Raw genomic sequence first — 71056 nt, forward strand, 5'->3', positions numbered from 1 at the left:
ATTTTGATTTTAAGGAAATGTGGCAATCCTTGGACTAAATAATTACACTTTTATGAATTTATTCTAAGAAAATAAGGAGGTACAAAAAATCTAACTATCAGGGTGAATCAACAGAGCACTGTGTATAATAGCAACAAACTAGAAATTATTATACTTGTCCGAAGCAATTGGGAATTTTGTAAATAAACTAGCATATAACCATAAAGTAGAATGCTCCACAGCCATTAAAAATGTTATAGAGGAACATTTATTGACATGAAAAGGTGTTTTGGATATACTGATATGTCAAACAAATAGTGAAACAACATACAGTAATGATTCATTTTGGTAAAAAATATATATGTATATATAGCAAAAAAAAAAAAAATCTGCAAGGACATATGCTAAATTGGTAACCCTGGGAAGGGGGTATACAGGTGTTGATTTATTCTTTGTGTACCTGTATTTCCCAGTTTTTCTATAAATCACATCATTTGCTTCTGTCATAAGAAAAAGTAATAATCTATTATCACCCTTCATTTTGATGAAAACAAATCCATTTTTTAAAAAAATCTTAGGTTTTTTAAGCAGCAGAAATAATTTCCAAATTGCCTCCAGAGACAATGATTTTTATCCTCGGCGGCAGCTGGTCAGAACCTTCTTGATCACTCAGGTAGATACAGGGAAGAATGGCGCTTCCTAAAGCTTCAGCTTCCTACAGCTTCAGCGGCCTCAGCTCAGCTCTGTGCCCCAAGGCCAAAGAAACCAGCTCATCTCCAGCCCCATTCACCCTATTCTTGCTGAGTCACCAGTCTCATCATCTTCAGAGCCATGTCCCCTTGGTCAGAAGGAACCTAGAAAAAAACAACATCTGAGTTAGTGCTCCTGGTGCTATTCCTAGGACTGGGGTCAGAGGCAACATCCTGAAACCTTGCTCCCAAAAGGGAGCCAGGTCTATGACAGCAACCTGTGCAGACACCTGGGCACATCCCTGAGAGAGGGTCCTTCCTGAAAATGACTCCTGCACTGGATGAAAGCTCTTCTGGGCCCTGACTGGGTTGGGTGGCAGGGACCTGGAGAAGTCAGCGTTTAAGGCAAGAACCTTCTACTCCATATGGGGCTGATCTGTTGATTTCTTGGTAAGGGTCATGCTCATGATACTGAGACCTAGCCTGTTCAAGGAAGAAGGAAGATTCCAAACATTTTAAAGGAGTCTGTCTAGAAGGGATCCCGGATTGAGAACAGACAAATGGCTGAGAAGGAAGCTCACAGGAGAGAGCCACAAATAATAAAAACAAACAGGGCCCTTTGGATGGGATCCGATTTTCACATTGTTATTCAACTTTCTTTTGTTTTCCCCCAGATTTTTAGAATAAGTCCTTTAAAATTTCCTTCCCACACAGCATCAAAAGGGGGAAGGGCAGAGGCCTCAGTTTCTCCCCTACACAGAGGGGGTTGGAGTATATGGTCTCCCTGTTCTGCAATTCCCTGGCCCCATGATTCTCTATGGCACACCCATCCTTGACTCTTCTGACAAGAGTCCCCAGGAAGCACAGGCACGGTAGGGCATCCTAAAATGTCATTTAATTAATGAAAGGGGAAGTGGTTTGGGGACGACTTAGCAACAGTCTTCAAGGGCTATTTTAAGCCTGTCCCCAACTGGTCCGTTGTTCTATATGTGACACACCAAGAGGAAATGGACCTGAACTCTAGTACATGAGAGTGTGGTTGGCTTGTTCCATGCCCTCCTACCAGCCTCGCCAGGGACTTCTCTCTAGTGCAGGCTGAGCATCCCTCACTGGAAAATCCAAAATGCTCCACAATTCCAGCCTTTTTGAGTGCCACCATGAGGCCACAAGTGGAATATTTCACACCTGCCCCATGGGGGGTTGCATTCAAAATGCAGGCGCACAACACACACTTTATTTCTGCATCCCCAAGGGGGTTACAGTACAGTAACCTTTTAATCAAAACACAGCATTGTAGGTAGAGACTGAAAGCTGCTATTGCTTGCTGTTGCTGTTGTCTAGCAGCTGACACAGGTATTCTGGTGATGCTACTGTACTGCTCAGTTACTCTGAACACACAATTTTTCCACTGTATTAATGGTATGTTGTATGTCTTACTGTGAAGTACTTATGTGTGACTATGTGCAAGAAAAAGATTGCTTATTGGCAGCATATACATTTGGAGTCAGAAATGATATGATGCTCAACAGCCACAGATTGGTTGAAGAGCCATGGGTGGCTGAAATAGCCACCCTTTGCTCTCTAATAACTCAATGCACACAAACGTTGCTTCATGCACAAAAATATTTAAAACATTGTACAAAAGTACCTCCAGTCTATGTGTACAAGGTGTATATGAAACATAAATGAATTCCATTGCCTAGACTTGGGTCTGATCCCCAAGATATCTCATTATGGATATGCAAATATTCCAAAATCCAAAAAAATTAAAAATCTGAAACATTTCTGTTTCCAAACATCTCAGATAAGGGGTACTCAATCCGTAACACTGCTTTGCTCTAAGACTTCCTAATTTTTTTTAAGTCAATATTGAAGGTACTCAAATCCTGAGAGCCATAAATAATGCCCTCTCCCTCTGTGCCCTGCTACCTTGTTTGTTCTCCCTTTAGATTAAGTCTATTTGTTTGTTCATTTATTTATTTACTTTTGGAGACAGAGTCTCGCTCTGTCACCCCAGCTGGAGTGCAATGGCACGATCTTGGCTCACTGCAACCTTCGCCTCCCAGGTTCAAGCGATTCTCCTGTCTCAGCCTCCTGAGTAGCTGGGATTACAGGTGCCCACCATCATGCCCAGCTAATTCTTGTATTTTTAGTAAAGATAAGGTTTCTCCATGTTAGCCAGGATGGTCTCGAACTCCTGACCTCAGGTGATCCATCTGTCTTCACCTCCCAAAATGCTGGGATTACAGGTGTGAGCCACCACACCCAGCCTAGATTAAGTGTCTTTTAAGAGTGGGCTGCTTTCTCTGGCTTCTTAAAGGAAGCTGCTGTCTCTTCTCCTCACTACTCATTCATTTTCTCCAGTCTTTACATTCTGGCTTCTGAGTTTGCCACCTCACCAAAACATCTCACCAACGCAGGTGCCAAGGATATCGGTGTAAGCACATCATCACTCACGTTCCAACCCTTCCCCTGAGTTCTCACTTGACACTACGGACCCCTCCCTGCTTTGGGGATGCCATGCATCCCTGGTCTCTCTTCTCACTTATCTGGCTGCTCCTTTCTCAGTCTCATTTGTAGGCTCTTCTTCTGCCTTCTGTTCCATAGGCAATTCAAACTTAGCTTGTGCAAATTGCCTCCATCCCAAACCACGATGCTGGAGCAGAAACCTGCAAGCCACCCTTCAGTATTTTTCCACCCCAAATGATTACCAAGTCCTGCCAATTTTCCCTTCTTTACACTTTACCAAATCCATCCACTTTCCTCCTTTCTGGATTTACCTGACAGCCTCATTGACTGGTCCTTGGCCCCAGGCTTGCCCCATGCCCTCTACTGCTAGGATGGTATTTCTTGGACAAATCTCTTAATTTCACTCCCTTACTTAAAACCCCTGCTTGGTGTTTTAACTCCTTAGTGTGGTATGAAAACTTCCCCTCTGCAGTCACCTCCCTCCAGTGTCCATTCCAAGGCCTCGCCGTCTGAGGCTCCTCTGGACCTTGTATTCACTGTTCTCCATGCTCCCCACCTCCTCCTCTTTCCTTAAATCACTCCTATGCATCACGTGGGGCACAATCTTCCAGATCTGCAAGCCTGGGCAGGGCACCCTTCCCTGGGCCAAGCCCCCTCTTAGCATTGCTCACCCCATGCTGTTGACAGTCTCCTTGCCTGTCTGTCTCTAGACCACAAGCTCCTTGAGGACAGGGACTGGGCACCACTCACCCTTGTGCTCGCAGTGCCTAGTGCTAATAGCGGAATTTTGTTAGGAAACTCAAAACACTCCCAAGCCCTAAGTATTTCTTTCTTTTTCTTTTGCTTTCTTTCTTTCTTTCTTTTTTTTTTTTTTGAGACAGGGTCTCGCTCTGTCAGGCTGGAGTGGAGTGGCACGATCTTGGCTCACTATAGCTTCTAATTTTCAGGCTCAATCAATCCTCCCACCTCACTCAGCCTCCTGAGCAGCTGAGACCATGGGCATGTGCCACCGCACCCGGCTAATTTTTGTTCTTTTTTGAGACAGAGTCTCACTCTGTTGCCCAGGCTGGAGTGCAGTGGTGCTATCTTGGCTCACCGCAACCTCCGCCTCCTGGGTTCAAGCAATTCTCGTGCTTCAGCCTCCCAAGTAGCTGGGATTACAGGTGTGTGCTACCACACCTGGTAAATTTTTGTAGAGACAGGGTTTCGCCATGTTGCCAAGGCTGGTCTTGAACTCTGGAGCTCAAGCGATCCACCCGTCTCAGCCTCCCAAAGTGCTGGGATTACAGGCATGAGCCTCTGTGCCTGGTCTAATTTTCATATTTTTTGTAGAGACAAGGTTTCTCCATGTGGCCCAGGCTGGTCTCAAACTCCTGGGCTCCAGCAATCCACCCGCCTTGGTCTCCCAAAGTGCTGAGATTACAGGCATGAGCCACCACACCTGGCCCTCGGGCCCTCGTACTTCTTACAAGACCCGCCTGGGCAGCGGACAGAGACATAGAACTGCCTGTGGCTTCCCTCTCAGGATGATTTTTAAGTCTGGAACAAAAGCTGTCTCTTACCATGTGACCAGCTTTCAGAATCCAGTAGAAAGCCAGGTTCTTGTGGGACTTAACAAAAGCAGACGTTTCCAAAGATTTAGGGTCACTGTGCAGGGCCTTCCACTTCAGCTGACTGAATTTAGGCAGTTCTGGCCACTTCAGTTTCCGCAGCCAGGCCTCCTGACCTGGTGAGAAGGACAAAGAGAAAGGCCTGGCATGAACAGCTGGGTACAGTAGGAAAAAAGTCGAGGTCCTAAAAGTTGGTGCTTCCCAAACTGCAGTATGCATGAAACTCACTCGGGATCTTGTTAAAATGCAAACTCGGATTCAGAAGATCAGGGTAGGGCCTGAGCATCTGCATTTCTGACTCCCAGTGAAACCTAGGCTGCTGGGAGAAACCTAACAGCTGCAAAGCCTGACTGCTTTTGCCTCTGTATCTCTCCCTGCCATCTGCTCTTTAGGAAGGGAACTGGGGACCTCTGGAGGCAGACAGGCCCGTGAGGAGGACTGAGAAATGTCAGGAATGAGATAGTGATAAGGATCACCTGGGCTGTTCATGGAGCAATGCAGCAGCTTTCCAAATTGTCCTTGGTGTCCCTTGCTTACCAGTCACAAAAATATTCAATCCTTCTGGTTTGACAAGGCGCATCACACCCGTCAGACCTTGTGCCTCAATTAGCCTGCCAGGTCAGGGAACCTGTCTCTGAGCCTCCACCAGGCCCTATTTAATTTGGAAGTGAGCAAATTAAATAGGTGGTAGGTGATAGGGCAGCAGTCGGGATTCCACAAAGACCATTTCCCCTGGGTCTTCAGGGTTACAGTCATTAGGGTTTAGTTTTAATTCACTCTGCAGTGGTCAACATCGACTGTGATGTCGCACAAAAATGAGGCTTTCCCTTAATTAAATAGTGCACTTGCCCGACAACCAGGAAAATGTCTAAGTTTTGTGGTAGAGACAGGTGCTGTTCTTTTCTTTAATCATACCTAAGGAACCCCAAACCCGGATAGGCCCAGGCTTCTGAGGGGTCACAGCCACATGCAGCTCCCCACTCTGAATAATCAAGGTCAGGGGTAGGTGAATGTAATGGGAAATGGCCTTCCTCCTGGCATGTCAACATCATCCACCCCAAGACTGACATGTCCAAGGCCAGTTCCCTTCCAGTTGAACCCATAAAACTGCCTCTATGTGCCCCTCAGAGTCAATTCCTACCCATGGTATCTACGATGAGATCAAGCTGTCCATTATACACGGTCACGTTGATCCCTGCCTTCAGCAACTTGTCCACAATGCTAATGACTGGCTTCATGAAGTCCTCCTCCATGTTCACAAAGACGTTGGTAGCCTGGCCTGCACATGGGGAAGGAGAAAGTGGGAGTAGCTTGGAATCTGCCAAAACAGGAGATACCTTTCAGCCCAGAGCATCTTGGGCTCCAGCACCGAACAACGACTGAATGCACAGATGCTTCACAAACAGGGATGAACCAACCCAGAAATTTGTGCCGACTGGTCAGGTGTAAGGCACACATAAATAGCTCATGTGGTCCATTCTCTTGAGAGCTTGAGATGATAGCAGGCGCCATCTTTAATGAGGAATTGACACCTGGAATAGGCTACTGTCCAAGGAAACAGGGAGGGAGAGACCCAGGAAATACTCATTAGGCTGGTACACTCAGGGAATAAACTGTGCTTTGGGCCAATGTCAGTTTTCCTGTTTTTTTGAATAACACCAGGGCCAAGTTTCAAGTCCTGAACAAGTGGGCCTACCTTATAATAAACCAGATCAAACCTAAACCAATTCAGAGCTGGCCCTCAGGAAAGCCAAATGAATAACAAGCCCCAGGCAAGACAGGAGCTAGTGAGCACACTCTCGCTGGCTCCTGCCCATCAGCATTATCAAAACACTGAATGACAGCAATAACAGTGGCAGCCACCATTATTCGCTACTCACTGCCAAGGAGGCATTTGACAAGCAACATACCATTTTCTTCTTCATTGTCCTAAGAGATAAGAAATCTTTTTTTTTTAATTTAATTTTTATTTATTTATTTATTTATTTATTTATTTATTTATTTGAGACAGAGTCTCACCTTGTCACCCAGGCTGGAGTGCAGGGGCACAATCTCAGCTCACTGTAGCCTCTACCTCCCAGGTTTAAGCGATCCTCCCACCTCAGCCTCCCAAGTAGCTGAGACTACAGGTGCACACCACCACACCCAACTCTTTTCTTGTTTTTCAGACAGAGTTTTCAGAGGTTACAGGCGTCTGCCACCCCACCCAGCTACTTTTGTATTTTTAGTAGAGCCGGGGTTTCTCCATGTTGGTCAGGCTGGTTTCGAACTCCCAACCTCAGGTGATCCACCCACCCGACCTCCCAAAATGCTGGGATTACAGGCGTGAGCCACCACACCCAGTCACACCCAGCTCTTTTTATTTGAGCTAATTTTTCTTCATTTCTAACATTCTCTCAGCAGTCAGGAGTAATGAAAAAACCAGGGATAGAATGAGCCCTCTGGTGACTGCAGGTTGGGAGAGGAGGACCCATGTCCCCTGAGAAAGCTCCCAGCAGCCGCAAATCGTAGGCTCCCAGCAGCAGCCACAGGACCACTGACCCCATATCCTTGGGGTATCTTGAACACACATGAAACAAAACCCTCTTTAGCTCGGAGTGTTTTCCCTTCAGAAACCTGAGATCTCTGCTTGCTCAAGGCCTCCCTACAGGAATAAAGTAGGAACTTATCCAAGATTTCTACCTGGCCCTGGTCTCTTAAGGATTTCATCATTTCCTCACCACAGCCTTGAGACCAGAATGCAGTAATGCCCGGCCACATCTAGCGTCAGGATGCCTGGGGAGGTCAGCAAGAGAGAGCTGGTCACTTGGGCTGTCTGACATCCTGCAAGGACCTTTGGCACGAAATCTCATCTGCAACCAACTGTGGCCTTGGATGTAGCTTTTTTATTATGAAAAATTTCAAATGGATACAAAAGAGTAGTGTACAACGCTCCGATGTACCCATACCAGGCTTCAATAATTATTAACTCACAACCAATTACGCATTATTTCCCTCCCCACTCAGCTCCCTGCCAACCCCTTATTTTGAACCAATTTTGACAAATCTTTTTTTTCCCTTTTTTAAGAAACAGGATTTCTCTGTTGCCCAGGCTGGAGTGCACTGACACAATCATAGCTCACTGTAGCCTCAAACTCCTGGGTTCAAGCAAGTAGTTAGGACTATATGCCACATACCACCATGCCTAGCTAATTTTTCTTTTTTCTTTTTTTTTTTTTTTTTTTTGAGACAGAGCCTTGCTCTGTCGCCCAGGCTGGAGGGCAGTGGTGTGATCTCGGCTCACTGCAAGCTCTGTCTCCCGGGTTCACGCCATTCTCCTGCCTTAGCCTCCCAAGTAGCTGGGACTACAGGCGCCTGCCACCACGCCTGGCTAATTTTTTGTATTTTTAGTAGAGACGGGGTTTCCCTGTGTTAGCCAGGATGGTCTCGATCTCCTGACCTCGTGATCCGCCCGCCTCAGCCTCCCAAAGTGCTGGGATTACAGGCGTGAGCCACCACGCCCAGCTAATTTTTCTATTTTCTTGTAGAGATGGGGGTTTTACTGTGTTGCTCAACTGTGGCCTCAAGCAATCCTCTCAACTCAGTCTTCCATAGTGGTGGGATTATAGGCGTGAGCCACTGCATCCAGCCCTCACAGCCCTGACAAGTCATTTACTGTCTCTATGTCTATTTGCTCACCTACAAAATGTGGATAGTAATATGGTTTACCTGTAACCTATCATCACCAACAACAAAACCCATCCTACAAATTCAGGTCTCTGAATTTGCACCTCTTTTCTCCCCATAACTCTACAAACGGCACTTAATTAGGTCGCATAAGTACCTCCCCAGGATTGATCCTCAGGAATAATTTTGAGCTTCTTTCTGATGGGGCCATTCATGAGCTGGCTTAGGGCGTCTTGTTGTAGGTGTCTCACGTGGCGCTGACAAAGACGAACTAAAACCAAATTGGTAGACGGTGAGTCAAAGGACTGGAAGTAAGGACAAGAGGACATCGTTTTTTTTTTTTTTGAGACAGAGTCTCGCTCTGTCTCTCTCTCGCTCTGGAGTGCAGTGGCGCGATCTCGGCTCACTGCAACCTCCGCCTCCCGGGTTCAAGCGATTCTCCCGCCTCAGCCTCCCGAGTAGCTGGGACTATAGGCACACGCCACCATGCCCAGCTAATTTTTGTATTTTTAGTAGAGACGGGGTTTTGCCATGTTGGCCAGGATGGTCTCGATCTCCTGACCTCGTGAACTGCCCGCCCGCCTCAGCCTCCCAAAGTGCTGGGATTACAGGTGTGAGCCACTGCACCTGGCCATGAGGACATCTTTACCAAGCCGCTGGGGATGCTGCACAGCGAGAGGGAGAGTTTCAGATTCAGCTGGAAGAGGGAAAGCGTCACCTTGATTCACCCCCAGCGGGAGGAAGAAGGTCAGAAACACACTGAAAGTGGAGAGGCTTTAGTATTAGGTTGGTGCAAAAGTAACTGCAGTTTTTGCCATTAAAAGTAATGGCAAAATTTCTAAATTTCAATGGCACTCCAGCCTGGGCAACAGAGTGAAACCCCAACTCTTAAAAAAAAGAAAAAAAAAAGGGAAAAAATAGATTTGTCAAAATTGGTTCAAAATAAGGGGTTGGTAGGGAGCTGGGTGGGAAGGGAAATAACGCTTCACTGGTTGTGAGTTAATTGTTTTTGAAACCTGTCAAAAACCATGGTTACTTTTGCACCAACCCAATAGTATTGACTGTACACTCTATAGACCTGGGGGCTGTTGGGATTCTCCAGAATGACCAAAGGGAATCACCTAGGAAGTGGAACCTAGGGTATCCTGCAGCCTTTATACGCTTCTTGGTTGGCTGAAAGACGACTAAATTCAGCCTTGAATTGATGTTGTAATTTGGTGTATGGAAGCTGGTTTCTAAACTTTAAAAACATCATGTTATGTGACAGAAGCCAGTGCAAAAGACTATTGTGTGATTGTATTTATATAAAATGTTCAGAAGAGACAAATCTAGAGAGACAGAAGGCAGATGAGTGGTGGCCTGGGGCTGGGAGTGGGAATGAGAACTGTCTGCAAGCAGACACGTGGGATCTCTTTGGGGTGACGGAAATGCTCCAAAACTGGATTGTAGCAATGACTGCACAACTCTGGGAATATACTGAAAACCACTTACAATGAGTTAATTTCATGGCATGCAAATTATACGTTAATAAAGTTTTTTTTATAAACAGGTTTCTTTTTGCATGGAGGCTGAGGCAGGGACTAATAACTTCAAGGTTCACTCACCTAGGTGGCTCTGTGTGAATTCTAGACTCGACTCCACTGTAGACGTGGGAGTGCTTTTAGTTAAGATGTTATAGAAGTTCACCCCGTCTGTGTTCTGAAATATAAAGTTTATTTGGCTGTTTGTTTTGTTTTCCTATCATCAAAGCTGCCAAACAGAAAGGCACATGGCTCTTTATCTTATCCAAGGACAGCTTTAATTTTGTAAATTTGCTTGGATCAGAAAGAAATACAGCTTTGGCTGTGCCTGGTGGCTCACACCTGTAATCCCAGCACTTCGGAGGCTGAGGTGGGTGGATCACTTGAGCCCAGGAGTTCGAGACCAGCCTGGTCAACATGGTGAAACCCCTCTCTACTGAAAACACAAAAATCAGCCGGGCGTGGTGGTGCTCAACTGTAGTCCCAACTACTCTGCAGGCTGAGGCATGAGAATCACTTGAACCCAGGAGGCAGAGGTTGCAGTGAGCCGAGATCGGGCCACTGCACTACAGTGTAGTTGACAGAGCCAGACTTGGTCTCAAAAAAAAAAAAAGAAGGAAAGAAAGAGGCCAGGTGGAGTGGCTCTCACCTGTAATCCCAGCACTTTGGGAGGCTGAGGTGGGTGGATCACCTGAGGTCCGGAGTTCAAGACCAGCCTGGGCAACATGGTGAAACCCTGTCTCTATTAAAAATACAAAAATTAGCTGGGTGCAGTGGCGCATGCCTGTTATCTCAGCAACTCGGAAGGCTGAGGCAGGAGAATCACTTGAGCCCAGGAGGCAGAGGTTGCAGTGAGGCGAGACTGCGCCATTGCACTCCAGCCTGGGTGACAGAGCAAGACTGTCTCAAAAAAAAAAATAAATAAATAAAGGAAAAAATAAAAAATAAAAGAAAGAAAGAAAGAAATGCAGCTCTGAAGTTTCAGAAACCAGCTGTGTCAGCCTACTCTCCCTGGAGTGGTAAGCATTTCATATGAGCAGTGATCAGGCCCCGCAGGGAAAAAAACCAAGGGCCTAGGTGTTAATTTATAAGGAGAACAGAGCTGCAGAAGGGCCTACACTCCCAGTCCTTAGCCAGCGCATTCTTTCCTTCTGGTTCTCTGGAGTCAGAATGTTGGTTGGCAAGGGTCCTAATAAGGGAATCTGTTGTCTCCACACACTTACCTCTGCAAGATGGTCTTTTTTTTTTTTTTAAATAGAATCCATACATTTAGTCAAGGACAAGCAAGTCTTGCAGGCCTGGGTGGCTTTCTGACTCTGTAAGAAGCCACTACATCACTGCTCAGACCCAAGAGATGTATTATCTAGCATGTAATCATTTGCAGATACGTGGGGAGGCTCAGGATAGACCCCAAGTTTGACAATACCAACAACGTACCCTGTACCCACCAGAAAAAGCCAAGCATGCTGGCCTCTGAGTTTGTCCCCTTTTTACCCGTTCAATGATCATTTCTGCTTTCCCCCACAGCTCTGTGGCCTCTCTGTAGAGCCCCTTATTTACGGCACTCAGGACTTGCTCTGCAACCTCGGACACTTCTGCCAGACCTTTGTCTTCGAGAAGAGACTGGAATGCAAACCAAGAGCAAAAAGACCCGCTTTACTTGGGAACATCAATCTGGTGCTGCTGCAGTTAGGTAGGGGTAGGAGAAAGAGGGGAAGGAAGGAGAACAGAAGCTCACATATCAAAGTATATTGTTACAAGCCACATGTTTATTGGAGGAAATACGGCAAACTGTCAACTGAACCTAAGAAGGTATTCACAGTGATCTGTCAACGTTTCTGCATATTTGAAAATTTTTGTAATAACAATTTAGGGAATTGGAAAAATGTGTTTCTTGTATCTGGAAAAAAGTGATGTGTGCTGATTTTCTTTCAATTTGTCCCTGAGGCAAGCTCTTGCTTTGGGTCTCCAACTCTATATGGATGAGTAGTCCCTAAAGAGCAGTGTCATCCACATAGGCAAACTCATCCAGCATCTCTTTTCCTGGGGTCACAGCCGGAAGAGATCGGCTGGGTTGTTTACCCGCAGGGCGCAGATGTATATCTACTTACCATGCTGTACAGGTAAGGTCCCCAGGAGAGCACCGAATCTAAAGGAAACCACATATGTACAAATCAAGTATGTCATACCTCTGTCTTTCCAAAGACAAACCTAACTGTCTTCTCTCCAAAGAAGAAAGAGACAGAAGCAAGAAACCTGGTAGCTTTGGATTGGAAGGCTCCTCAAATCACCTGCACCCATGCAGGAGGCGGGCTGATGACACAGTGGCTGGAAGGTGGGATGAGGGTGTGAGGGCCTGTCTGTTGACTCTTAAGAATAATGGCACATTAATTTGGCCTGATACTGGCCCAGCAAGTGAGTCATTGCCGGTGACAGCATCCCCATAGGCAGGCTGTAGGTATGCAGGTGGAGGCTCTTATCTGTGGACCTCTAGGCCTTTTGACAGCTTAAAATATTTCTCCACCCTCACATTTCTGCTCTGCATCTTATTTGCTCCTCCAGTTTGGAGATATTAGGTTCTGCCAAGGAGCTAAATAAGGAAGATGACTAATGAGTTTGCAACAACGCAAGTGGCTATATTGCCAATTGGCTCATTCCCATCCCACAAACACATTGAGAATTTACTAAGGGTCTGGAGGCAGCAAAAGCTTAAGATATAACTGTGAGTAACATAATGCCTGTCCTCAAAGAGAACAGTAGTTGACCTTGGTTTAGACAAGCTCACAACTATTAAATACTATATCACTAGGTAAGACAAGTGCTATTGAAAGACACGCCAACAAAGAATCAAGGACCTCAACTTACAAAGCACATTTGAGTATGTCTCTCCTTAGCTTAAAAGTATTCAATGGCTCCTTAAGGCAAAGTGTCTCAAAGTAGGTTTCAAGTAGTCTTAGTTCTGCAGGAACTAAGTCCACGTTGCCCAGTCTGGTCCCGAACTTTTGGGTTCAAGCAATCCGCCCGCTTTGGTCTCCCAAAAGTGCTGGGATTACAGGTGTGAACCACCACGCCTGGCCTGGACTGGTATTCTTTTAGAGTACACTGTGAGAAATGCAGGCACACCAGGACTTCCGTGGCCTAGCTGTTAATCACCTCCTGGGCTTAACCTTCAAACTTGTGCCTTAGTTTCTTGAAACAGGTTTGGTTGCAGTTCTCCAATGCATCCCACTTCCTGTTTGATCTGGGCCAGAGATTGGTAACCTTTCTGTAAAAGGGCAGATAGTAAATAATTTTGGCCCTGTAGGCCAGCCTATCTCGGTTGCAACTACTCAACTGTGTTCTTACAGTCTCCAAACAGCCACAGACAGTAAATGAACCTTTACCGGCCGGGTGCGGTGGCTCACGCCTATGATCCCAGCACTTCGGGAGGCCAAGGCGGGCAGATCACCTGAGGTCAGGAGTTGGAGACCAGCCTGGCCAACATGGTGAAACCTCATCTCTACTAAAAATACCGAAAACATTAGCCAGGTGTAGTGGTGGGAACCTGTAATCCCAGCTACTCAGGAGTCTGAGACAGGAGAATCGCTTAAACCTGGGAGGCGGAGGTTGCAGTGAGCCGAGATCGCACCATTGCACTCCAGCCTGGGCAACAAGAGCAAAACTCTGTCTCAAAACAAACAAACAAACAAACAAACAAAAAACAAAAAAAAAACGTATTTACCAGAGCAGGCGGCAGGGCAGACTTGACTCATGGGCCCTTGTTTACCAACCTTTGAAGTAGGCCTGCGTTGTTCAATAGAACTTTCTGCAGTAATGGAAGTGTTCCATATCCGTGCAGTCCAAAATGCTAGCCAATAGCCACATGTGTCTATGGAGCACTTGGGTGTGGAGAGTGCCACTGAAAAACTGAAATTGTATTTAAAAATTATAATTAAATTTATATAGTCACATGTGGCAAGTGGTTACCATACTGACATGGTCACACGGGCTTAGTGACAGTGCAGATCAAGACCTTCTTGAAGATCAGGAGCATATCTATGTGTCTTTGCCTAGCACCTAGAACAGTATCTACTACTTAGCAAGCAATTAACAATTGTTCATGGAAATTAACAATACTTCTTCCTCAAAAACCAATGTTTCTGGTATAGAGGAGCAATACTTAAAGTGGATCTGGAAGGATGGATTACAATCCAGACAAACAGATTCATAAGGTAAAGTGGGTCACGGCAAGGAGGAAAAGGTAGATTCCAAACAGGAGGAAAAACACTTGCAAAGCCAGGAAGCAAAGCTTACTGATCTTGGAGAGACCGTGTAGCAAGGTGGTTAGGTTGCTTGGATTCCAGTACCTGCTGCCTGGATTTGAATCCCAGTTTTACCATTCAGCTGGGTGACTCTAAGAAAGTTGCTTAACCTCTCTTGAGTCTCAGTTTCATATTTACAAAATTAGGATAACAATAGCATCCATCCCATGGAATTGTTGTAAGGATTACATGAAGTTAGCACATGCAAAGTACTTAGTGCTATCGTGAAACTGAGAAGACCCCATGAGGAAGTGAGAGGGCCAGCATCGTAATTTTGAGTCATAAACAACTCTCATCTGTGTTCCCAATGAGGATGCTCAGTTATGAAACAGCACACCTCTCGGTTGCCAAGACCCGCTGGAGACTTTGTCTTGTCATCAACTTGAACAAAAGAGCAGTATCTGACAAGAAACTCTCATGCTGCTGACCTAGGCTTTTGCAGTTTTATGATGTCCTATGAGATCCACCCAGGAAGGAAAAACAGATAAACAAATAGCAGCCCTCGTCTTCATGCTGACTCAGTTTTATGCTACTTCAGTCCTACCCTGCAGATGGCAAACATGAGGGCAAGAAATAACCGTTCCAAGTTGTAATGGTTATTGGGAACATGGCTCTGTAACAAGCGAATCCCTACCTTTTAGGGGGAAATATTACCTTTTTTTTTTTTTTTTTTTTTTTTTTTTGACACGGAGTCTTGCTCTGTCGCCCAGGCTGGAGTGCAGTGGCCGGATCTCAGCTCACTGCAAGCTCCGCCTCCCGGGTTCACGCCATTCTCCTGCCTCAGCCTCCCGAGTAGCTGGGACTACAGGCGCCCGCCACCTCGCCCGGCTAGTTTTTTTTGTATTTTTTAGTAGAGACGGGGTTTCACCGTGTTAGCCAGGATGGTCTCGATCTCCTGACCTCGTGATCCGCCCGTCTCGGCCTCCCAAAGTGCTGGGATTACAGGCTTGAGCCACCGCGCCCGGCCGAAATATTACCTTTTATAAATGATTATTTTTTAAAAACTGAGCCATAATCACAAATCACAAGTGTACCTTCGGAAGAGTTTTGATGAATGCATATGCCCGTGTAACCACCCCCTGCAATCAAGATATAGTTCCTTCATGTCCCTTTCATGCTTATTTCCCGCCCTTGCCCCTAGGCAGCCTCTCTTCTGATTTCTAACTCCGGAGTTTGGTTTTGCCTGGGGAAAATCACGTTTGGTTAGGTTAGAACAATGGTTCTCAATCAGGGTTGGTTTTGTTCCCCAGGGAGACATTTCTGGTTGTCACACTGGAGTGGGTCTACTAGCATCTCTTGAGTAGAGGCCAAGGATGCTGCTGGTAGTATCCTACAATGCACAGGACAGCCTCCCACAAAAAGAACTATATGACCCACAATGTCAATAGTGCTGAGAAATCCTGTGTTAGAGTGAATGCCACCAGGATGATTGTTTCAGATGTCTGGAACCACACCCTGGGTGTCTGCAACATAAACAACTCTTATTTATGCTCGCAACACGGATGCTCAATTACGAAACTGCACACCTCTGAGTTGCAAGACCAGACGATAACCTTGTCTTGCCATCAATAAGCATAACAGATGGAAATTTCACACCAAATGCTTATGTCAGCATCAGGGAAGTAGAGGGGGCGGATGACAAAACAGATTTGCCTTTGTACTGAGCCGCACAGACCCGGATTTGAATCCTGACTAGGCCACTCATCCTATGTTGCAGAGAGCATATTTCATGACCTCTCTGAGTCTTCAGAATGCCTCCAAATGTAAAATTTGATCCTTTTGTTGTGATAATTAAAGAAAACTCAGTTCAGCCCTTAGTGGTCCATGGTAGGTGCTCTGTCCCTATATTTCTTGGATGCAGCAAACACTTTCTCTAAGGGCCCAGAACGTTCTGCTGCTTAGCTCTTTGATCTGGACAACACAGCCCAAAGTCCCAGGAAAGCATGGGCAAAGGGGAGTGAAGAAATGCCTGAAAATGTCAGACTTACCAACAGGGGAGATCCAGGAATCGCCCAAGGCAACCCCGGAAAAGTTGCACTTGATGGTCCCTTGCTGAACAGCCTGAAAGATGAAACAAGAAACGCCCTCAGGCCAGGTGCAGTGGCTCACACAGTAATCCCAACAGTTTGGGAAGCTGAGGCAGGAGGATCGCTTGAGCCTAGGAGTTCAAGACCAACCTAGGCAATGTAGTGAGACCCCATCTCTACAAAAAGTTAAAAAATTAGCAGGGCATGGTGGCATGCGCCTTATAGTCCCAGATACTCAGGATGCTGAGGTCAGAGGATCACTTGACCCCAGGAGGTTGAGGCTAGCCTGGGCAACATGGCAAAACCCCATCTCTACAAAAAATACAAAAATTAGCCAGGCACGGTGATGCTCGCATTTAGTCCCAGTTACTCAGAAGGCTGAGGCAGGAGGATTGCTTGAGCCCAGGAGGCAGAGGCTATAGTAAGCTATCATCACGCCACTGTACTCCAGCCTCCAGCCTGGCTAATAGAGCAAGATCCTGTCTCAAAAAAAAAAAAAAAAAAAAAAAAAAAAAAAAAGTCTGAATATTTGAGATGAAAATTTACAGAAATAGAAAGTTGAGAACTACTGATTGAAGAAAGCAGGCTGAAACCAGTATGTATAATATGATCTCATTCAGCTAAACAATTCTATATAAATGTGCACAAGAATATTTAGAAACCTATTACCTATATGGTTAGCACAGGTGCTAACTATAGTGATCTCCATCAAGTGGGATGGTGAAGTTTTCATTTTTAATTTATGCTTGCTGTAGTTTCTAATATTCTATAAAGTACATATGCCACTTCTATAAGTTTTTTTTAATTAGTAAATCTTAAAAAAATCGCTTATTTAAGCTCACTGATATTCAAACATAGGAGATAGAAGAAAATGTGAAAGTCTTTTACTTTTCCTCATTTGTGCCCTCACACTCACCAACTGACTGCAGTTAAGTGTGTCATGTATCCTTTTACCCTTTTGTTTGCCATCACAGCGTGCAAATCTATCTCCACATATGGAAGTGTTTTTGACTTACAAACAAGTTTATCTCACATTGTTCCACAATTAAATACCCAAAGGACAACTTTCCATACTCAGTACATACAGCTCTCTGTATTCTTTCCTTTTTTCTTTCTTGTAGAGACAGGGGTCTCACTCTGTTGTCCAGGCTGGTCTCTAACTCCTGATCTCAAGCAATCCTCCCACCTCAGCCTCCCAAAGTGCTGAGATCCAACCTTTTTTTTTTTTTTTTTTTGAGAAAGAGTCTCGCTCTGTCACCCAGACTAGAGTGCAGTGGTGCAATCTCAGCTCAGCTCATTTGCAACCTCTGCCCCCTGGGTTCAAGCAGTTCTCCTGCCTCAGCCTCCCTAGTAGCTGGGATTACAGGCATGCACTACCACGCCCAGGTAATTTTTGTATTTTTAGTAGAGATGGGGTTTCATCATGTTGGCTTGGCTGGTCTCCAACTCCTGACCTCGAGCAATCCACCCACCTTGACCTCCCAAAGTGCTGGGATTACAGGCATGAGCAGGATTACAGGCATGAGCCACCGCACCCGCCTGGATCCATTCTTTACACTGGCTGCAAAGCATTTCATCTTGGAAAGATGTACCTACTTTATTTAAGCAATCCTTTACTGACAGCCAACCAGCTGTTTTCAGTTTATGAACATTATAAACAATGGCATAATAAACATTCACTGACATACACGTATGTATAAGTATTCCCATAGGATAAAATTATTGGGTCAAATGACACATACATTTAAAAAACTGACAGACATTGTCAAATTGTCCTTTTAAGTTTAAATTAATTTGTATTCCCATCAAAAGTGCACAAGAATGCTTATTTCCCTGACTTCTTACCAAAACTGGGTGTTATCAGTCTTTTAAATATTTACAAATCTCATGGACTTGGCTTACTAATAAAAGTTGAAGATTTTTCATATGTCTAAAGGCTGTTATATTTCTTTTATAAATTGCTTGTCCACATTTGGCTTTGCCCATTTTTCTACTAGGACGTTGTTGTTTTTTGTGTGTGTGTTTTTTTTTCCTGAGACATGGTCTTGTTCTGTCACCCAGGCTGGAGTGCAGTACCATGATCACAGCTCACTGCAGCTTCAAATTCTTGAACTCAAGCGATCCTCTCACCTCATCCTCCCAAGTAGCTGCGATTACAGCCAGGAGCCACTGTGCCCGGTTGATTTTTTTTTTTTTTTTTTTAGAAACAGGATCTCGCTACGTTGCCCAGGCTGGTCTGGAACTCCTGGTCACAAGCGGTTCTCCTGCCTGGTCTTCCCAAAGTGCTGGGATCATAGGCATGGGTCACTGCATTCTGTCCCAATTTTTATTTTTAAGTTTAGATTTTAATCTATCCAGAATTAATATTTTATACAAGGCAAGAATACAAGTTTTCTATTTTCCAAAGTGATAGACATTTGTCTCCATAACATTTATTGACATTCTATCCATGCTTCAATGATTTGAAGAGTTATCTTATATTTATATATGATCATATACATACAATACAAATACATGATATACATACATATATATGTGCGTGTTTCTGGATTCTGTATCCTGTTGCAATTAATCTATTTGTCTGTTGCTATGTCAGTACCACATTCTTTTACTCACTCAAGCTTTATATCTTGTTCCAGATCTAGTAGGGCAATCTTCACTCTTCTTTTAAAAACTTTTCATGATTATTACTACAGATTTAATCTTACTCTGCATGTACATGGCCCTATTCAAAGTGTATTTAATATCACGTGTGTATATAAAAGTAACATGATTTTCTGTCCAAAACCATAATAACAAAGTTATTTTCCATTACCTTATAAAGCTCTAGACCAATGCCAGCTGCCATTTTTCCTCCATAGGACTCTGAGAAAATGTAGAATGGAACTGTCTAGTAAGAAAAGGAATTTATACAGAATTAACAACCGTGATTGCTTTTTGAGTCACGTAAATTAATTTCAAATTTCTACTGCAGGTAATGGCCAGAAAAAACAAATCTGCTTTGTCTTCCTCCCCCATCACTCCGATCTGATTATTGCATCTGACTAGAATGCCCATTCCAGGGTCATTCTTTCAAGTTAAATATCAACTTTAAAGATGACAGAAACAAAAATCCACAACCCAATCTTGGAAATAAAAAGGTTTTCTCAGAAATCAGCTAGGCATTAAACTCTGGAGGCAGTTCAGGTTTATGCTGATGGATGTAGAGTTGCTATTGCCAACCCTTTACTTAGCTGTTCCTGAGTCTTTGCTTACCTGGAATTCTTTGTGGCAATCGAAGAAGGTCTTCAGGAGAACCATCATGTCTGAGGCCACCGTAGCTAGGTCCTTGGCATAGGCACCACTACCATTCACGTAACTGAACCCAGTGCCCACAGGATTATCCACAAATAGGAGACTGGCGGCCTGGAGCTATGTGCCACAGAGGAAAATGAAATGTTGCAATCAGTTGTTTGGTCACCAATTATCTTTGGATCATTTTCTACTAGCTCAGCAAAACCCACATAGTGAGGATAACAGTGTGGCGATGATATCCCTGTTGCCAAAAGAGATTTTTAAAAATAAGGGACAGGAACATAGGAAAAAAACAAAACAAAACAAAACAACAAAACAAAGAAAGCCCCCCCCCTCCAACTCCCCCCCAAAAAAAGGGAGAGGCAAGAAGGAAAGATTAACACACACAGGAATCAAATAATCTGGGCTGTTGCTTTTCACACAATACAATGTACTAAATGTAACAAACTAGTGCAGAAAGAGGCATGCAGAGACAGTCTATGCACTAACTCGAAGAAGCCAGAGGACACTCAAAGTCTGGACACACATCAGTTTTCTTGGAAATGCATCCAATTTCCACATTGGCCTGGCTTCTCTGTACACTGCAAGAACAGAATTTATTCTAATACCTTTTCCAAAGAGGTTGAGAGTTATAAAATTTACATAAAAAAGATCCTGAATAATGACACAGTCCAGTCATGTCCCTTGCTGATGAGGAAATTAAAGCCCAGAAAGAGCCCAGAATGTGTCTAAGGTCACAAAATTGGACAGGCAGTGGCAGCACCAGGACTGGGACCACGGTCCTCACTCATATGGCCCTTTTAGTTCCAGAAGGCTTGGAGACAAGTTGGGATGGGGGGTGAAGGTAGGGGATGACTCTACAACCACTCCTGGAAATGAGATTTCTGTTGGAACCAAGTACAGGAAAGGCCCAGGCCAGGAGGACAGCATGTACAAAGACCGTGAGGCAAGAGTAGGAAACCCTTAAGACAGACAAGAAAGTGGCCGGGTGCGGTGGCTCACGCCTGTCATCCCAGCACTTTGGGAGGCCAAGGCGGGCAGATCACGAGGTCAAGAGTTCGAGACCAGCTGACCAACATGGTGAAACCCCGTCTCTACTAAAAATAAAAAAATTAACCGGGTGTGGTGGCACACGCCTGTAGTCCCAGCTACTTGGGAGGCTGAGGCAGCAGAATCGCTTGAACCTGGGAAGCAGAGGTTGCAGTGAGCCGAGATTGCATCACTGCACTCCAGCCTTGGCGACAGAGGGAGACTCCATCTCAAAAAAAAAAAGAAAGACAGACCAGAAAGCTTAGCTCCCAATGTGAGAGGGAGGCTGGAGGAGGAGCACTGAGGAAAGTGGAGAACATTCATAGCAATAGGTGCAGCTGGGAGAGCCGGAGCACAGAGAGAGGAATAGCCACAAGCCCTGAGTAAGGCCCACGCTGTGTAGCAGCCCTAGGGCGGGTGCCCAGTTCTGATCATGGGCAGCCTGGGGCGTCAGGGCTAAGCAGGTGGACAGTGGGAGTGACCCAAGGCTGTAAAGGGAGAAGGATACGGGAGTTGACCACAGACCGGTGAGGGAAGGAAGAGATGCTAAGAATGAGGGGGAGGTGTGAGCAGGAGAGCAAGAGAGACATCGAAAGAGGAAGTCAAGATACAAGTAGGAGGAGAGGAGAGAGAAAAGGACTGGGGGCTGTGGCTGGAGGGTGCAACCCTGGTGTCTGAGACTGCAGAGATGGCCAGCATGGGTAACGCAGGGTCCCAGGTGTCTGCTGTAGTAAGTTTTTGAAGGCAGCTGGAGAGAGGGGTTGTCTTGGAGAAAGCGAGGCAGACTGGGGCAAGATAAGTTGTCCTGAGAAATGGGAGAAGCTGGGCCAGAGAGGAGGCCTGCGGACAAGTGCCCATGGCCTCAGTATTCACAGGAAGAGGAAAGGGATGGTGAGGGATTGCTACATCTGTGGCCCCTCCAAGAGTTGGGCAGGGCCTCTCAGAGGCCACGGGGTAAGGTTTAGCTCAGGACCGTCCTCACTGTACCCAGGTGGTTTTCCGGGGTTTGAGATCACTGTCAAGGGGCCCAATTTCCTCAAAGTTTCCAAATCCAGTGCTGGAACCGCCTGGACCGCCCTGTGGAAGAGAGAAGAAACAAACAAAAATTTTAGTCAAACTTAGTCTTTACAATGAATGACCACATTTGCTATAGATGGTTTATGAGTTAGTGATGGCTGGGTCAATTTGCATAAAAGACACAATTTCTCTGGTGAACCAGGGACTTCCATATGAGAAGCTCCCCTAGTAACTGCTGAGGCTTTTCTCTTTGAAAGGAGCAGAGCTGAGCTAAGAGGTCCTCAGTGGAATGTTCTTGACTCCTGATTTTTTCTTTTCTTTTCTTTTCTTTTAAGACAGGGTCTAACTTTGTTACCTAGGCTGGAGTGCAGTGGTGCAATCTCAGTTCACTGCAGCTTCTACCTCTGGGATTCAACTGATCCTCCCGCCTCAGCCCCCTCAAGTCGCTGGAACTATAGGCGCACGCCAACACATCCAGCCCAACTAATTTTTGTGTTTTTTGTAGAGGTGAGGTTTCACCACGTTACCCAGGCTGGTCTCGAACTCCTAGGCTCAAGCAATCCTCCCGCCTCAGCCTCCCTAAGTGCTGGGATTACAGGTGTCAGCCATCATGCCTAGCTGCCTCCTGATTTTCTGAGCTGGAGCCGTGGCCTGCCGCAGGCCTTGCTGACCTGAAGGAGCTCTACCAGGACTAGACACTGGGCCTTCTGACTCTTCCTCCATCACCCCCTCCCCAGGAGATGGGAGACTCTTCAGAATCCCTGTGGATTAATAAAGGACCCAGACTTAGGAGCAGTTTGATCAAGCAGATTCTCTGGATATAATGCAGCAGATTCAAAAGCTCCAGGGCAGGGAGAGTTTGATACTGTGAACGTCCATGGGAGTGGGAAAGGCAGGATTCTGAACCGCAGCTCGGTGCTGGGGGCAGTTCTAAAGGCTCTGAGGGCTTCAGAGAGGAAAGAATCTAAGAGGCAAATAGGACAGGTTGGGTGGGCTTTCCTTTTTTTCTTTTGAGATGGAGTCTCGCTCTGTCGCCCAGGCTGGAGTGCAGCGGCGCGATCTCGGCTCACTGCAAGCTCCGCCTCCCAGGTTCACGCCATTCTCCTGCCTCAGCCTCCCGAGTAGCTGGGACTACAGACGCCCGCCACCATGCCCGGCTAATTTTGTGTATTTTTAGTAGAGATGGGGTTTCACCATGTTAGCCAGGATGGTCTCATCTCCTGACCTCGTGATCCGCCCGCCTCGGCCTCCCAAAGTGCTGGGATTACAGGTGTGAGCCACAGCGCCCGGCCTGGGTGGGCTTTCTAATTGAGACAAGAGGAGGCCCTTTGGGAGGTGGTCAGGGGAAAAGATGGTCAGTGTTTTTTCTGGACAAATCCAGGGGCCAATTGAAGTGGGGAGTCTATGAGGAGGGCCCTGTCAGTTAAGGCAAGGGAAAGGGCTGAGGACCTAGAATAAAAGGATGTGGCCTCTCTGTGCACTAGCAGGATGAGTAGGAAAGGGAGATACGAAAAGACAAAACGGGGGCCAGGCGCAGTGGCTCATGCCTGTAATCCCAGCACTTTGGGAAGCCAAGGCAGGCAGATCACTTGAAGTCAGGAGTTCGAGAGGAGCTCGAGTCCTGCCTGGTCAACACACGAAACCTTGTTTCTACTAAAAATAGAAAATTAGCCAGGTGTGGTGGCAGGCGCCTGTAGTCCCAGCTACTCGGGGGGGCTGAGGCACGAGAATCACTTGAGTCCAATAAGTGGAGGCTGCAGTGAGCCGAGATTGCACCACTGCACTCCAGCCTGGGTGACACAGCGAGACCTTGTCTCAAAAAAGAAAAAAAAAAAGATGAAAGGGAATAGCTTGGGCAAAACAGAAGCCAGGGCAGTTTGTGTAGTAGGGAAATCTGGAAAAAAAAAAAAAAAAGACAAGATAGAGTCAGGGCTAAAGGGCAACTAGCAACAGCAAGAGGGCCCCAAAGGGAAAGACTTTACAACATTAATGTTTTGAACCTGAACCAACCTAACTCTGATAAAATTGGAAGGCTATAAATCCCCCGATCATATGCCCTTTGTATCTTAAGATTTTCTAACACAGCAGTAAAAAGTTCACAAAGCAGATAATGATGTTAACCGTAGTCCCATTCAAAATAACAACAGAAGTAAGGGTGCAACTCCAATGTCCCCCAGTAGGGGAACAGGTTAGGCACCCACAGCACATCTACAGCATGGAATGCTACCCTGCCACTTAGAATCATGAACTCTGAAAAACGATGTGGCAACATTGAAAAATATTCACAATGCAATATGCAATAAATTAAAGCCAGTGATCTACCCTCTAATGAAAGCTGGGTTCCTTTTTCCTCATGGACTTAATTAGGATGAGGTAGGATCAAAGCAAAAGGGGAAAAGCTGGAAATCCTAAGGGTTGGGTCTTTGTGGGAGAAATCTCAGTTCTCCTCTGCTTCTGGTAAGCCATAGAGACAGCAGACGACCTCTCCCTCTCCTCATCCCCCTCTCCTCAAAAGGCAATGAGATGCTGGCTGGAGGAAGCCTCTGTTCTACATGAATATATCCTGTTGTAAAACCCGTTTTTTGTCCAGAACTTTGGGATAGGGTGGCAGCATGGTCTAGGGCTATCCAGAAACTCTGAGACACAGTCAATGTGTCAGTGGACCAAGTGAAATGCTTCAAAGACTTGAAAGTATCCCTAACATAGTTTGCTAACCCACTCAGAAGACGTGACTTCGATTCTCAAAGATTCCCCCCAGAGAAGTCAGCACACATGTCCTCAGCAGGCTGCTAAAATAGATCTTCTTTTCATCTAAATTAGTTATTTCTTCTGTAAGCATAATCTTTTTTCTTCTCTCTTGGGCCTCTGGGTAAGTGGAGAAGAGCAATTTATTCTCTTTGACTGGTAAACTTCAAATAGCATCTCAGCTCGTCGGGTGCAGTGGCTCACGCCTGTAATCCCAACACTTTGGGAGGCCGAGGTGGGCAGATTACCCGAGGTCAGGAGTTCGCGACAAGCCTGGCCAACATGGTGAAACCCCGTCTCTACTAAAACTACAAATAAAAAAATTAGCCGGGTGTGGTGGCACACGCCTGTAATCCCAGCTACTTGGAAGGCTGAGGCAGGAGAACTGCTTGAGCCCAGGAGGTGGAGGTTGCAGTGAGCAGAGATCCTGACACTGCACTCCAGCCTGGCTGACAGAGGGAGACTCTGTCTCAAAAAAAAAAAAAAAAAAAAAAAAAAAAAGCTTCTCAGCTCAAAGGTCAACTAAATGTTGCAAACCCAATGGCCTCCAGAAGCCTGGCAGAGGCTGTGGAGCAGAGCAAATCAGAGGGTGGCAGAGGGGCACCTTCCTCCAGCAGCTCCCACCCTCTAGGAAAAGGGGCCACCTACACGCAACTTTGGGGACAGTGAGTTCAGGCCCTAAATTACTGTATCTCGTGATTTTTGGAAAGAGGAAGCAAATGTCCTCATTTTAAAATGTTAACTAATTTAACAATCCCACTCTGCCATCAACCAAAAGGATAGCTTACAACTTCTGAAATTCAGCGTTTGTTTCAAACTGTTTTCCTAACAGCTCAGAAAGTATCCCTGGGACAAAGGAGAAGCCCCAGCCTCAGCACATCTGCTGTTGTCCGCTTTGTCTCCCCTTTGTAAGCTTTCATTTGGGGGTAAAAAATAAAAGTTCTGCTGATGAACAAAAAGTTTGAAAAACCACCAGAATCCCCCAGATTAGATAGCCAAGGCCCAGAGAAGGAAGTATCTTGCCATGGCTCTAAGTGGCAGGTAGGCACTGAAAACCCAGGGCCTCTGATGGCAGGCCTGAGCTTGTCCACGGCCTGGCTCTCCCTGCCAACTGTGCCGCACCTTTGTCTCCAGCCACCAGAGGTGAGCAGGGCTCCCTGGGCTGAAGCACAAGGGTTCTTCTTCTGCAGCATTATCATATCTGCACCTGGGGCTGAGCCTCAGCTCTGTCCCTCAGAGGTGGCACAAGTGATAATTCCAAAAGAGAAAGGCCCCTCCCTGAAAACTGCTCATTTTCACCCTATCTCACCAGAAAGTCTGCATTGACCATCCTGGCAGGCAAAACCCAGGCGGTGGGAGGCTGCTTATAAATACCAGCATTAGGCCGGGCGCGGTGGCTCAAGCCTGTAATCCCAGCACTTTGGGAGGCCGAGATGGGCGGATCACGAGGTCAGGAGATCGAGACCATCCTGGGTAACACGGTGAAACCCCGTCTCTACTAAGAAATACAAAAAATAGCCGGGCGAGGTGGCAGCGCCTGTAGTCCCAGCTACTCGGGAGGCTGAGGCCGGAGAATGGCGTGAACCCGGGAGGCGGAGCTTGCAGTGAGCTGAGATCCGGCCACTGCACTCCAGCCTGGGCTACAGAGCGAGACTCCGTCTCAAAAAAAAAAAAAAAAAAAAAAAAAATACCAGCATTGTTGGAAGACGTCCCAATAGCATCCTATGGAGGTGAGCACCAGGGTCCCTATTTACTGATGAGGGGCCCAGAGCTCCGGCTGGGCCATGCCCACATTTTCCAGAGGCAAGACCATGTTCCTTAATTCCTCCCTGGTGAGGGGTCTTCCAGGTGGGGGTGGGCCATCTCTGGACACATTTCAAAAATGCCAGAAAAGAGCCTCTGCCTGTCCCTAAAAATCTTTCCACCAGCTCCCTGCCTTCCATCCTACAATCAGAGCTCAAGGTTAAAATGCAAACACACTGAGGGAAAGGGGGAGGGTGCAACAGTCACATGAAGGTGCAGAAGGCTGGTAGCAGTCCCTTCGAAAGATCAGCTTTTCTTGGGGTAAGAAGTTAGGGTCCAGGAAAGGATTGTGGGGAGAGGAAGGCAGGGTCAGGCTACCTCAGGTCTTTGCTTTGGAACCTTCCATAAAACTTTCTTTTTTTTTTTTTTTGTTTTTGAGATAGGGTCTTGCTCTGTCACCCAGGCTGGAGCACAGTGGCACGATCTCAGCTCACTGCTACCTCCGCCTCTCGAGTCCAAGCAATTCTCATGCCTCAACCACCTGAGTAGCTGGGATTATAGGTATGTGCTACCATGCCTGGATAATTTTGGTATTAAATATTTTTAGTAAAGACAGGATTTCACTATGTTAGCCAGCCTTGTCTCGAACTCCTGGCCTCATATGATCCACCTGCCTCAGCCTCCCAAAGTGCTAGGATTACAGGCATGAGACACTGTGCCCGGCTGTAAAACACTTTCTTCCACTATGTTATCAAATGTATCATCAGGAGTTTTCAGTGAGCCTTCTTGCAACCATCTGGAAATATAAAGAGACTCTGACAAAAGGCTAGAATCCCCTCGCCCTCTGATATAGCCTCCTTGGCTATACCATTGCCTCAGCCTGCCTCAGAAGCACGCCAAACTCCCAGGCCACACTGCTGGACCAAACCGGCCCTTCACTGCTGAGACATGAGCCCGAAAAGTAGGCAAAGAGCCACATAGGGGAGACTTGGCCTGGACCTCAGGCCAGGGTGGGAAACTACTTTACCTGAAGCCACATGACCAGGGGCAGTTCTGAGAAGTTCTTGCAGGAGTTGGTGGCATAATAGAGCCACCAGAACATGTAGGCATCCTTGCGGACGGTCACATAATCCCATACTTCCTTGCCCTCCTCTGTGGGCCAGTCAATGACAGCTCCTGAAACAGAAGCTCAATTTCACTTTCCAGAAAAGTGCCTAATGTACAGGTAAATTCCAAGCCTGGCAGAGACAGCCATGCTAGGCTAGAGATGATTTGTTTTACAGTTTGGTAATTTATCCACCCCAATACATTGCAGGAATAATGAAAAAAATCTCGGCTATGAAAAAAGAAACCAAACTTAATAGTGGCATAGGAGGCCAGGGGCTTTCAGTTTTTTCTCTACACCTTTCTGTAATGTTTGGATTTTTAACAATAAATACGAAACACTTTTTTTTCTTTTGTTTTTTGTTGAGACAGAGTCTCGCTCTTATTGCCCAGGCTGGAGTGCAATGGCGCAATCTCGGCTCACCACAACCTCTGCCTTCCGGGTTCGAGCGATTCTCCTGCCTCAGCCTTCCGAGTAGCTGGGATTACAGGCATGTGCCACCACGCCTGGCTAATTTTGTATTTTTTTAGTAGGAACGGGGTTTCTCCATGTTGGTCAGGCTGGTCTCGCACTCCTGACCTCAGGTGATCTGCCTGCCTAGGCCTCCCAAAGTGCTGGGATTACAGGAAATACTTTTATAATTCTGTAAAAACAAGAGAGATTTATATTTTGAATAAAAAAGTAAAAATCTCAGAATGCAATATACTGGTTTTTATATCGTATTTAATACATGAATAAGATGCCAGTCTTGGTGGCTCACTCCTGTAATCCCAACACTTTGGAAGGCCAAGACAGGCTGATAGCTTACGCACAGGAGTTCGAAACCACTCTAAACAACATAGCAACACCCCATGTCTACAAAAACTACAAAAATTAGCTGGGCGTCATGGCACACGCCTGTGGTCCCAGCTACTCAGGAGACAGAGGTAGGAGAATCGCTTGAGCCCAGTAGGTTGAGGTTGCAGTGAGCTGTGATCACACCAGTGCACCCCCCAGCCTAGGCGATAGAGGGAGACCCTATCTCAAAAAAACAAAAAACCAACCAACCAAGGAAACAAAAAACACGAGTAAAGAAGCATCACAAATTAGTGGAGCTGAGAATATTCAATATACAGTAATGGAGCAACAATTACCTTTTGTGGAGAAAAAAAGAGAAATTTAGGTCCTCTCAATACTATAAACAAAATAAGTTCCATGTGGATCAAGTACTTAAATTTTAAAATTTAAACACTAAAAATAATACAAAAATATAGTTAAATATATTTCTGATATCTGGATGAGGAAAGAATCTAAGCAAACCCCGGAGACTGTACAAAAGAAATATCGATGGAGGTGAGAACAGAAACTTGTTATATTTCTACACAACAAAATTTCTGTACATCAAAAATAAAAAGGCAAACAGCAAAGAGCTACAACAAATACAAAAAAGGGCAATTTTCCTAACTCATGTAGATGATCTTTTTAAACTGAAGGATATATATCTATGTGTGTTTAAATATATGTATCCTATAATCCCCCACTCCAATTTTCCTTACTTAACTTTTCTAGCATCCACAAAATACATATTAGAAAAAAGTAGGCTAAAAACATTTTCTTTGTCACTTTTTGCTAACGTAACAATTTCCAAGTTATAGTATCTTTTTTTTTGTTCCTCAAAAACCACTCTGGGAAAAAAAAAGTAGGGAGGCTGATGTTAAAAGATGATGGGAGGGATCCCCTCGGTGACTGGAGTTTTCTGCCTTCTACTTCCTCCCTTCTCAAATTTCAAGGCCCATTGGTAAGTAAAAGAGCACTGGTCCCAACAGCCAAGAGACAGGAGTAGAGAGGAAGACAATGAGACCACGTCTTGTAAATAAGAAAGAGCCAGGGTGGTGGCCTGTGTCTGTAGTCCCGGCTACCTGGGATGCTGAGGGAGAGAGATCACTTGAGTCAGGCAGTTCCAGACCAGCCTGGGCAACATAGTGAGACCCCGACTCAAAACAAAACAAGAATGGAGATTAAGAAAACCAGAAAGTGTCCTGAGGAGCGAAACAGATGGCTAAAACATTACAGACTTAGCTATAAGGTTCTATATACAAGTAACACACGATTATATTGTCCTTGACAATAATAGATAAGTCTGGGGTCCCTTGAGAATGACAGATAAGGCACAGGTCCCTTTTGACCTAACCCCAGGCACTTCTCCGTTGCCTGGCAGTGACTACTGGTAAAACTGGCAAAGCAACTAATTTTACAAAATCTCCCAGACACTCTGGCCAAAGGGCCAGATGATCCCCATTTTACAAAAGGGAAAACAAAACTGTTCAACAACTTGCCTAAGATCACAAGGCAAGCTTGTGGCCAGTTCCAGTCCTCAGTTCTTGCTTCAGACTAGGAGAGGTTTTGCTGAATGAAGAGTGAAAATCAATTTGCAAGTCATCCTATTTTATTAAACACAAATCTGTTTTTTGCCAAAAAAGATCGCTGTGGGGGAAGATGTTATCTTGTTTGTTTTGATCAAGAGAAGAAAGGGCCTTATCTCAATGAAATGTCCCATTCGTGGTAGGATTTAAGGGTATTTTTGACCGCAGATTTCAGCTCAAAATAAAAAGACCTTATATCCTCATTTAGCAGCCAATCGCGGCCTTTGAATCAGGGAAACCTCATTGACCAGCAGTTTCCCCAAATTATACATTTCTGCACACAGCTTCTATCTAGGCGTAGGAGAGAACGGAAGCACTCAGACCACCCAGAGCCAGAAAACGATAGAAAAAGCACTTTGAATTTGTTAAGGAAAAAAAAAAAAAAGCGAGATTTAAAAGCAATATAATTACACAAGGTAAGAACCGAGGAAAAGAGATGCGTTTTCAAAAGCACAACCCCACTAACAAACTCTCATGCCTGGGGAAAAAAGAAGCACGGCAGCTGGTTCGCCTCTTGCTTGAACCTACCTGCGCTCAGGCCCAGCAGCAGCGGCAGCAGCAGCAACCACCCTGGGACTGGAGAGCGCCGCAGTGCCAGCTCCATGACGAGTACCGCACGGCAGCATCAGCAACAGGCTGGACCCGGCGCCCCGTCACGTGACGGAGGCGGACGGGGCGGGGCCGGGCCGGGTGGGTCGGGGGCGGGGCCGGTGGGTCGGGGGCGGGGCCTGAATGGGCCGGGGGCGGGGCCTGGGCGGACGCGTCAGCTTCCTGAGACCCGCACGCCCTCTGCCCGGCAAGCCCACCAGGACACCTGCAAATGCGCAGGGGCCGTTCTGTCCACCTGGCCAGGTTCTCTGTCATTTTAGGGAAAGTATTTCGGAAAGGAGACATTTGATGCAGATGTTGGATTTAGGTTGTGTGACCGGATCGAAATACTAAAGGCAATAACCACCGCCCTTTCTACCCCTCCCATCTCTTCCTTCCCTCAGCAAAAGGACTGATGTTTTCCAACACTGCTACATCTGCGAAAAGTCAGATTAAGCCAGCTGGTCGTTGCAAACAGCGGGGTTTCATTTTCAGATATGTATTTTTAAAATTATTTTTCTTTTAAAATTATGTTATAAACGTTTTGGAAATGTGAACAAAAAAGTTAGACATAACTATTGTCGGCATTTGTTTTCCCATAGTCTTTTACATCATTTTTAAAACACTAATAAAGATTTTTATTTCGGTTTTTTCTTTTTTGATAATTTGTCATTAGCATTACTTTGTGTTGTTACATTACCTTCACAACAGTCATTTTAAAGAGAGAATCGAGGGTCTGGGGACGGGAAAGGAAGAAAAAGTGGATGACAGATATGTTTTCCTCCGTGTGTGTGTGTGTGTGTGTGTGTGTCTGTCTGTCTGTCTGTCTGAAGGTCATTTTTATGTTAGAGGGTACTGAATAACTCACCTCACAGAGCTAGGAGACAAGCTACAGCAGGGGCTGTAGGAGAGGCTACTTCTAAATACTGTTTCAAACGTACATGTAACAAAGCAAAAAACAAAAATGTGGCCACTTCTCTTTTCCTGCTCCTTTCTCCCTCCCCTCGCCCTTGCCCTGCCATAAATAGAAGTGCTTTTTACTCTGCAGCCATTGTCTGGACAGAGCCCTGACCCCGCCCTGCCGGTGAGGTGCCCCTGCGCTGAAAGCTGCGGCAGAGAAAAATATGACGCAGGGTTCTGTCATGCTTTAAGCATGGGATGGTCCCGAATGCATAAAATCCATAATGGCTGGGCAACATATTGAGACCCCCTCTCTACAAAAAATAACAAAAATTAGCTGGTGTGGTGACACGCGCCTGCTATCCGAGCTACTCAGAAGGCTGAGGTGGGAGGATCACTTGAGCCTAAGAGTGCCACATGTAGAAACCAGATTATTGTTATCTTTACAGGTAATGGCAAAATTCCAATCTTCAGGATTGGAGTGGTCTTTAAGAAAAATACCTCCTTGGTTCATTGAAGTTGGAGTTGGGAACTGATGGCATAGGAGCTGCAGCAAAGGCAACAAAAGATAATTGCCAAACTGTGCAGCCCAGGAGAAATGCTGTTTTGCTCCTAGGAGAGGAAAGAAGAGAGAAAGATGAAAAGAAGTGAAGGCTATATATAGAGAAAGATTAGCCAAACAGAGCTGAGGCTGGGAGAAGAGCCAGTGGAAATTTCTCTGATGAGGAGTGGCTATGTAACCCCCCAGTAGGTTCTTTTTGCCTGCTGCCCAGATAGAATCAGCCAATTTATGAAGGCAGGAGAATTGCAATGGGGAAACAGTTTAATTCATGCAGAGCTGGCTGAAAGGGAGACTGGAGTTTTATAAATACTCAAATCAGTCTCTGAGGATTTGGGGGCTAGGATTTTTCAAAGATAGTTTAGGGGTAGGGGCAGGCGTGGCTAGGCAATGGGGGCTTGCTGCTGATTGGCTGGGTTGGAGATGAACTCACAGGGAGTTGAAGCTGTCTTCTTGTGCTGATTTGCTTCCAGGTAGGGCTGCAGGAGCAATTGGTAGGTCCAGGTGGAGCCAGGTGTCAGACATGCAAAAAAACCTGAAAAGATATCTCAAAAGGCCAACCTTAGGTTCTACAATAGTGATGGTGTCTGCAGGAGTCATTGGAGAAGTTGCACATTTTGTGACCTCAGGAATAATGGCTGACAATCCTTAGCAGAATTCAGCCTTCTCTATTTTCTTAGCCTGGTGGTCATTTAGCGTAACGTTTGGGGAAGGGCTATTATCATCTAACCTATAACCTAAATGCCTCCCAAAATTAGCTTGGCCCAGAAGTCCAGGAATAATCAAAGGCATCTTGAAGGCTAAAGGCAAGATGAGAGTTGGTGATATCAGATCTCTCCCACTGACATAAAGTTCTCACTGATACAATTTATGCAAAGTCTGTCAGCTACAGAACATTTTTTAAAAGTTATGCTTGTGGTTCAATTTGAAATGTATTGCATTTCTACAATGTAAACCTGTCCTCTTGGGGCAGCTAAGAACTATAATAGGACTTGGCTGGGTGCAGTGGCTCACGCCTGTAATCCCAGCACTTTGGGAGGCCAATGAGGGTGGATTGCCTCAGCTCAGGAGTTCCAGACTAGCCTGGGCAACATGGTGAAACCCCATCTCTACTAAAATACAAAAAATTAGCCAGTTGTGGTGGCGTGTGCCTGTATTCCCAGCTATTCGGGAGGCTGAGGCAGGAGAATTGCTTAAACTGGGGAGGTGGATGTTGCAGTGAGCCGAGATCATGCCACTGCACTCCAGCCTGGGCGACAGAGTGAGACTCCACCTCAAAAAAAAAAAAAAAAAAAAAAATTTATGTATATATATAAAATAGGGCTACAAGGGAGGCAATAGGACTGGAAGAAAGATACTGGGTACTGAACCTCAAAACTGTTTTTAAAATTGTATGTTTATTCTGAGAGGGGTTTGGGAGGCTAATGGAAATTGGTTGGGAGCTCCTAAAGGCCCATCCATCGAATTCTTGGTGCAGATGCTTGTGGTAAACCTTGGCGTTACGTGACTATCTTCTCACGTGTCTTCACATCATCTTCCCTCTGAGCGTGTCAGTTTCTGTGCACTTGTGTCAGACAACCTAACCAGAGTGACTCCATCTTGAATAAAGGCCAGAAAAAGCCAAATCTGCTGGGTTATATTCCCAGGGGGTTGGGCACTCTTGGTTACAAGATGTTTATGGTTAAGGGAACTAGTTAATAATGCTAACTAACAGCACTTTCCCAAAACAAACCCCCTTCTCGCCTGGAGACTAGACTGCCCTTGCAGGACTAACAAATTAGCCCCAAGGTTAGAAATTATGGTTTAGGAGTAATGAAGCTGGAGGCTGCAAGATTCTGAGCCTTCCCAAATAGATCCTGGGGATAACATCACTATAGTTAAACCTAAGATCAGTGCTTGAGATATTCTGCAGACCCTGCCCTGGATGGATCAGCTGGCATCACCCAGCTTGATAAATTGGCTCATCTATTCTGGTGGCTGACTCAGCACAGGAGGATAGCTTAGATTCCCTATGATTTCATCTTCGACCTGACCAATCAGCACTCCCGACTCACTGGCACTCCACCCACCAAATCATCCTTAAAATCTCTGGTCCTTGAATGCACAGGAGACTGATTTGATTAATAATAAAACTCCGGTCTCCTGCCCAGCCAGCTCTGCATGAATTACTCTTTCTGTATTGCAATTACCCTGTCTTCATAAATTGGTTCTGGTCTAGGCGGTGGGCAAGGTGAACCCGCTGGGCAGTTACAGCAGGGGCCACCATGTTCAGCCCCAAAATTCTTTTCTTTTCATTTCCATCCATAAAACTCTACTTGATGTAGAAAACAGGCTCAAAACCAATTCAAAAGCTGGTCAACCAAAATTCAAAGTGGGTATATGTATGAGCCCTATTGCTTCCCTTGGTAGTACCAGACAAATGGCTTAACAAGTCCAGATAGGAAAACAATAGGCTCGCGATTAACTCACCCTTTGAGTGCATCCAATCCTGATCTCCATTCTTCCCCAGCAGTGAAAGGGACATGCAGTTTTGTGCATGAAACGCCTTCAAGAGGGTCCCTGGGAAATCTCACTGGAAGCTGCTGGGATCCTTCTGAAGATTGTCTCGTTGCAAGCTGCTAACTGCTGAACACAGCACCATCCCTGTCTCTGCTGCCTGGCTTGCCAAATTTTGTTCCCAGACCAGAGTGAGGGTCAGGCTGCTATTTCTCATGGCCCAATAACGAGATCCAGATGAACTGGGGAGAAAAAGAGTTTTTATTTCTGCAACCGATTACAGGGAGAAGGCCTGGAAATTGTCACCAGACCAATTCCAAATTTCAAAGTTTTCCAGAGCTTATATACTTTCTAAGCTATATGTCTACATGTTAAGTGTGCATTCATCTAAAGACAAAAGTGATTAACTACTTTTAATCTGTAATTAACGTCTGAGTCCTGAGGACCTTCCTCTGGAGCCTCAGTAAATTTGCTTAATCTAAATGGGTCTAGGTGCTGGGGTGATTACCCTTCTCTTATCTCCTGCTAAATCATGGAGGTTTGGGGAGTTCCTTCACACCTCCAGTAAACTTGCTTGCGGAGGCCTGGAGAGATTCTTCAGACCCATGATAAAACTTGTTTAATCCTTAATGGGTCCTGTTAAGAATTCCTTCATTATTTTGTCATGCTTTAAGGCCCAGGAAAGGCCTACACAAAACTCTTGGTGGGTTTTTTGTTATATCCCAGCCTTTGTGTAAGGGCACTGGCTTTTAATACTTAACCACTCAATCAGTACTGAAACAGTTGTTATGGAGGCCCGCATTAGTGAGACGTGGCCTGCCACACTAGTACTTTAGGAGGCTGAGGCAGGAGGATGGCTTGAGCCCAAGAGTTTGAGACCAGCCTGGGCAACATAGTGAAACCCCAACCCTAACAACAAACAAACAAACAAAAAAAGAGAATTTGCGAAAACCTACAGCTAACATTATACTTAATGGTGAAAGACTGAATGCTTTCCCCCTAAGCTTGGGAATAAGGCAAGAAATGTCTACTGTGAAAGGAAAATACTTTGGGCCCCCAAAATCACTAAGCTAAAGGGAAAATTCAAGTTGGGAACTGCTCAGGGCAAATCTGCCTCCCATTCTATTCAAAGTCACCCCTCTGCTCACGATATAGATACACATTCTGATTGCCTCCTTTGGAAAGGCTTATCAGAAACTCAAAAGAATGCAACCATTTGTCTTTCGCCTACCTGTGACCTGGAAGCCCCCTCCCTGCTTCAAGTTTTCCCCACCCTTCTGTACAGAACCAATGTACTTCTTACATATATTAATTAATGCCTCATGTCTCCTTAAATGCATAAAATGAAGCTGTGCCCCAACTACCTTGGACTCATGTCATCAGGACTGCCTGAGGCTGTGTCACAGGCACCCATCATTAACCTGGGCAAAATAAACTTTCCAGATTAACTGAGATCTGTCTCGAAATTTTCAGGGTTCACATTTTGATAACCACAGAAAATTTCTGAGTGGAGCTGCCCTGACCTTTGACAAATCTCCTATCAGTGCTTGGTACCAGCATGAGCTACCTTTATGGCTCAAACCAATAGGACAATTTGCTGAGGTCTAAGAGCACCCCTCCAGAGAATCCCTAATCTCCCAAAATTTGGTTGAGATCTAAAGTATATTTTGCTGTACAACTACTCCTTTTTTTTTTTTTTTTTTTTTTTGTAGTTTTACTTGCTTCCAACACAAGGAAGGCAAGTTTTTTCCTGTTTTCATGACAATGGAAGTCAGGTAACTCCTTTATGGAGTTTGAGCTGTCTTGCAACAGGGAAGGTGAGGTTTTTTTCCTGCTTCTAGAATGGTAGAGAGCAGTCTTTAGCCTGAGACCCATCCCTAGGTAAGTAACTGAATTGGGGTTTGTTTTGGCTAAAATTAAGATTAACAACCAGCTGGTTTTAGTTTCTCCTTACCATTAGAGCACTCAGTGTTCATATTGTTGGCTTTTTTTTTGTTGTCATTGTTGTTGTTTGTTCCAGTCTTTCCCCCACAGGATTTGACCAACTCCACCTGACTTGGTCCAATCCAAGTGAGAATTCCAAATTGTGGGTAACAAGGCCTCTCTAAATTGGCTAAAATTCCTTGCAGTTGCAAAACAAAAACAAACAAACAAACAAAAAAAAAACAGGGAAAAAACAGAAACAAAACAAATCAAAACAAAACAAAACATGTGTTTGGTTTCTGTGCTTGCTTTCTGTCTTAAAAAAAATTGTCCTTTTGTGGGCCGGGCGTGGTGGCTTATGCCTGTAATTCCAGCACTTTGGGAGGCAAGGTGGGCAGATCATGAGACCAGCCTGGCCAACATGGTGAAACCCCATCTCTACTAAAAATACAAAATTAGCCAGGGGTGGTGGCAAGTGCCTGTAATCGCAGCTACTCCGGAGTCTGAGGTAGGAGAATTGCTTGAACCTGGGAGGAGGTTGCAGTGAGCTGAGATCATGCCACTGTGCTCCAGCCTGGGTGACAGAGTGAGACTAGGTCTCAAAAAAACAAAAAAAAAGTTATAAGAAAAAGAGGAGTTTTTTGTTTTGTTTTGTTTTTGTAAGAAAGCTTAAAGAGAAATAATTTTATATAAGAAAGAATCTTGTATGGTAAATTCAGTCCTAAAATAAAATGACTGGTTGTTTAAAAAGGAGGAATGTTCAGGGTAAACCAGAAAGTCCAAGCATGTCATGAACGGCTGGTGTAAGAAACAATAAGAAGATATATATATATATATATATATGTGTGTGTGTGTGTGTGTGTGTGTATATATAATCTTTTATATGATCAAGTTGTCATATTATTATTAAGTTTTGGTTTGCTTAGAAAAAAATTGAGATAAAAAATTTTTAATTAAGGTTATTACATCCATTTATCTCCCTGTATGTGCTTTTAAAGACCTTGTGACATTGAGTTACAGGGCTTTGACTCCTTGGTATAAAAAAGGACACCAAGTCCTGCTAAATCTTAAACACTGACAGCAATTAATGCCTCATGTTCAGGCCTGGTAGAAGATGCCAATCAAAATAAATTGCATTCCTGAGACAAAGGGCTAGAAATTAAAGCTATGTAACTCTTTCAAGTACCAGTGACAATCGTGAAAGAGGTGAGATTGCATGTGAGATTGCAAGGGCCTATTTTGAGAGATAAAATAAGTTCAGTTTCTCTATAAGTTATCATTAATATCAAAGACACACTGATGCAAACAAGTGTATAAGCCCCTGTGTCAGATTAACAAGGTTTTCCTGAAGTATTAACTGAATCCTCAATAAAGGTTATAAAGGTTATAAAGGCTTATGGAAGTTATATCTTATGGTCAAGATAATAATTTTATAGATTGTTTATAAAATTTTGAAAATCAAATTTAATTGGCTTCATGCTGTCTTTATTAGGGCTTACTGTTTGGAAAACTAAGTCTCCTCTCTCAAACAATGAAGGTTTTCGTCTTGTTAAAAAAAAATCCTTGAGTTATCAGCTTGGTTAAATTAATGACTTATTTTACAATGACCTGGGATCCTATTTTGTGATATCAAGTGTTTTAAACCTTTGATATTTGACAAACTTTCCAAAATCCAATTATAAATTATATCTGTTTCTGACCTAATTAATCCTTTAAGATGTTCCATTCCATAAGTCTAAAATGACATATTTTGGCTTATTTGGTATAAAAATTATACAGGAAGCATTGTCAAATAAGAAATGGTGTTTGGTTTTCTTTGTGTTGTATTTGTATAAATATGTTATTGGTATGTGTTCCAAAATTATGGGAAGCTCCTATAGTTGATATAACTTAGTGTACATTATCAGTCAGGTGACTGATAATGTCAGTCCACACTGTTAGAGCACACCTGGCCTAAAGTTATCTTTTCAACTTTTACTTTAAACAGTGCTAATCCTTTGTGTTGTTTTTCTGAGTCTTAAAATTTTTCTTTTGAGTTGTCAATAGCTTTTAACAATTTAGGGCCAGGCACAGTGGCTCATTCCTGCAATCTCAGCACTTTGCGAGGCCGAGGTGGGTGGTTCACAAGGTCAGGAGTTCGAGACCAGCCTGGCCAACATGGTGAAACCCCATCTGTACTAAAAATACAAAAATTAGCTGGCATGGTGGCGTGTGCCTATAATCCCAGCTATTCAGGAAGCTGAGACAGGATAATTGCTTGAACCCAGGAGGTGGAGGTTGCAGTGAGCTGAGTTCATGCCACTGCACTCCTGCTGGACCACAGAGCAAGACTCCGTCTCATGGAAAAAAAAAAAGGCTTATCTGAGATTCCTTCTATGGAACAAAGTTCCATCAAAGCCAATTTAAAAGCCTATGTAAAAAATAATTATTCTTGCTACACTGTTTATAAATAATTAGGCCAAGTATAATAAAGCAAACCAGTCCTACCATAATTTGTCTTCAGTAAAAATACGAAACTGGGGAGAGAAAAATTATGTTTCAAAACTATAGTACACCTGTTGTTACATTCTAGTCTTACGTAATGTTTTTCAATGTTTATTATTTTCTACAGTTTGGACCGAATTCTAATTTTTCTTGTTCAGAAGTCATCAAAATAATGTTCTAAAATATTTTCCCTCTTTTTTTCCCTTTTTTCCTAATTTGGAGTCACTGAAAACTAAGCTATGCTTTCTTAAAGCCCTATGAACTGAAGATAGACAACTTAAACTTCAGAATAACAGCAATCTATTTACATACATAAGCCACTTTCATATCTGCCTACTGATGTATGAACTTCAAAGTAATGTGGTCTATATCAATTTTTCCAGGATTGTTCTTTTGTTTGCTGTTGTTTTTCTCCCTTCCTCCCCCTATTTTTCTCTTCACAGGACATGAGATTTCACAACCTGCTAAAGATGAGCTTTCAGGACCTACTCATCTAGGAATAAACTGTCCCAGCCATGAGAGATCAGACCAAACCTGAGACCAGAGACTCATTTTCTTCTAAAATGCTCTCTCCAAAAGAATTTTAAAAAGAAAAGGTGGGGGTATGTAAAAGGAAAATATTTGGGCCCCCAAAATCACTAAGCTAAAGAGAAAATTCAAGTTGGAAACTACTCAGGACAAACCTGCCTCCCATTCTATTCAAAGTCATCCCTCTGCTCACTGAGATCAATGCATATTCTAATTGTCTCCTTTGGAAAGGCTTATCAGAAACTCAAAAGAATCCAACCATTTGTCTCTCACCTACCTGTGACCTGGAAGCCCCCTCCCTGCTTAGTTGTCCCTGCCTTTCTGGACAGAACCAATGTACTTCTTACATATATTAATTAAAGTCTCATGACTCCCTAGATGTAAAAAATCCAAGGTGTGAAGCCAGGCGCAGTAGCTCACGCCTGTAATCCCAGCACTTTGGAAGGCTGGTGGGGCGGGGCGGGGGGGTGGATCACAAGGTCAGGAGTTCAAGACCAGCCTTGCCAAGATGGTGAAACCCTGTCTCTACTAAAAATACAAAAATTAGCTGACGTGGTGGCATGTGCCTGTAGTCCCAGCTACTCCGGAGGCTGAGGCAGAGAATTGTTTGAACCTGGGAAACAGAGTTTGCAGTGACCCAAGATCATGGCACTGCACTCCAGCCTGGGCAACAGAACAAGCCTCTGTCTCAAAAATAATAATAATAATAATAAGCTCTATCCTGACCGCTATGGGCACATGTCATCAGGACTTCCTGAGGCTGTGTCACGGGCTTGCATCCTTAACCTTGGCAACATAAACTTTCTAAATTAACTGAGACCTGTCTCAATTTTGGGGGTTCACACTACTTTTATCACTCATATTCAACATAGTACTAGCACTTGTAGTCAGTGCAATAAGGAAAGAATAAAGAAAAGGCATACAGGAAGGAATGGAAAGGAAGAAATAAAACTGTCCCCATTTGCATATGATATTATATAAATAAAAAATCACGAGGAATCTACACACATACACACAAGGAAATATGTACAAATAAATGTAACAATACATATATGGGGTTTGTGTGCTTAAAATCACACAACGCTGATGAAAGAAATCAGAGATCTGAATAAATGGAGAGACATAATGTGTCGATTCATATCAAATTAATATACAGGTGTAACACAATTTCTACCAATATCTCAGCAAGATTTTTTGGAGATATACACAAACAAGATTATTTTAAAATTTATAAGAAAAGGAAAAGGAAGTAGAATAGCTAAAGCAATTAGGGCAAAACATAAATAGAGTGAGGCTGGGCGCAGTGGCTCACACCTATAATCCTAGCACTTTGGGAGGCTGAGACAGGCGGATCACCTGAGGTCAGGAGTTCGAGACCAGCCTGGCCAACATTATGAAACCCCATTTCTACTAAAGATACAAAAAATTAGCTGGGCGTGGTGGGACGCGTGTATAATCCCAGCTACTTGGGAGGCTGAGGCAGGAGAATCGCTTGAACCAGGGAGGCTGAGGTTGCAGTGAGCTGAGATCACACCTTTGCACTGCAGTCTGGGCAACAGGGTGAGTCTCCATCTCAAAAAATAAAATAAACATATAAATAAACAAAGTGAGTGAAAGTTATCTACCTGATTTTGAGGCTTACAAAAATAACTATGGTAATCAAGACTGGCCAGGTGTGCTGTTTCACACCTGTAATTCCAGCACTTTGGGAGGCCCAAGTGCAAAGATCACTCGAGGCCAGGAGTTTGAGATCAGTCTGGAAGACATAGCCAGATACTGTCTCTTTTTCAAAAAAATTAAAAATTAATGGGCATGGTAGTCCTACCTACTTGAAAAGCTGAAGTGGGAGGGTCACTTGAGCCCAGGAGTCTGAGGCTACAGTGAGCTGTGATTACACCACTGCACGGCAGTGTGGGCGTGATCTGTCTCTAAAAGAAAACAAGGGCCAGGTGTGGTGGCTCAATCCCATAATCCTAGCAGTTTGGGAGGCCAGGTGGGTGGATCACTCGGGGTCAGGAGTTCCAGACCAGCCTGGCTAACATGGTGAAACTCTGTATCTACTAAAAATGCAAAAATTAACTTGGTGTGGTGGTGCACACCTATAGTCCCAGCTACTCGGGAGGCTGAAGCAGGGAGAACTGCTTGAACCTGGGAGGCAGAGGTTGCAGTGAGCCAAGATCATGCCACTACACTCCAGCCTGGGTGACAGAATGAGACTCTGTCTCAATAAAAAAAGAGAAAAAGAAAAGAAAAAAGACTGTGTGGTGTTGGTGGAGGGATAGACATATAGATCAATGAAACAGAACAGAGAATCCAGAAATAGATGTACACAAATATGCCCAAATGATTTCTGACAAAGATTCAAAAGATTAAAAAATGGAGGACATACAGTGTTATTAACAAACGGTGCTGGAGCAATTGGACATTAAGAGGCAAGCAAACAAACAAAAATGAACCTTGATATAACTCTTATACAAAAATTAACTCAGGCTATGGCTCACATGTGTGTTTCCATTGCTTTGGGAGGCTGAGCTGGGAGGATTGCTTGAGCCCAGAAAGTAGGGGCTGCAGTGAGCTATGATCTTGCCACTGCACTCCAGCCTTGACAACAGAGCAAAAAACAAACAAACAGGCTGGGCATAGAAGCTTCCGTCTGTAATCCCAGCTTTTTGGGAGGCCGAGGTGGGCAGATCACCTGAGGTTAGGAGTTCAAGACCAGTCTGGCCAACATGGTAAAACGCTATCTCTACTAAAAATGCAAAAATTAGCTAGGCGTGGTGGCAGGTGCCTGTAGTCCCCAGCTACTCGGGAGGCTGAGGCACGAGAATCGCTTGAACCCAGGAGGCAGAGGTAGCAATGAAGAAGAAATTGATCGACTGGACTTTTGGCCTGTGATAGGCCCTATTAAGAGAATGAAAGGAAAAAAAAAAGCTCCAGAGTCGAAGAAAATATCCGCAACCCACATATCTGACAAATTACTGTTACTGGTGGAGGGTGTCCAGGTTCTTGGCATCTTGAACACAGAAGTGGACAAAATGCACAAACAAAGCAAGGAAAGAATGAAGCAACAAAAGCAGAGATTTATTGAAAACGATAGTATGCTCCACAGGGTGGGAGTGGGCCCGAGTACAGGGGCTCAAGGGCCCTGTTACAGAATTTTGGGTGGCTTAAATACCTTCCAGAGGTTTCCACTGGTTTCTTGGTGTATGTCCTATGTAAATGGAGAGGATGAGGTAAAGTTACAAAGTCATTTACTCCTCGTATGTCCTTTGTAAATGGAGAGGATATTTCCTGTCACAGCTGAAGTGTGAATCGGCCTTGTGTTCCCTGCCTCCAGACCCTATTTTTCTGCCTCAGTACTACTATTTAGGATATATAAAGAACTCTCAAAATTTAACAATCCAATTAGAGCAGGTGTAAAAGACTTGAAGAGAATTTCACTGAAGAAAGCACATAAACACAGGAAAAAATGTTCAACATTATTAGCCATTAGGAAAATACAAATTAAAACCACAAGAAGCTGGGCATGGTGGCTCATGCCTGTAATCCCAACATTGTGGGAGGATAGCTTGAGCCCAAAAGTTTGAGACCAGCCTGGGCAACGTGGCAAAACTCCATCTCTACAAAGATTACAAAAATTAGCAGGGCATGGCAGTGCATGCCTGTAGTCCCAGCAACTCAGGAGGATGAAGTGGGAGGTTCATTTGAGCTTCAGAGGTGAAGGCTGCAGTAAGCCTTGTGATCACGCCACTGCACTTCAGCATTCGAGACAGAATGAGACCCAGCCTGAAAACAAAGAAATAAAACCACAAGATACCACAACACATCTACCAGAATGACTAAAAAATACTGACAATGCCAAATGGTAGTCAGGATGTGAAGAAACTGGGATTACAGGGGTGAGCCACCGCGCCCGGCTGGAAATGCCCGGAAGTTATCCTGTATGGTCTAAAAGGGGAGGAACCCACAGTTCTGAGGGAAATCCCTGCCCATTTCATCGGGATACAGAAAACTCATGAATAATCCATCCCTTGTTTAGCATACAATCAAGAAGTAACTATAAGTATACTTGACTGAGTATACTTATAGTACGGGCTTGCTGCTCTGCCTATGGAGTTAGCCATTCTTTTATTCCTTTAATTCTCTAATAAACTTGCTTTTGGTCAGAGGTGGTGGCTCACGCCTGTAACCCCACCACTTTGGGAGGCCAAGGCAGGCAGATTGCTTGAATTCAGGAATTCAAGACCAGCCTGGCCACCATGGAAAAACCCCATCTCTACAAAAATTACAAAAAGTAACTGAGCACGGTGGCTGACGCCTGTGGCTCCAGTTACTAGGGAGGCTGAGGTGGGGAGTCACTTGAACCTGGGAGGCAGAGATTGCACCACTGCACTCCAGCCTGGGTGACAGAGTGAGACTCTAAAAAAAAAAATCCAAAAAACCCTACTTTCCATTAAGAAATTTTGTTTCATCTACTGACTCCCTGATATCTACAACTTAACTAGTCTAGTGAACTTGGGGAAGTTACATTTTTTTTTTTAAGACAGAATCTTGCTTTGTTGCCCAGGCTGGAGTGCAGTGGCACGATCTTGACTCACTGCAACCTCCACCTCTTGGGTTCAAGCGATTCTACTGCCTCAGTCTCCCAAGTACCTGGAATTATAGGCACATGCCACCAAACCCCGCTAATTTTTTATTTTCAGTAGAGTTGGGGTTTCACCATTTTGGCCAGGGTGGTTTCAAACTCCTGGTCTCAAGAGATCCGCCCACCTTGGCCTCTCAGAGTGCTGGGATTACAGTCGTCAGCCACTGCTCCTGGCCTCTAGTTACTTCTTAAACTCTCTGAACCTTGTTTTTTTTAAATCCTCTAAATGAGGATAATAGTTCATAATTCCTAACTTTTGTCATGAAAATTAAAGAGTTAATATATATTATGTGGAGAAATGTAAATTCTAGTTCAAAAAATATAAGAAATAATGTAAATTCTGATTTACTTATCTGGTGAGAAATGCAAGGACATTTTTCTTTGGTTGTGGGTATTAAAAGGCTAAGGTATTTATATTCCACTGGATACATTTGGAAGAATGATTACCAGTTTTATTTCAAAATTTCAACATTGAGAACACACTAGGACTTACATCTTTTTCAACTCATGATGAAAAATTTTGTCAGTGAAATGTGTTGTTACGATTGTTTTATAAAAATCTTTTATGTCGATGAGCAAATATCTTAGACCACTGCTGAGGAGAAATGTTATTTATCCAGAGACTTGCCTTAATTAGGAGACCCTACATAGCGCCCAGTAGAAATGTAATAAAGGCATTTCACTTATTCCCTTTCTCAGCCCTGCCGTGAACAAACTTGAATGAAAAAAATCAACCACGCTCCGAGTGCGCGCCTAGACGCAGCCTGTAGTAGTCAGGTTCCACCACTAGGTGGCACACGCCAAAGGCTCCGGGGGGCGGGCCGCCCGAGCACGCCTCTCGGTAGCCCCGTGGTATCTCTCGGCTTCCGTTGAGCACCGAGCAAGATGGCAGCTTCCGAGACGGTTAGGCTACGGCTTCAATTTGATTACCCGCCTCCAGCTACCCCGCACTGTACGGCCTTCTGGCTTCTGGTCGACTTGAACAGATGCCGAGTCGTCACAGATCTCATTAGTCTCATCCGCCAGCGCTTCGGCTTCAGTTCTGGGGCCCTCCTAGGCCTCTACCTGGAGGGGGGGCTCCTGCCCCCCGCCGAGAGCGCGCGCCTGGTGAGAGACAACGACTGCCTCAGGTGCGCGGCGCAGGGAGCGGGACGGCCGGGTGGGCGGTGGGAGGGGGACGCGCCTGCGCACGCCCGGGCTTGAGGCCGCTAGACCTGGTTGTGGAGGGCATGGGGAATGGGGAAGGGGACGAGGGTTAGAGGGGGTGGGGCTGTAAAAATGCACGTTCGCTAACCCGGGAGATACTGATTGGTGTAGTCAACTTTGGGGCTCAGGAATCACATTTTATTATTTATTTATTCATTTGAGACAGAGTCCTGCTTTGTCGCCCAGGCTGGAGTACAGTGGCGTGATCTCGGTTTACTGCAACCGCCGCCTCCCGGGTTCGAGCAGTTTTCCTGCCTCAGCCTCCCGAGTGGCTGGGACAACAGGCGTCCGCCACCACACCCAGCTAATTTTTGTATTTTTAGTAGAGATGGAGTTTTACCACAGTGGTCTAGGTGGTCTCGAGCTCTTGACCTCAGGTGATCCGCCAGCCTTGGCCTCTCAAAGTGCTGGGATTACAGGCGTGAGCCACCCCACCCTGCCCCTATTATTTTTATTTTTGAGACTGAGTCTCGTTCTGTTACCCAGGCTGAAGTGCAGTGGCGCGATCTCAGCTCACTACAACCTCCACCTCCCGGATTCAGTTGATCCTCCCACCTCAGCCTCCTGAGTAGCTGGGATTACAGGCGTTCACCACCATGCCCAGCTAATTTTGTTGTTGTTGTTGTTGTTGTATTTTTAGTAGAGACAGGGTTCACCATGTTGGCCAGGCTGGTCTTGAACTCCTGACCTTAAGTGATCTTCCCGGCTTTCCAAAGTGCTGGAATTAACAGGCGTGAGCCTCTGCGCCTGGCCGGAATCTGCATTGTAACCAGCAACCTCCCCGGGATGCTTCTATGACAGGAGAATCAAACTTGGAAAAACCCTGATGCCTAAGGGCAGGGCCAGGGTTTCTTTCAGCCTTGATTTAGCACATCCACGCTTAGCTAGGCACTGTGGGACTCTGTTCCGTGTCCATGGTGCAAATGTGCGGGAGACCCGGCCTTACCCTTGGTGGCCTTCACGGTCAGGTGCAGGAGACACAAGCTGATAAAGGGGAATCGTCGCGTTTTCTTTGTAACATGCTGTTGTCCAGCCTTAGTTCTCTTGTGCCCGGTGTCCCCTGAGACTTCTGGTGGCGTATCATTTTGTGTCTCACCCAGACATTTTGGGGTTTTCTCAAATAAGTGTCTTGAGTCCTTTTGGGCTGTAAATTGGGAACCACAAAATAATCTTAAATGTGCTTTTGGAAGTTAAAAAAATGATAATGAGGTGAGTATCCAGGAGCAATTGTAGTATGAATTGCTGAAATGTGGTTGAGTTGCCACAGTCAGATGATGGTATCACCAGTTTGGATTCATGTCTTGGACCGATTTATTCAGGCTTTTTTTTTTTTTTTTCTTTTTTAAACAAAGAGACTGGGTTTCCCATGCCCAGGCTGGAGTGCAGTGGTGCGGTCATAGCTTGCTGTAGCCTCGACCTCCTGGGCACAGGCAATCCTCCCACCTCAGCCTCCCAAGTAGTTGGGACTTCAGGCTAGGCAACCACGCCTGGCTAGTTTTTGTATTTGTTGTAGAGACAGGGTTTTGCCATGTTACCCAGGCTGATCTCAAATCCTTGGGCTCCAGCTGTCCTCTCTTCTCAGCCTCCCAAAGCACTGGGATTACAGGCGTGAGCCACTGTGCCAGCCTTCCTTCCCCCCACCCCCTTTAAGCTTCAGCTACAGTGAATTAATTCCAGAGTTGTGAACCAGGCTATTTTCTCTTGCTGCCCTTTGTTGTTGAATATTCCTTACCCTCAAGCATATCAGATTCTGTAAGATTTCTTCAGAACATCAAGGAATTTAATTTGGAACAATAACTGCATCTTCAAATCAGGATGTTATGATTTATTGCATAATGTTCAACTGTTTCAAATGACAATTTGAAATAATCCGAATTTCAAAGAGTTTTTCCCCCCTTTTTATCGACTGTGAAATAGGTCTCTATTCTCTCTGCAATTGAAGGATTATTTAAATATTACAATTCTAAGGATTGTGTCCCATCCTATTAAGATTACTTTCTGAACTGTCCCTTGACTAATGAGTTAATAACTTGTGCTAGCTAACTAGAATTATACTTTAATGAATCATCTGGGCATTACATTCTTCATAATGAAGTTAACAATGACAAAAACCATGAAAATTGTTATAAGTAATAATTACAACACGATGACAGGCAAATCCTTCCTAAATACTTCAAATGCACAGCTGCATGTGGCAAAAAAATACCTCTGTAGTGGCTTCTGTGGCAAATGGGCAGACTATAGAAAAAGATGAATCTGGAAAATTCATCTTTATTTTTGTTGTTTTATGCCCGCAATCATTGTTTTTTCCTAACAGATTCACTTTTCTTCAGAGCTACAGAAGAAAACATAGTCTCTGTTCTCAAAGTACCCAATATCGTTGGACTGGGACCCCAATAATGAGTTTCATGCTTTTGTATATTACCTTCTGTGATACGGGCAATTAGACTGAATAGTTAAACCAAGTTATACTGGTAAGTGCAGAAGCTGGTTGAGAAAAGGGAGATCAGCATGGAACAAAATGGTCAGGGAATTGAGCAGTACCTTGAAGAATGGGTGGGAAATGTTGGATGATCAAAGCACAGCTGTAGAGACAAAAGCTGGCTGGACTTGGTAAAAAGATGAATCTGACCAGCCAAAGCATTCTTTGGGATCGTTGGCAGTACTTAGAAGTCTAACGAGGAAAAGTGGAACCAGGTTGTGGGAATCCTGAGAAACAGCCTTTGAGGCTTTAGATGTACCACACACTTGTATTCCACTGCTGTTTCCTCATAGCCCATTCTCTTAAACCCCAGGAATCTGGCTTCATCTGCCCCCACGTTTCTGACAGTGAGTTCCTAAAGGTGGCCTCTAACTCTCCTGGGAGGAGGAGGAGGTGCTTATATTGCCTTGGAGCCCCCTGCGTTAGTTTGCTGGGGCTGCTGTTACAAAATACCACAGACTGGGTGGCTTAAAAAATGGAAATTTATTTCTTACTCTTTTGGAGACTAGAAGTCCAAGATCAGGGTGTTGGCAGATTTGGTTTTTTATTTTTGTTTTTATTTATTTATTTATTTATTTGTTTATCTATCTTGAGATGGAATCTCACTCTGTTGCCCAGGCTGGAGTGCAGTGGCACAATCTTGGCTCACTGCAACCTCCGCCTCCTGGGTTCAAGTGATTCTCCTGCCTCAGCCTCCCAAGTAGCTGGGCTTACAGGCACCCGCCATCGTGCCAGGCTAATTTTTTTGTATTTTTAGTAGAGATGGGGTTTCACCGTGTTGGCCAGGCTGGTCTTGAACTTGTGACCTCAAGTGTTTGCCCTCCTCAGCTTCCCAAAGTGCTGGGATTACAGGGGTGAGCGACTGTGTCTGTCAGTTTTTAATTTTTTAAATTATTATTTTTTAATCGTGCAGCCCTCAGAATTACAGTAGATTCAGAGAGATTCCCTTATTTTTTGAGACAGGGTCTCACTCCATTGCCCAGGCTGGAGTGCAGTGGCACAACCAGCCTGGAACTCCTGAGCTCAAGGGCTCCTCCTGCCTCAGCCTTCCGAGTAGCTGGGACTACCAGTACAGTTTTTTAATTTTAGTAGAGAGGGCTCACTAAGTTGCCCAGGCTGGTCTCAAACTCCTGGGCTCAACCAGTCCTCCTGCCTCAGCCTCCCAAAGTGTTGGGACTATAGACCTGAACCGCGCACCCGGCCTGAGAACTCCCTTTTGAAGAGTCAATTCTGTAAGGAAACAAAGTGCATTCTGTCCTCTCTGACCCTTTTAACTCTGGCAGTTAATACTTAATTAAGGCTGGGCACCATGGCTCGTGCCTATAATCCAGCACTTTGGGAGGCTGAGGCAGGCAGATTGTCTGAGCTCAGGAGTTTGAGTCTAGCCTGGGCAGCATGGTGAAACCCCATCTCTACAGAAAAATACAACAAAATTAACCAGGCATGGTGGCACATGCCTGTAGTCCCAGCTGCTTGGGGGGCTGAGGTGGGAGGATCTTTTAAGCCTGGGAAGTAAAGGCTTCAGTGAGCTGACATGGTGCCACTGCACTGCAGCCTGGGCAATAGAGTGAGACCTTATCTCAAAAAAACCAAAACAAAAACACATTGATTAAATATTAGAGATGGGCCAGGCATGTTGGCTTATGCCTGTGATACCAGCACTTTGGGAGACTGAGGTGGGAGGATCACTTGAGTCCAGGAGTTTGAGACCAGCCTGGGCAACATAGGGAGACCCTTGTTCTACCCACCCCGCCCCCCTCAAAAAAAACAAAACAAAAATAAAGCCGGGCTCAATGATGGATGCCTGTAGTCCTAGCTACTTGGGAGGCTGGGGTGGGAGGATCACTTGAGCCTTGGAAGTTGAGGCTGCAGTGAGCCATGATTGTGTCACTGCACTCCAGACTCGGCAGCAGTGCAAGACCCCATCTCAAACAAAACAAAATATTAGAGATGAGTTCTCATTTCACATTGCTGTAGTTAGTGGCTCCTTGGATAATCCAAGGTAAAAAGTTTCCTACTTCTCTTATAATAAACTTTTTCCCACACCTCGCTCTCCAGAAGTATCCTTGGTTAAGTTTGGGGTATGGGGCATATCTTGCCAGATTTCTATACATGTGCAACCATATGTACTTATACTTTTAAAATACAAATATCATAACATACTGTTCTGCACCTTGCTTTTTCACCTATCATGGGCTATCTCAGTATATAAAGTATGTAAGGTACATCATTCTTTTCTGTTTGCTACATAGTGCTTTTGTGAATATTCTTGTGTATTTTTGTGTACTGGGAAAATGATTCAGTTGGATTTATTCTTAGAAGAGACACTCATTGGTCTAAGAGAAGGTACATATAAAAACTGGTAAGTACAGTCAAATTAGCTTCCAGAAAAGTTGTACAGACTTGTACAACTTTAAAAAATTCACCAACTTACCCATCATAGGACTAACAACATTCATTGTGTTAATAAAAATTAGAGCTAACATTTGGATATCACTTGTTCTGAGTCAGGCATGCTGTCTCTATAATAATTCACTGAGTACTATAATTATTGTCATTATCCCCATTTTTATAGATGAGAAAGGCTGAGGTAATGATTTTTTAAAAAGTTACAGTGGCAGAAATAGCGTTTGAACCCAGGCATTCACTTTGGCCTAGGCAGGCAATGCGTAGGGGGTATCAGGTTTGACAGATGGGCATGTCAGTTTTTCTGCATAACAGAATCCTAGAAGCTAAATTGTGGATTTTAAGGGTGGATTTACGTTTTGATAATACCACCCAGTTTGCTGTGCAGAGAGTTAGAATGAAAAGTGGGGATGGCTGGGCACGGTGGCTTACGCCTGTATTGCTAACACTTTGGGAGGCCGAGGCGGGTGAATCAATTGAGGTCAGGAGTTCGAGACCAGCCTGATAAACGTGGCAAAACCCCATCTCTACTAAAAATACAAAAAGTTAGCAGGGTGTGGTGGCAGGCGCCTGTAATCTCAGCTACTTGGGAGGCTGAGGCAGGAGAATTGCTTGAATGCAAGGGGAGGAGGTTGCAGTGAGCCCATATTGTGCTGCTGCACTCCAGCCTGAGCGACAAAGTGAAATTCCATCTCGAAAAAAGAAAAGTGAGGATCTGTTTTTTTGTGTTTTTTTTTTTTTTTTTTTTTTTTTTGAGACAGAGTCTTGCTCTGTCACCCAGGCTGGAGTGCAGTGGCACGATCTCGGCTCACTGCAAGCTCCACCTCCCGGGTTCACGCCGTTCTCCTGTCTCAGCCTCCTGAGTAGCTGGGACTACAGGTGCCCTCCACCATGCCCGGCTAATTTTTTTGTATTTTTAGTAGAGACGGGGTTTTACTGTGTTAGCCAGGATGGTCTCGAACTCCTGACCTCGTGATCCGCCCGCCTCAGCCTCCCAAAGTGCTGGGATTACAGGCGTAAGCCACCGCGCCCAGCCTAATGCTTGTATTTTGTAGAGGCAGGGTCTCCCTATGTGGCCCAGGCTGGTCTTAAACTCCTGGGCTCAAGCGACCCTCCCACCTTAGCCTCCCAAAGTTTTGGGATTTCAGGCATGAACCACCGTGCTTGGCCAACAGGCATTTTTGAGTACTTACTATTTGCTTAACATCGAGGACACTCTCAAGACTTCCATCATTATCAGACTGCACATTCTAGGATTAACTGTTGTCAGTTGATAGAGGAATGAAGTTGCTTTCCTATAGTGGCATTTTGGATGAAGTAGGGTTATTCAGAGAAACGTAACCAGTAAGAAACACACACACACACACACACACAAATACTCACTCACTCACAGACATGGGATTTATTGTAAGGAATTGGCTTATAGGATTGTGGAGGCTGAGAAGTCCTAAGTTTAGTTGGTAAGCTATAGATCAAGGAGAGCCAGTGGTATATTTCTAGTTCAAGTTCGAGTTTGAAGGCAGAAGACCGATGTCCCAGCTTGAAGAGTCAGGCAGAGAAGCGAATTCTCCCTTACTCCGTCTTTTTGTTCTATTCAGGCCTTCAGCAGGTTGGATGAGCCCCACCCACATTGGAGACAGCAATGTACTTTACTCAGTCTAGCAATTTAAATGTTAATCTCATCCAGAAACAACCTTGCACATACTCCCAGCATAATTTTTTTTTTCCCACTGAGGCAATATATTTGTAAATATGTATTACATCCTTATAAAAAGAATCTCAGGATTTTTCCTCCTGTGTGTTTTTGTCTTGCTTCTTCATGGTATGTGATGCCAGCCAAGGTTGTCAGTACAGTGAAACCAAACTGGTGGGATGGGAGCAGATTATTCTGCCATTTTTCTAGATCTTTGAGTTGCACATCAAATCTGGGGCTGATTACTCCATACTTGTTTAGCCTGCCTATGAGGTTCACAACAATTTTCCCAGCTCTGTGATCACCAGTGATTTCAGACTTGCCAGTGTAACCATGCTTCATCATTATAGTTGGAAACTGGATGATGGGGCTAGGCGCGATGGCTCATGCCTGTAATCTCAGCACTTTGGGAGGCCAAGGCAGGTGGATCACTTGGGCACTTGAGGCCAGGAGTTCAAGATCAGCCCGGCCAACATGGCAAAACTCCATCTGTACTAAAAATACAAAAATTAGCAAGACATAGTGGTGAGCACCTGTAATCCCAGCTATTTGGGAGGCTGAGGCATGAGAATCTCTTGAACCTGGGAGGGAGAGGTTGTAGTGAACTGAGAAATGCACCAGTGCACTTTGCCCTGGGTGACAGAGTTGGGCCTCTGTCTCAAAAAAAAAAAAAAAAAAAAAATTAAAAAAACTAAAATAAAAAAAAGAAACTGGACAATTACTTTGGAGCTCGGGCTAATAAGAACCTGGCATTTACCTTGCTTTTCAGTTTTGTTGATGCTTTTAAGAGCATCAGCCAGGACATTCATGTGCACCACTGTGGTGGTGTGGAAAGAGCCAGTGTCGTTTTAACCAGATATCTGGACACCCAATAGCCCAGACAAATTGATACATAAAATTAAGCTTCACGGAGTGTCATGGAATTGTACAGATGGCTGTCAATACCCCAGAGAACATAAATTGTTTAGTATTCACCTAAATTAAAACAAGAGTAAAATATTGTTAAAGAAAGCAGCCCACATTCTGAAACAAAATGGATAATCAGCATTATCACCTTTTAGGGTAGGTGACATGCATATCTTAGAAAGATTGTGAGTTTGAAGTTAGACAAACTGAAGTTTGAATTGCCTTTCTGCTACTTATCAGCTCTAGATTTGGGGCAAGTAACTTGTCTGAGCTGTAATTTTGCGATCTGTAAAATTAAAAATACCTACTTCGTGTTGATGTTTAGATTAGAGAAAAACGTATAAAAAATGTTTGGGATGCAGTAGCTATTCAATAAAACTAGTCATTTGAAAGTTGACTGTGAGTAATGCTGTATGGGCCATTTTGCCAGAAAGAGTCTTTTGTCTTTAATTGATATGACATTTTTTCATTGACTGATGGTAATTACATTTTGTAGAGTCATCTCAGTATATAACTATGTCCTGGAGATGTGTTTACAAATTGCTCACTCTAGTTTTCTCTCTTGTTCTGTTGACAGAGTTAAATTAGAAGAGAGAGGAGTTGCTGAGAATTCTGTAGTCATCAGTAATGGTGACAGTAATTTATCTCTTAGAAAAGCAAAGAAGCGGGCATTTCAGTTAGAGGAGGATGAAGAAACTGAACCAGATTACAAATATTCAAAGAAGCACTGGAAGAGGCAAGAGAACAATAACAATAATGAGAAGGTCTTGGATCTGGAACCAAAAGCTGTCACAGATCAGACTGTCAGCAAAAAAAACAAGAGAAAAAATAAAGCAACCTGTGTCACAGTGGGTGATGATAATGAAGAGACCAAAAGAAAATCACCAAAGAAAAAGGAGAAATGTGAATATAAAAAAAAGACCAAGAATCCCAAGTCTCCTAAAGTACAGGCAGTAAAAGACTGGGCCAATCAGAGATGTAGTTCTCCAAAAGGTTCTGCTAGAAACAGCCTTGTTAAAGCCAAAAGGAAAGGTAGTGTAAGCGTTTGCTCAAAAGAGAGTCCTAGTTCCTCCTCAGAGGAGTCTTGTGATGAATCTATCAGTGATGAGCCCAGCAAAGTCACTTTGGAAGCCAGAAATTCCTCGGAGAAATTACCAACTGAGTTATCAAAGGAAGAACCCTCTACCAAAAATACAACTGCAGACAAACTGGCTACAAAACCTGGCTTTAGCCTTACCCCCAGCAAGGGCAAGACCTCTGGAACAACATCTTCTAGTTCAGACTCTAGTTCAGAGTCAGATGACCAATGCTTGATGTCATCGAGCACCCCGGAGTGTGCTGCGGGTTTCTTAAAGACAGTAGGCCTTTTTGCAGGAAGAGGTTGTCCAGGCCCGGGGCCATCATCACAGAGTGCAGGTGCTGCTGGATGGAGGCGTTCTGGCTCAAACGGTGGCGGACAGGCTCCTGGTCCTTCTCCCAGTGTGTCTCTCCCCGCTAGTTTAGGAAGAGGATGGGGTAGAGGAGAGAACCTTTTTTCTTGGAAGGGAGCCAGGGGACGGGGCATGCGGGGGAGAGGTCGAGGACGAGGGCATCCTGTTTCCTGTGTTGTAAATAGAAGCACTGACAACCAGAGGCAACAGCAATTAAATGACGTGGTAACAAATTCATCTACTATTATCCAGGTAAGTATTATTTTTTGTAAGTTACCTCCTCCTTTTCCCCTTAGAATGTGTGTGGAGTTCATGTCATGGGTTCACATTTTCTCACCAGTAATGATGTCACATGACTAACACTGTTTTTCAGAATCCAGTAGAGACACAGAAGAAGGACTATAGTCTGTTACCACTGTTAGCAGCTGCCCCTCAAGTTGGAGAAAAGATTGCATTTAAGGTATATTTCAAAACAACGGTCACAGCAAAAAAGGTTCATTCCCCTTCCAAATAAACTTACTTAACAAATCAGGTTTAAAGTGTTTGTAAAAGCCCTTCCCACTGGAACCGCAGTGTTGTCATGGGTTCCTGGTAGGGCTCCCAGACTGGTGGGGGGGACACCCCAGCATGGCATGATGGAGGAGCTGTGGGAATGTGAGAGGATAAGAGGGCTTATGTATTTGTGGGTTTTTTTCTTCTTTTTTAGCTTTTGGAACTAACATCCAGTTACTCTCCTGATGTCTCTGACTACAAGGTAAGGATGTTTATTTAAAAGTAAGTTGTCAGTATATTAATAAAACAAGTCATATTTCATACTACTTGTATGGATAATACAGATTTGTTTTTTTACTAAATAAAAATGCCAGAAAGTAGAAAATGAAAACATTATTGAAATGTCAACTTTTTAATAGTATCACTGTGAAGTCTCCCAGTGTTATTTGCCTTATATTTGGGAAGAATAGAGTAGGAGAATGATCTTAATTTTTACTTTTTAAAAAAAATATTAATTTTTTATTTTTAAATAAAGACGGGATCTCTCTATGGTGCCCAGGTTGGTCTCAAACTCCTGGGCTCAAGCAGTCCCCCCATCTTGGCTTCCCAAAGTGTTGGGATTACAGGTGTGAGCCACCATGCGCAGCCAGTTTAATTTTTTTAGTTACTGTTTTCTAATTAGTTTAGACACACCAACTTATTTGGGTATTCATTCCCTCATGATTCTAAACTTTGAAAGAAAATAATAAACAGTTCTCAGCAAGAAGATTTGATTATTTTCATCATGGGAATCTATTTTACATATTTGTGAATTACTTCTGGTTATTATGATCTAGTATGATTTCTTTTGCATTATCAGTTAACCACAGGTAATTCATAAATATTATCCATGGAATTTACTTACTTAATATCTGTATGAGTCTTTATATTGGCATGTGAGGTTTTTCATAGTTCAATAAAAGCTTAACTCAGTGGGATCACAGAATTACATATTTCTTTTTCACCCACCAAAATTTGTTGAAAATCTTGTTAAAGTGCATCCTTTCTTTTTTTGATGTACGATATGGAATGTAAGACTATTTTTTAAGGTAATAATTAGTAATGTTAATATAGTAACATAGATAAAACACAAGGGAATTTGATTTAATCGGGATTGATGCCTTGGAAGACTTTTAAAATCTTTATAAAAACCTTTCCTCAAGGCTGGGCGTGTTGGCTCACGCCTGTAATCCCAGCACTTTGGGAGGCTGGGCGGGCAGATCACAAGGTCAGGAGATCGAGACCATCCTGGCTAACACAGTGACACCCTGTCTGTACTAAAAATACACACACAAAAAAAAGTTAGCGGGGCATGGTGGCGGGCGCCTGTAGTCCCAGCTACTCGGGAGGCTGAGAGCAGGAGAATGGCATGACCCCAGGAGGCAGAGCTTGCAGTGAGCCGAGATCACGCCACTGCACTCCAGCCTGGATGACAGAGCGAGACTCTGTCTCGGAAAAAAAAAAAGGAAAAAAAAACCTTTCCTCGAAAGCAGGCTGGAAGAATCAGTTAATGAAGGGATCTGGTGGGTTAGTTCTAGGTCATTGGTGTTTTGTTTTTATCTTCTTAGGCACTTACTATCTCCTGTGGATGAGGTGATCATGTAATTTATCACCTAAATCAGGATACTTGTGAGTGAAGGGGAGTGCTATTAATAGTTATGCTGGAAAGATGAACAGACCTGTCTTGAACAAACCAGGGTGTTTTGTCACCCTGCCATAGATAACTAATTTAATTGTGTGATATATGAGGAAATGGAAATGAATATTGTATTGATACATCCCACAACCTCTGTGAATTGTAATTCTAGATGATACTGATTTTTAAAAATTGCATATTAACGGCCAGGTGCAGTGGCTTGCGCCTGTAATCCCAGCACTTTGGGAGGCCAAGGTAGGCGAATCACTTGAGGTCAGGAGTTCGAGACCAGCCTGGCTAACATGGCAAGACCCCATCTCTACTAAAAATACAAAAATTAGCCTGGCGTGGTGGCATGCACCTGTAGCCCCAGCTACTCAGGAGACTGAGGCACAAGAATCACTTGAACCCAGTAGGTGGAGGTTGCAGTGAGCTGAGATCATTGCACTGTACTCCAGCCTGGGTGACAAAACGAGACTCTTTAAAAAAATTGCATATTAAATTGGTGTTAGTCATCATAGTTATTAACGTTGGAAGGTGATTTGCCTACTTTAGCTGACAAAATTTTTTGAAGATTTTTGAAATTGCTTTCACAATCATTTTAAGAATGAAAATTGGTCCTACTTTTTTTCTTTGACCTCAAACGCAGTTATCCAGCTTGATCATCTGCTTTTTTCATTAACCTTGTCTCCAAAAATTAAATTAGTTAAAGTCTGTACTCAAAAATGTAGTCTCCCAAGCTCCTGATTCCCTGTTGAGTCTGGTTCTAAAAAACACTGTTGACTGTGCTCAGAAATTCTAGATAGAGTCAGGAGGAACTGGTTGCTTGGCCTCTCAGTATATACCCCCAGAGGCTACCATGTGTTTCCCCATCGCCCACATGCATGGGCAGTGCATCCCCTTGAGGCATTAGAAAATCAGCTCCCACACCTGAAGACCTGGGAGAGGGGGAATTGGGATCTTACCAGTGATAAAGTGCCTTCTAGTTTCTCCTGAGGGGTTGTGATCACTGTTTTAGAAGGGTTCTAAAAGCATCAGGAACCGAGGCAGCACCATTAGGATATATCTAGTCTCTCCCGATGAATGCTGTGATGGTCAGTGGTCACTTGAATATATCCACCTGGTGTGATTTTTCCTCCTTTTCCCGTATTCACTCACTTTTGGTTCCCTGGTGTAATCTTACTTTCATTGAGTTATTTAAGGTAGTGTCTGCCATTTATGATTTAAATGTGTCTATTTTGCCTGTAAAGATGTTTCTGTATATTCACATAAAGGGTTTATTAGTCTACTTGTTTTTATTTTCTCTGTATGTGGATTTATTTTTAAATTTTTCAACTGAGATAAAATTCACATAACATAAAATTCAACATTTTAACCATTTTAAAGTCTACAATTCAGTGGTTTTTAGTATATTCACAGTGTTTTACATGTTGATTTTGACTTGGACTTTTATTTTTGAAAGGAAGGAAGAATATTAAGCCACAATCCAGAGACCCAGCAAGTAGATATAGAAATTCTTTCATCCTTACCTGGTGAGTCTTTTAGAAAAGAATTTGAAAATTTAGGCTTTTTCTATCTATAGTGGTTTATGAATAGCTTTTATACGCAGGAGATGTTCTCTTCCTTGGCCTCTATATAACTGGCGCTCCCCACTTCTTTCAGCACACTGTAACCCTGGGGATTCATAAGAGATGTTGGATATATTCCAAAACTGTTGGGCTAGTTCTTATTACTGTAATTATATAATTTCATAAAAGTTGGTATGAACTGATGAAAATTGATTATAAAAATAATTATTCCTAGGAAGCCTAAGTTGAATGCTGACTCAATAAATGCTATGAAATTATGGATGGGTGGGTCAGCTATAAAAGATTGGGAGGAATTTTGTAAAAACTGAGGAAGATTCTGCACTTAGATTGTCTTGCAAATTTTTGCAATCTTGCATTATTTTAAAAAAGCCCAGGCTGGGCATGGTGGCTCACGCCTGTAATCCCTGCACTTTGGGAAGCTGAAAGTGATGGATCACTTGAGGTCAAGAGTTTGAGACCATCCTGGCCAACGTGGTGAAACCCTGTCTCTATTAAAAATACAAAAATTAGAGGCCGGCGCGGTGGCTCAAGCCTGTAATCCCAGCACTTTGGGAGGCCGAGACGGGCGGATCACGAGGTCAGGAGATCGAGACCATCCTGGCTAACACAGTGAAACCCCGTCTCTACTAAAAAATACAAAAAACTAGCCGGGCGAGGTGGCGGGCGCCTGTAGTCCCAGCTACTCGGGAGGCTGAGGCAGGAGAATGGCGTAGACCCGGGAGGCGGAGGTTGCAGTGAGCTGAGATCCGGCCACTGCACTCCAGCCTGGGCGACAGAGCGAGACTCCGTCTCCAAAAAAAAAAAAAAAAAATACAAAAATTAGCCAGGCGTCATGGCACGTGCCTGTAATCCCACCTACTGGAAAGGCTGAGGCAGGAGAATGGCTTGAATCCGGGAGGTGGAGGTTGCAGTGAGCTGAGATCACACCACTGCACTCCAGCCTGGGTGACAGAGCAAGACTCAGTCTCAAAAAAATAAAAATAAAAAAAACACCAAAACTGTAAATTGTGGAAATTGCAGACAATACAATGGTATGGTTTATAAAAGAAAGAGCTCTATTCAGTGAACTCATAAAACCTACTCAGCTCTATTTCAAAAGATTGTCAAATGAATATACTTTTGTATATTAAGTCAAAACAAAATGTCTAAACTGTGTGTATACATACACTTTACATATCATTTTAAATAGTTACTGGCTTTATCTCTGATTAACCCACCTGTTACTGGAACTGAATGCCTGGAATAAGAGCGCTTTTATAATATGTAGCTTAACCTGGAGTGTACTATAGGGGGTCCCTGGCCAGAGGACAGGGGAGATGCCTTTTCCTTTAGCAGATCCTAAAGCAATTAATTGTTTTCTGTGTGTGTGTGTGTGTGTGTGTGTGTGTGTGTGTGTTGTTTTGTTTTGTTTTGTTTTGACAGAGTCTCACTCTGTCGCCCAGGGTGGAGTGCGGTGGTGCAATCTTGGTTCACTGCAGCCTCTGCCTCCGAGGTCCAAGCAATTCTCGTGCCTCAGCCTGCAGAGTAGTTGGGACTACAGGCACACACCACCATGTCCAGCTAGTTTTCATATTTTTAGTAGAGATGGATTTTGACATTTTGGCCAGGCTGGTCTTGAATTCTTGGCCTCAAACAATCCACTCGCCTTGGCCTCCTAAAGTGCTGGGACTATAGATGTGAGCCACCATGCCCAGCCTGTTTTCTGTTTGTTTGTTTGTTTATTTTAGAGACGGAGTCTTGCTCTGTCACCCAGGCTGGTGTGCAGTGGCGCGATCTCAGCTCACTGCAAGCTTCACCTCCCAGATTCACACCATCCTCCTGCTTCAGCCTCCCGAGTAGCTGGGACTACAGGCGCCTGCTGCCACGCCTGGTTAATTTTTTGTAGTTTTAGTAGAGACAGGGTTTCACCGTGTTAGCCAGGATGGTCTCGATCTCCTGACCTCGTGATCCACCCACCTTGGCCTCCCAAAGTGCTGGGATTAGAGGCGTGAACTACCACACCCGCCTTCTGTTTATTTTTAAATAAGGGATTGAATAAAAGATTCAGTTGACAGAAATCAGTCAAAAGAGTTTTTCAACAAAGTTCCTTTATGATATTAAGTAAATGTTTATATATAACTTATACTAGTTTCCTAGCCTTCTTCTGATGAGGTTTCATTTATAGAAATCCCCTTTTTTAAGAATGGTGGACAGAAAAGTTTGTCCACTGTCAAATTCTGCACATACAGCCTGATCAGTGCTTGCCAAGTGATTAATAGTGATAATGTCCACTTAAAGTTTTTCTTCTTTAGGGCATCAAGAAATGGCTTTGGAGGCCAAGGTGGGAGGATCACTTGAGCCCAGGAGTTCAAGACCAGCCTGGGCAGCATAGTGAGACTCTGTCTCTTAAAAAAAAAAAAAAAAAAAAAAACATAGCTGAGTGTGATGGTGCATGCTTGTAGTTCTCACTACTTGAGAGGCTGAGGTGGGAGGATCACTTGAGCCCAGGAAGTCGTGGCTGCAGTGAGTCATGATTGCGTCACTGCACTCTAGCCTGAGTGATTGAGCAAGACCCTGTCTCAAAAGCAAAAAAGAAAGAAAGAAATGGATTTATCTGTTCTCTAATAGCAATGTCAGTTGTCCTTGATGTGGTGGTTCTGATATACATAAATTTCAGTTACTATGGTTTAGTTAAGTAATACCAGTCCCGCAGCAACATTGCGTATGTTAACTGAGTAAGTGCATAAAGTACTGCCAGTAGCTCTTTAGTCCACATATAACTATATAACGTAAATAACAGATACACATCACGATCCATGACCCATCAAGTCAGTGCTTTCAGAGTCTCAGTGACTGGTCACTGTGCATCTGTTATTCAGTTCACATACAGAGCAGAGCATGCAGTTGTGGTGCCTCCTTGTCTCTCATTGATAAAACTGCATGACATTTTACAACACTTATAATCGAAGTAAGGAATAGGCCCACAAAGATAAAGGCACAGCAAAGAAACAAAAGTGGTGATGCTGAAAGTACCATCCAAACTGAGTTTAAGGAGAGTCTGTAGAAGAAAGAGCTCACTGTGGGAATGTTGACACTGCCAGTGAGGTGAACTTGTTGACTTGAATGAGGAAAGTGGTCGTGGCAAAAAGGATGAAAATGTCCCCAAAGTGACACCAGCAAAAACAAAGATTTTACAAAGTAAAAAACAAATTCTTTGAGCTATTTCATGACATTAGAAGTTCAGAGGATAAAATGTAGACAGCAGTTTCAAACTTAGAAAAGAGTACAACAGTTGTACAAAGCACAGAGAAGGTGCTTGCGCTGTATCATAAGTTACAGGGCAAGAGCACAAGCACTGTTCAAACTTCCCTTGATAAGTTTCTTACAGAGAAATAAAACGCCTAGAAAGAGAGAAAGTTAGCTCTCAGTGTTCCTAATGTAATTACAGTGTACTCATAAGTTCAGTGTTTTTACTTTACTCATTTTTAGTTTCCCTATGTAGTAAAGGTTTTTAATGTTTTGGCAAAATTTTTTAAAACTCCTAAGACAGTAATAATTTTTCCTATTGATTGTTAAGATTGTTTTGTGTGGTTTCAGCTTGTACAATCATTTTTCCAATCCCATTCTACCATAGAAAGCAAGGACTGAGGCCGGGTACGGTGGCTCATGCCTGTAATCCCAACGCTTTGGGAGACCGAGATGGGCAGATCACTTGAGGCCAGGAGTTTGAGACCAACCTGGCCAACATGGTGAAACCCTGTCTCAACTAAAAATACGAAAATTAGCTGGACATAGTGGTGCATGCCGTGCCTGTAATCCCAGCTACTCAGGAGGCTGAGGCACAAGAATCACTTGAACCCAGGAGGTAGAGGTTGTAGTGAGCCGAGATTGCACCACTACACTACAGCCTGGGTGATAAAGCAAGACTCTGTCTTAAAAAAAAAAAAAAGGACTGCCTGTGTTATCAAGTAGTAGGAAGCATATGTGATTTCTAAGGACAGAGCAGCATTTCATATTACCTTCCCTTGTTGAAACACATAAATTAATTAATTTTGGGGATTATATTGTGGTGCCATATTCAATTCTGGTAGTACTAATGACAGTTCATCAAGCTTATGAAGGAAAGGTTTTCTCTGATAAATGGCTGAGAAGTCCCCCTGGTCCAGGCTTTTTCTCAGGATCCCCCTGTATTGAGCACCCTGTGCTTTCCTGTACATACCCAGCCTTCACATTAATTGACAGTTTGTGGCTGGTATCTTAATGATAGAAATTCCCTGTAGAGGAACATTTTTAACTATTGAGAAATAACTTACCCTCTTTCCTCCCTATCTTCTTGTTTCAGCCTTGAGAGAACCTGGGAAATTTGATTTGGTTTATCACAATGAAAATGGAACCGAGGTAGTGGAGTACGCTGTGACACAGGAGAGCAAGGTAGGTGTGCTTCTCTTCTTGCACTGCTTGGCCATACGTTCTCTCTTGACCGATTACCTGTGGTTTGGAAGGTGACATTGCACTACAGGCCCTGGAGGGAATCTATGGTATGGCAATACCAGTGCTAAGTGCCAAATCAGGGCTCCATCTTGGCCCTCATAGAGCCTGTGTGACAAGATGCACAAATAACAAACTTTAAGAGTGTACAGTTGTTTAAAATTATAGCTGTATAAGGATTCCAGCAGGAAAGGGTAGCGTATTTAGAAACTTTATTGGCATATACATTCAGAGAAGCGCATATAATTACATGGCTGGAACAATTTTCACATGCACGTACCCATGTAACCAGACCCAGATCAGGAAATAGAACATCACACCCACTCCCAGAACCCTCTATTATGTCCCTTTGCAGTCACTACTGTCCCCCAAGTGTTACCACAGTTCCAACTTTTATTTTTTTGAGAGTGTCACTGTGTGGCTCAGGCTGAAGTGAAGTGGCATGATCTTGGCTCACTGCAACCTCCGCCTCCCAGGTTCAAGTGGTTCTCGTGCCTCAGCCTCTGGAGTGCCTGGAATTACAGGCACTTGCCACCTCGCCCAGCTAATTTTTGTATTTTTGGTAGAGACTGGGTTTTACCATGTTGGCCAGGCTGGTCTCGAACTCCTGACCTCAAGTGATCTGCCCACTTAGACCTCCCAAAGTGTTGGGATTACAGGCGTGAGCCACCATGCCTGGCCTGAGAGTTCCAACTTACAATAGCACAACATTTTGAAGAGTGACATAAAATGATGATCCCGTCCTCTGACTAAATCCTTAAATTGCCATTTTAGGAAGTATATGGTTTATACCTTTTTAAGCAGCCAGACCTACCAGAGTTGCTGGCGGTGGCTAGCTCATTAGGTTATGGTGGCATTAAATAGAAGTTAGATTTAAGAAAATGCTCTCTGTTAAGGTGTTTATACTTGAAATGTTATAGATACTATTCTGTAAATTTCAATATTGCAAACATTTTTTCTGAAGTGTGAACTTGTAGAAACCTTAGCCAGACTGTATGTTTTACCTTGTCTTTAAGGTAGATGACACTTTTAGGGATTTATTCCAGAAACACGTTTTTAGTGTTTGTGGTAGGATCAGCAGATTTGGCCTGGTCTCCTGTACTTCTTTATTATTTTTTTATATATATATATATATGTTTTTTTTTTTTTTGGTTGAAATTGGAAACTGCATTGGAAAATTAAACCTTGGAGGCTTTTCTCTCTATGCCCTAAACAGAGGCCTGAAGTAGAATAGAAAGCCTGTAATTAGGCCGGGAACCCTGGTTCGTGCCTGTAATCACAGCACTTTGGGAGGCTGAGGCGGGCTGATCCCTTGAGTCCAGGAGTTCAAGACCAACCTGGGCAACATGGCAAGACCCCGTCTCTACAAAAAATACAAAAATTAACCGGGAGTGGTAACACATGCCTGTAGTCCCAGCCACCTTTGGGGGTGGTGGGGGCAAGGCAGGAGGATCACTTGAGCCCAGGAGGTCGAAGCTGTAGTGAGTCCTGAATGCCACTGCATTCCAGCCTGGACTGTAGAGGTGAGACCCTGTCTCAAAAGCAAAAAGCCTGTAATTACCGTTTTTGACACTAGATGGCCCTCATTATTCATTCATAGGACCAAGCCTTAGCGTTTGCTTTCTCTTGGTGGGCTGTGAAATAGTTCGTATTTTTTTGTTTTGTTTTTCTTTTTTTTTCTTTTTTTATTGTTGTTATACTTTAAGTTCTGGGATACATATGCAGAACATGCAGGTTTGTTACATAGGTATACATGTGCCATGGTGGTTTGCTGCACCCATCAACCCATCATCTACATTAGGTATTTCTTCTAATGCTATCCCTCCCCATGTCCCCACCCCCCCAACAGGCCCCAGTATGTGATGTTCCCCTCCCTGTGTTCGTGTGTTCTCATTGTTTAACTCCCACTTATGACTGAGAACATGTGGTGTTTGGTTTTCTGTTCCTGTGTTAGTTTGCTGAGAATGTCCCTGCAAAGGATGTGACTCATCCTTTTTTATGTCTGCATAGTATTCCATGGTGTATATGTGCCATATTTTCTTTATCTAGTCCATCATTGATGGACATTTGGGTTGGTTCCAAGTCTTTGCTACACACGTATGTTTATAATAGTTCCTGTTTTTAGGTAAGTTAGGATAAGAACTACAGAGCAGTGCGAAAGGGCATCAGCATCCTAGTGATACCCATCTGGACTGCATCTAGTTCCCAGAAGGTCTCCAAGCCACCTGTCCACAGGGCAAATCAAATGGAGGGGTTGGGGGAGCTACTCCCTCCCGCAACCCCTCATCCCCTGTTCTTAATCAAAGAAAGATGAAATATATTTAATGTAAAATTTAGCTTCATTCTAAGTAAATGAGTTATTTATTTATTTATTTTCCCAGCACAGAGTTTCACTCTGTCACCCAGCTGGAGTGCAGTGGCGCGATCTCCGCTTACTGCAACCTCTGCCTCCTGGGTTCAAGCAATTCTCCTGCCTCAGCCTCCCGAGTAGCTGGGACTACAGGCATGCGTCACCACGCCTGGCTAATTTTTGTATTTTTGCAGAGACATATATTGGCCAGGTTGGTCTTGAACTCCTGACTTGAGATGATCCACCTGCCTTGGCCTTCCAAAGTGCTAGGATTATAGGCATGAGCCACCATACCTGGCCTCTTTTTTTTTTTTTTTTTTTTTTTAATTAAAAAAAAAATAGAGATGGAGTCTCACTAGGTTTCCCAGGCTGATCTTGAACTCCTGGGCTCAAGCGTTTCTCCCTCTCAGCCTTCCAAAGTGCTGGGATTATAGGCGTGAGCCACAGCGCCTGGCCTAAAGAGTTACTATACCCTAATTGAACTCAATTTATTGGAACCCAAATTATTCCCATTCTTCAATCATTCTACACTGATGGAAAATTTACTTGGCTAAAAATTTTAACTTACTAAAACCTGTATGACCTCAAAATAAAGTGCCTAAACTGGGGATTTTGTCTTTTTCCTCAGATCACTGTATTTTGGAGAGAGTTGATTGACCCAAGACTGATTATTGAATCTCCAAGTAACACATCAAGTACAGAACCTGCCTGAGTATGACCTCTCCACCTTAGAGTTTATGAATGTCTTGTTTGTGAAAGTGACTCTAACCCGAACCTTTTTTTTTTTTTTTTTAAAGAGGATTTGGAAGTTGTATGGATTTTTATCTTCACTTTACTGCATAGGAAACAATCTACCTCATCATTTAAAATGACATGGGTGTTGGTTTTGTAGATCTTTGGTTTTTTTTGTCAGGTTTAATTTCAGCTAACAAAATGTAAAACATGACATTCCTTGCAGACATTGTTGTATACCAGTATGGTTTCTTCTCTTTTAAATATTTTTGGCCATCAAGTAGCAGTCGTCGGTAGGAGTTTATAATACCAAGAATGTGCTGCGTATCTTGTCTCAATAAGTTTTAAGTAACACTTAAAAATATTAAAGCATGTTACTTGATCTAATTTTTTAGCATTTGAGTTGTTCCATCAAATGGAGCATCTCGTAAATTTCAAGTATTTTATACTTGGAATTGTTAAGAGTTAAAAGGTAGTTGGATGTGTCACAGACAATGAGTTAAGGAATCCTTTCATGTTTTTCCCAACTTTAAAATTAAGGATTCTCAGGGCCCTGTGTAGAGCAGTGAAAATAAGATGTGTATGTGTGTGTGTATGCCTGGAGGAGAATTGGTGTTCCACTTGGGTGAGAGGATTGGCTGTGAGCTTCAGACCAGGAAATGTGTCATCTTGCCAGGCGCCTGGCTGAGTGTGCTGGAGTGAGGATCTTAAACAGAAACTTCCTTTTCTGTTGTTATTCACTACAAAGCTAAAATGGCCAAATATATACTGTGAAAATATGTTTCATTTAACAAAAGATCAGATCCCTCCTTCAGCTGTACACATTTTTAAATAAAATCATATTGAACTAAACACCTCTACCGAGTCATCATGTTGAGTATTGCAAATTGTTGTCTTATTTTACAATAATGTGAGAGATTACAATTTTCTGTAACAAGAAGGTTTGCTTTGACTGATGAGTCTGATGTTGCAGAGTTTGGTCCAGTGGAGTTTGTCTGATCTGGGAGCCACTGCACCAGTGGAGATGCTGGCCAGTTTTACTTTTTATGTCATGGATGTGTTTCAAAATGTGCATTTATTGATTTGTAATGAGAAGTATTACTCCCGAAAGGATGAGAGTAATGTGAATGGTGGGATCTTGGCACTGGGGTTCTGTGTAGCACACTTGCCTTCCAGGGTTGGAAAACAAATTAAGATAGATAGTAAACATTGACCAAAGGAAAATGTTGACCTCAGGGTGTGTTTTCATCAGATTATAATCAGTTTATGAGTCACCTTTTCCTTTGTTGTGTTTGTCAGACTATGAATAGAGTCCCCTAGAAGGATTATGAAGTCAATTTAGGGGGCCATGACCAGCATTTTGAAAAATAAAATACAATAGAATAGAAAAACAAAAAGTGTGTCACATCCAGCGATGCTTTTTTTTTTTTTGGAGACCAAGTCTCACTCTTTTGCCCAGGCTGCAGTGCGGTGGCATGATCTATTTCGGCTCACTGCAACCTCCGCCTTCCAGGTTCAAGCGATTCTCCTGCCTCAGCCTCTCCAGTAGCAGGGATTGCAGGCGTCCGCCACCACGCCTGGCTGATTTTTGTATTTTTAGTAGAGACAGGGTTTTACCATGTTGGCCAGGCTGATCTCAAACTCCTGACCTCAGGTGATCCACTCACCTCAGCCTCCCAAAGTGCTGGGATTATAGGCGTGAGCCACCATGCCCAGCCTAAGCCTGCTTTATGAAACTTTTGTTTCGTGACATAGAGCCATGTCTGTAGTGGATCACCCTGTAAAGTGTAAATGTATTTCTTATTGCTTGAAGTCAGGGATACAATTGTCATGTACTCAAACTTGGAAACTCTAAACAATGTCATTTACCCAGGAGTGAGAGAGAAAAGGGGAGGTGAAAATGAAGATGCTGAGCAAGAAGTGCTTGCCAAGGACTCAATCTCTGCCTCATTGTTTCTGGACTAGTGGTCCAGAGCACTCTCCTAGATGAGGAAAAGAGGAAGCACTCAAACACCAGCTCTTTTTATTATAGGATGATTATTTGCCAAAGACCAACTAACCGAGGGAGAGCGTAATGTAACTTCAGAGCAGTGTTCTCTTTCCCCAGGATGTTTTGGGCTGTCGCTCAAGTGGCTGTGTCCTGGCCTCAAGTGTAAGTAGCAGTCAGGCCCCTGCCTCACATTTCCCACTGTGCAGCCATTATCTTTGGGAGCATGAACCTCTGACTTACTACCTTTCTGACCCCATGACTCAGTTTTGTTCATCTTCAGATTGTCTATGCAATGTTAAGTTCTAAGCTGCTTTAACTCTGCATAAAAAGACTGACGCTGACTTCATCAGCCCAGTGTCCCATTGGGTGATTTTCCCCCTTTTTTTTTTTTTGAGATGGAGTCTTGCTCTGTTGCCCAGGCTGACGTGCGATGGCTCAGTCTCGCTCACTGCAACCTCTGCCTCCTGGGTTCCAGCGATTCTCCTGCCTCAGCCTCCCGAGTAGCTGGGACTACGGGTGCACACAACCCCGCCTGGCTAAGTTTTGTATTTTCAGTAGAGACAGGGTTTCACCATGTTGGCCAGGCTGGTCTCAAACTCCTGACCTCAGGTGATCCACCCACCTTGGCCTCTCAAAGTGCTGAGATTATAGGCATGGGCCACCGCGCTCGGCCACCATTTTTCTGTTTTCTTGAAGTGCTTAAGCTCTCCAACTCCAACCATATCACTGATACAGTTGGTCTCTTCTTTGCTGTCCTCCTGTTGGGCACTGCGGTGATAACTTAATTACCTGTTAACTTTTCTTTTTAGCTACTTCCAAACCTGGATTTGTTGGGTCTTTCTGCTCCTTCAACTGTTCTGAAGGGATGACATCACAAAAACTCTTTTTCACAGACAAAAGAACTAGCCCACTCAACACATGGATACTGTTTGGTTCTAATTTTCAACTTCTTTATATTTAAAAGCAGCTGTTGCAAACTTTTTCTGTAAGCCTTCATCCCCTAGTGTCAGCTTGACAACCTTTTGCAGTTCACAAACCAAGACAGGCAGGAACATGTGCCTCTCCTTTGTGCCCTTCCCTTCATTGTAATGAATGCACTGATTTGTTTTTCTCCCCACTTGACTGTTCACAGCTCTTGTTTGCAAGACCTGCTATATCAGTGTAGGTCTAATCAGGAGGGAGAAACCACATAGTAATCCAAACAGGAAAAGTTTAATATAAAGAATTCCTGATTCTCACTGGGATCAGAGTGATGAGGAACTGGCTAGTAAGAAGTAAAGAGAACTCTAAAAACACAGAATAGCAGATACAAGGAGCAGCTACTACCCTGGGGCTGAGATAGACACACCCAAGGAAGAGCCCCTAGACTCCACCCTCAGGCTGTGAGCAGGCTCCTTTGGGAAGGCATGGCCCTACCTCACTGAAGGACATGAGGAGTCACCATGATACTGCACCAGCAGAAGTTGCTGGAAACCTGTCATCTTCCAAATGTTGACACATTTAATTAAGTGATATTTTAAAATTGCATTTGTTAATATTGCTAAATATGTGATCTTATCAAGAAAGTCTTAAGTATCAGGAAGTTGTCAGCTCACGATGGCAGATACAAGTTTTCCAAAATTCTAATTTTTGCTCGAAAGCTCAGTTTTTCATTGGCAACAAATACTGTTTGTTCTTGAATTAAGTGGCTCACTTTATTGTCAAGAAAATGTGGGCCAGGTGCAGTGGCTCACGCCTGTAATCCCAGCACTTTGGGAGGCCAAGGCAGGCGGATCACCTGAGATGAGGAGTTCAAGACCAGGCTGGCCAACATAGCAAACCCCATCTCTACTAAAAAATGCAAAAATTAGCTGGGCGTGGTGGCACGTGCCTGTGATCCCACCTACTCAGGAGGCTGAGGCAGGGAGAACTGCCTGAACCCAGGAGGTAGAGGCTGCAGTAAGTGGAGATCGTGTCACTGCACTCCAGCCTGGGCAACAGAGCGAGACTCCATCTCAAAAAAGAAAATGTATACCAGTCCCCAAGTCTGAATGACCACAAGTTTTCTGTCAGTAATTATTTCAAGTAAAAATAGTGCTTTCATGGAAAATGTGGCTAGTTCAGCTTACAATTCAAATAATTGCGTAAGTGCTTTTCCTTGAGACAACCATTGTATTATGGAATGCAGAAGTGCTTTATGTATTAAGAAGCTGTGTCTCTAAGGGTCAAGACTTAATAATGTTAATAATTGTTATTCTATCAAGGATATTAAGCACAGCTGGCTTTGCCCCTTACTATGAGTGCATGGCCCAGTGATGCCACTGGCTAGCAGATTTGTGCTGAAGTGCAGCGGTTCATTCCATATTGGTTTTGCACCATCAGAGCAAACATCAATGCTGTGAAAAGACAACATAATCATAGTAGCTTTGACCTTGCAGATTCCTAAAAGGGTCTTGAGGGGAGGAGTCCATAGACCACACTTGGAGAACCACTGACATCGTGGAAAGAAAACAGGTTTTAAGTCAGATTTGGGTCCACATCTGAGCCAGGTGACCTAGGGTGAGTGTCTTCATTTGCCGCATGGGCCTAACCCATGCTCAGACTTAACAGTGAAAAGTTAAAATCATGCTAGACTAGACCCTGGCACATAGCAGATGAGCAGAAAGTATTGATCTACTCTTAAGCCTCTAATCAGACTCAAAAGACGGTGATTGATAAAGTTCAACTCATTAATAATTCAGAAAAAAAGGAATGACTGAGTTATTAGCATGGCGTATTCTTATGGTGGATTCATTTCACTTTGCAAAAGTTATATATATTTTGAGACAGAGTCTCGCTCTGTTGCCCAGGCTGGAGTGCAGTGGCACAGTCTCAGCTCACTGCAACCTCCACCTCCCAGGCTCAAGCGATTTTGATGCCTCAGCCTCCTGAGCGCTGGGACTACAGGTGTGCGCCATTGCACCTGGCTATTTCTTTGTCTTTTTAGTAGAGACCGGGTTTCACGACGTTGGCCAGGCTGGTCTGGAACTCCTGGCCTCAAGTAATCTGCTCACCTCGGCCTCCCAAAGTGCTTGGATTACAGACGTGAGCTACCGTGCCCAGCCTGCAAAAGTTACATTAATTTAATCAAAAGGGTATTTGCATCCTGCCTCAAATGGTTGTTCACTCTAAAGGTTCACTGCCTAAACATAAGAGTGCAATCAACACCCAGCTCGTGAAACAACAAGGTGTACCTATGAGAATGTGATAGCCATGAGAATATATCTCCCATGTTCTTTTTTTTTTTTAATTAAATGACTTAAGGATCCACTGCTGGGATCTCCCGTGTTCTGATGGACTCGGTGAGGAAATAATGCAGTGGTCTAAACAGTGAGTCTCAGCTGGAATTTAGGCACCCAATCTTGTGGCCATTGGGAGGTCTTATAATGTTAAAACCAGAAGCCACCTTCCAAAGAAAGAAGCCCACCCTCCACTTTACTTCTGAGACAACAGACTCAAGAGGAGATGACATCACAGAGATGGTGAGTGGTTAGAGTGTGGCTGCCACAGTGATGACCCAGCTGCAAATTCTGCTTTGGTCTTAGTCACTTCACCTCAGGCAAGTTCTAACCCCTCTGAGCCTCAATTTCCTCATCACAGTACCCACCAACAGTAGCATGGTGAGGACAGAATGAGATTATGCATGCAAAGCAGTTAACGCAGGACCTTGTACATTGTTAAGTGCGCATGAGATGTTATTCTTTATGTTTCTGTTTTGTGACTTGCCTAAGGTCCTGCTCCAGATTTTCAGCAGAACTTGAATCCCATCCTTCTAAATTTATTTTCATCTGTTACAAACAACGTGTGCCACATTTCATATTATAGCTGCCATATTTAAACTCTAATTACATCTTTGGGTAGGAGGAAATCAGTCACCTAATTCTCATCAGAGATACTTTTA

At 44.0% G+C, this 71056-nt stretch overlaps 3 protein-coding genes across 7 annotated transcripts in view; 1 reads left to right on the top strand and 2 right to left on the bottom strand.

Annotated features, from left to right (window-relative positions):
- Window positions 1-224: 224 nt before the first annotated feature.
- SCPEP1 (serine carboxypeptidase 1) lies at window positions 225-30229 on the bottom strand. Of its 4 annotated transcripts, none has more exons than XM_077968844.1 (13): window positions 30125-30229; window positions 27117-27265; window positions 21572-21661; window positions 19517-19672; window positions 19077-19151; window positions 16223-16295; window positions 12045-12082; window positions 11382-11556; window positions 10583-10675; window positions 8571-8684; window positions 5889-6026; window positions 4700-4863; window positions 225-833 (listed from the first exon to the last, which is right to left on the bottom strand). In XM_077968844.1, exons 1-13 carry the CDS (start codon window positions 30198-30200, stop codon window positions 771-773), a joined length of 1404 nt encoding a protein of 467 aa, XP_077824970.1. In that variant the 5' UTR covers window positions 30201-30229; the 3' UTR covers window positions 225-770.
- A 14351-nt stretch (window positions 30230-44580) lies between these two features.
- COIL (coilin) overlaps window positions 44581-71056 on the top strand; it is a 37272-nt gene continuing 10796 nt past the window's right edge. Inside the window, 7 exon segments of one of the 2 annotated variants that reach the window (NM_001257478.1) lie at window positions 44597-44849; window positions 52990-54094; window positions 54216-54302; window positions 54549-54596; window positions 57472-57541; window positions 61920-62008; window positions 65044-65207. In NM_001257478.1, coding sequence (NP_001244407.1) covers window positions 44605-44849; window positions 52990-54094; window positions 54216-54302; window positions 54549-54596; window positions 57472-57541; window positions 61920-62008; window positions 65044-65127 — 1728 coding nt within the window. In that variant the 5' untranslated portion in view covers window positions 44597-44604 and the 3' untranslated portion in view covers window positions 65128-65207. 2 annotated transcript variants of the gene reach the window in all.
- On the bottom strand, window positions 51446-52321 carry LOC144335528 (small ribosomal subunit protein uS8-like). The gene is made up of 2 exons (XM_077971005.1): window positions 52199-52321; window positions 51446-51863 (listed from the first exon to the last, which is right to left on the bottom strand). Exons 1-2 carry the CDS (start codon window positions 52313-52315, stop codon window positions 51579-51581), a joined length of 402 nt encoding a protein of 133 aa, XP_077827131.1. The 5' UTR covers window positions 52316-52321; the 3' UTR covers window positions 51446-51578.

Source organism: Macaca mulatta, chromosome 16 (assembly GCF_049350105.2).
Source record: "Macaca mulatta isolate MMU2019108-1 chromosome 16, T2T-MMU8v2.0, whole genome shotgun sequence".
Taxonomy (NCBI): Eukaryota; Metazoa; Chordata; class Mammalia; order Primates; family Cercopithecidae; genus Macaca; species Macaca mulatta.

Bases quoted from the DNA above. Each gene is read 5' to 3' on its own strand.
- SCPEP1 (XM_077968844.1), bottom strand. From the start codon at position 30,200: ATGGAGCTGGCACTGCGGCGCTCTCCAGTCCCAGGGTGGTTGCTGCTG. The intron at 21,662-27,116 runs GTAAAGTAGTTT...TCTCTTCCACAG, and splicing joins CCCTGGTCATGTGGCTTCAG to GGCGGTCCAGGCGGTTCCAG. The intron at 19,673-21,571 runs GTACAGTGAGGA...TGTGGCACATAG, and splicing joins AACCCCGGAAAACCACCTGG to CTCCAGGCCGCCAGTCTCCT.
- LOC144335528 (XM_077971005.1), bottom strand. From the start codon at position 52,315: ATGAATGTCCTGGCTGATGCTCTTAAAAGCATCAACAAAACTGAAAAG. The intron at 51,864-52,198 runs GTTTTTTTAATT...CCCATCATCCAG, and splicing joins AGTTTCTTTTTTTTATTTTA to TTTCCAACTATAATGATGAA.